Genomic DNA, 70,917 nt, shown 5'->3' with positions numbered 1-70,917 from the left:
CACACAGAAAGGGGGGAACAACAAAGGATTCCTCCCACTGTTTGCCTATGCAGTGTGCTGCTGTTATTGGCATCCCAGCAGCCCCGGCGGCGGCTCCTCTCTCTCTGGTCCATGCAGCCTTTGTATTTATCATGCGCCTCATGTATAGAAGCACCAGACGCGCCGCGATGGAGAGCAAATATAGCTCATCAAAGCTCTCGAGTGAGAACAATGCACAGATTCACGCTGGACCTTCAGTATTGGAGTTACGGCCATTCAAATGTCCCAAACTTTTATGCCGACACACAATCACACACGCTCGCACACACGCGCGCACACATTCACACACACACACACACACATCTCTCACACTCAAAGTTATCTCTCTCTCTCTCTCTCTCTCTCTCTCTCTCTCTCTCCTCTCTCTCTCTCTCTCATAGCTCTGCAGTGCAGCTTCTCCGGATCAGACAAGTGCTGCATTCGGACCCAGATGAGTGACGGGGTGTGGGTTTGTGTATGTGTGTGTGTGTGTGTGTGTGTGTATGCGTGTGTGCGTGTGTGCGTGTGTGTGGCGGCTGTGTGCTCTCTCCAGATTCCAGATGGTCTTTATTTCATCCCTCTGCACGTCCCTACAGTATCTGCCTGTAAATATGGAGGAGGGCAAAGTGCAGCGCTCGACGCCCAGGCAGCCAGAGGAGTGCTGGGAGCTCGCGGCGGCCATCTTTGGCGGTGTTATCTCGCTCCCATATGTTCACCCCGGGCGGGCTCATCTCGCCGTAATTGACTTCCTCCCATGGAGCCCGGCCATAGCTGGAGGCACAAGTGCACTCGTGTGTCTGCTCTCACCCTGATAAAACTATTATACACTCTTGCACATCACATGTGAATCTATAGTGAGCTGGAGTGTACGTGCGTGTGTGTGTGTGTGTGTGTGTGTGTGTCTGTGTGTGTGTGTGTGTGTGTGTGTCATGTGTGTGTGTGTGTGTGTGTGGGTGTGTGCCGGTGTATCTCTCTGTCCGTTTGTGAAAACGGTTGTGTCGGTGTCTCTGCATCACATTGACTACCGAGGCACGTGAGTCCTGGCTTCCGACTCAGTTCGATCACATCATGTAACATGTGACCTAAAGCAGCCTGAAACCCCCATTCAGGGGAACTACCTTTTAGAACACACTCAACGCTTCACAGCCGGACACGGAAAAAAACAGCAGCGCCGCAGTAACGCTCCCAATCTCCTCAATATCGTCTGTAGCGTTCCTCTTGGCTTAGCGGAATGTGCTCAACCATACTGGAGGCTGCTAACAAAGATCCATGAGAAACAATGGTGCAGAATGCCAATAGCAGCCCTGACGTTTCCTCCCCCAGTCTCTTCCTCCCCCTTCCGCTCCTTCCTGCGGATGAGTGATCGTCGCGGGCGTCGCGTCACCTGTGGCACCTTCCCGGGGCCGCCCGCAGCACGCCGATCACCTCCTCAAAGCGGCCTTTTGGATTCGGGGGCGTTGATTGTCACTGGCGCTCGTTAAGTTCGTTAATTTTATTGAGGCCTGTCATGTCGCGGGGAGAGGAAGGGTGGTAAATTATTCATTGTCCCTTGAAATGCAAAAGACAGCTGAGGCGAGGGAGCTGTGCTATGTAGGTCACTTCCTCTCACACGGCCGCCCGCCTGGGAGAGAGAGAGAGAGAGAGAGAGAGAGAGAGAGAGAGAGAGAGAGAGAGGGGAACTCAACTGACTGCGACAGCAGAGAGCTCTGTTGGCGGCTCCCACACTTCCAATCACACACCCGTGAAGGTACTGTACTGTAGTGTTATCAAGTGCTATACTGTCAGGTGCTACCATGTGGAGTAAGACCAAGAGGTGTGCTTTAAAACCAAATACTCCCCCCCCGTCCCACCCCCATAGTACTCAGCACTCGGGTCCATCATCCCAATCCTATGGACAAGCCCACACAAAAGCCAGTTGTGACTTGTGGCACACCCGATGAGCGAGTGGTCCGGGGCGGGTTAGGACAGGAAAGGTGTCGGGTGGAAGGTCACGGATTGCACCGAGGACAAACCACAGACCGAGACCATCCACCCTCCCTCCCTTGAACAGACGCTGAGGAAAATCGATGAGATTTCAGGATAGCGCAGCGCAACAGTCCTCGCCAAACCCCTTCTTCTTCTCATCTTCCACCCACGCTTCATTCAACCATCCATCATCGGTATTGGCTTATGGACAGGCAACCAACTTCACATCTGAGTGAACTGTCTACTGTAAGGAATACCAATGGTACCGCGTGACTCTCTTCATTTCTCTACCTCTTTTTCTCTCATTCGAGCAATTTCTTTCTCTCTCCCTCTCTCTCTCTCTCTGTCGGTATAATCCATCCATCTCACAAATTCCTCTTTTCTTCCTGCGTCCGTGAGACGGCGTGCCTTTATTCCCTTCCCTCGGTTGGGGGGGGGGGGGGGGGGGGCGTCGGCGGTCTCTGTAGGAGCAGGCCCGCCATGTTGGCTGCTCACAGGGAGCCTGACGGCGTAAACATGGCTGCCATCAATCAACCTCGGGAGCCCCGTGGCGACGGAGCCGCTGATCAGAGCAGCAGCTCTCACTCACAGGCGGATTTAAAGACACAGACACACAGACGCACAGAGAGACGGGGAAAAGAGACACAGACTGAGACAGAGACGGGGACAGAGACACAGACCGAGACAGAGACGGGGACAGAGACACAGACCGAGACAGATGACTGAGGAGGAAGGCCAGAGAGGTTAGAGGGCAGACACTGGGGTCGGGCGAGGGCCAGAGACTGGGATATTCCCTGAGAAAGTAAAAGTGACACTTGATTCACAGCCTATATAGGTAAAGTGCATTATAATGTGGCAAAAATTAGCTATAGCCTATATGCAACATATTGTAGCCGATGACTTGGTACCTATTTTAACTTACAAAACTGACTGTGTGACGGCGCTAGCTTCGCATTGAATTTTTAGTGGCACACGCATACATGCATACATGTAAGCATGTAAGTAAGCTCGCACACACGTATACATGCAGCTAGTCACACAGATTACGTGACCGTCATTATCGAATGGGAAATCGCATTGATTTTGTACATGTAATCACACAAGTATACACGTACGTTTGTGTGCAAGCATGTAAGTAAGTAAGTATGCAAGTGGCACAAATCAACCCCCATACATGTATACGTGTGTGCGAGCTTACTTACATGCTTACATGTATGCATGTATGCGTGTGCCACAAAAAATTCAATGCAAAGCTAGTGCCGTCACACAGTCAGTTTGGTAAGTTAAACTGGTACAGTAGTTTATCTTGTTATGCTAGCTGTGATCATTTACAGCTGATGCTAATATTCTGCTTTGTTGGTAACCTGGTTAATCTAGGTTCATATCACAAAATCAGTCTTTTTATTTTATCTTTATGACAATTAAATATACACAAACACTATACAAGTTTGTTCTATACTAGACTTGTACTCATACTAGTATAATCTTGTAAAATAAAGAACGAGACGAGCACCGTATTTCAACAACGTCCATAACTTCTCTTTATATATTTTTATCTCTTTATATTTATAACGGCTCTGTTTGCTTGTGGATAGTAGAGAGACTTTTCTGTGTTTGATGTCTCTCGCTGCAAGGTACTCTGCTAACTCTCTGGAGGTGAACTGAACTCCATTGTCACTCATCAGTTCTGTAGGCAAACACTGTAGACAGGAAGGTAGTGATCACCGTGGTTGTGATGGTTGAAGTGAAAGCAACCTCTGGCCACTTCGTGTAGTAGTCAGTCAGTGTCACTGCGAAGCGACAGTCCCAGTTTGCTGACTTGAACGGTCCCACAATGTCTATCCCCACTTTCTGCCACAGGGCATCTGGAAGTGGGACGGGCTGGAGAGGGGCGGCATGCGTCTTGGCACTTTTGTCATTCATCCGGCATGATCCACATGTTACGGATAGTCTCCTGCACACACATGTCCATGCTGGGCCACCAGTATAAGTCCCGCAGCCTCTGTTTGGTGCAGACAACCCCCTGGTGTGTCTCGTGCGCCAAGTCCACCAGCTGCTTCCTTAAAGCAACTGGCACGACTCGTCGGTGAGGGCCCCTGTAAATGATCACATCTTGAATTGACAGTTCATTTCTTGTGGCGAAGTGTGGTTTGAGCTCTTCTGGTAGGGACTTTGCTGTCTTAGGCCAGCCCCTGTTTATCTGTGCTCTAAGAGCTGTGAGCTCAGGGCACGCCACACATGCCTAAGTAAACTCCTTCACAGAGAGCTTTCAGTTCTGTGTCCAACAGAGCAGCCAGTTCAGGTTCTGTCACTGGCTCTGTCTCCTCTTCTGCTGGGAGGGGCAACCGAGAGAAGCAGTCGGCAGCCTGGTTTTGTGAGCCAGGACGGTACTCCCCGTCGTATGTGAAGCACAGTAGTATACAATACGCATCCCTGCGCAGCCCAGGCCTTTTGTCGCAAGCAGTGTGGTCAAAGACTGGTGGTCTGTGCGCAGTGTAAATCTAGTACCCCATAAGAAAGTCCTCCATTTTTCAGCTGCCCACACACAGGCCAGCCCCTCCTTTTCAACAATGGAGTACTTAACGTTCAGCTGGGTTGAGTGAGCGTGAGGCACATGCGACTGTACGCTCTGTTCCGTCCGGGTGTAGTTGTGTCAGTACCGCTCCCAGGCCATAATCTGATGCGTTTGTGTGGACACAAAGGTGTGGAGGCTGGGGTCAAAGACAGACAGTGCTGTGCTGACAAGCTTGCACGGGCTCCACGAGCGACGCGTAGTTGTATACCACGCTGTGAGCCCGAGGAAGGAGCGCAGTGTTGTAGCATCACTCGGCGCCGGAGCCTCTGTAATGGCTCTGACGTGCTCTGTGAGTGGCTGCAGGCCCTGGGCAGAGATGGTGTGCCCAAGAAACCGCAGGCTGGCCTGGTTGAACTGGCATTTTTCCTCGTTTAGCTGGAGGCCGGCTCACCTTGATCACGGCGAGCACCTCCTGCAGGTTGCGGTCGTGGTCCTTCTTGACCTTGCCGTACACTATGACATCGTCTAAGTAGTACTGGACCCCCTTGAGGACTTTCAGTACGAGCGACATCATCTTGGAGAACGCACTTGGTGCTGAGCACAGTCCGTATGGAACACCCGTTTGAACCTGAAAAGTCCGTCGTGCGTTATGAATGCAGTCAAGTCTCGGCTTATCTCTGCCAAGAGCACCTGATGATAAGCGTTCGCGAGATCAATGGTCGAAAATACCGTAGAGCGCTCATCTGGGAGAACAGGTCATCTATACGTGGAAGTGGATAACTGTCCATCACTATCGCCTTGTTAGGCTCACGCAAGTCCACGCACAGTCTCACCGCACCGTTCTTCCGTCGCGTGACCAGGATGGGTGAAACCCATGGAGATGCATCAATCCTCTCCATCACGTCCATCTCCAACAGTCTCTCCAGCTCCAGAGACAGCTCGTCTCACGGAGAGAGGAAGTCTCCGCAGCTTCTGTTGCACGGGCTGTACGGCCTCGTTGCCTTCCTTCACTTTCACGCGGTGGACAAAGCCCTTAGCTAAGCCCAGTTTCTCACTGGTCACTGGTCCAGTCTTGACCTCAGTCCCTGGAGCCGCAGGTGAGAGCACAGTATTGTCTACAATAGAAAGTCTCAGTGCCCTGAATAAGTCCATCCACAAGACAGCTGTACCTGTCTTTTTCACAACGTATAATGCAGCTGGCACTGTAGTATTGCATGCCGCACTGTAGCTGATAGGCAGCCTAGTACTGGGATATCTGACTTTGTGTATGACACTAACTTAACCTGTGGTTCAGTCAGGGGCACATCGCTGAAGTGCTCTATAGGTATTTGTATGGTTTGATAAAGTTTGACCTTTCACCTCTATGCTACAGTACAGTAGGTGTTAGTGTGGTTTGGTAAAGTTTGACCTTTCACCTCTATGCTACACTACAGTAGGTGTTTGTGTGGATTGGCAAAGTTTGCACAGCAGCAGCTCTCATTGCTGATGTATAACCCTTTTAGTACCTGGTTACCTGAAACAACGCGATCTGTCAATCTGTCACTTCTTTCATACTGTGTGGCACCCCTGAGGCTGCCTGAAGGAATATATCTGCCCATCCTCTTAAAACTGCAATTCCCATGATGCAATCCTGGCCTTGTCAGCCATATTAGCAGCTGAGAGGCATTCACACAGGTGGCTGGAGGACACTTGGAAAATAATGCTTTGTTCTTCAAGGAAGGTTTCAGAAAGTTTCACAAGGAAGTAATCAGAATTGAAAAGATCAGATACCATGTAATTTATGCTGCTTGTCGCAACAAGAACATATCAACATACCATATTTAATGGATGAACAAAAGAAATACAGTAATAACAAAAACCCAAAGATGATGCTAGATTCTTTATTTGTTACATTATACAAGTATAAGAGAGTAACATGGGTTTATATAACTAAGTATAATAGAATAAGATAATGATACAAAAGCAATACAATATAATAAAAACAAAGCAATAAAATACAATAGAAAAATATGACGTGTGTAAAGTGTACAGTGCATCAAAAGTTCAAATGTGCATTGTATACATGTTGGCGTGTTTGTGTATGCACAGTCTGAGTGTGTGTGTGTGTCACAGCCAGACAGGCAACAGGGCATTAGTGTCCATTATTCAAGAGCTTGGTTGCCTGGTGGAAAAAGCTGTCCCTAAACCTGCAGGTCCCTGAGGCTGTTACACCGTTTCCCAGACGGCAGCAGCTGAAACATGGTGTGTTAGAGATCTCTCTTTAGGACCTCCTCGGACGAGCCGTCCATCGGCGTTTCCAGAACTACCGATCCTCATTGTATCTGGCCGGCTCGCCGGTACTTTCCGCCCCTGCGTATTTCTTAAGTACCGGTACGTCCATACACAGTACGTTAGTGCGGGACGCCCTCGTGATCGATGCCGGTGTGTTGGCACCAGTTTGTTGGCTGGAAGCTCCTGGTGTCTCTGGCAGTGACCAGCCAGCCTCATTAATAATAATAATAATAATAATAATAATAATAATACAGTATTTATGAAGCACTTGTCATTGTTCAGATGTGGTTCTGGATGAGCATGTCTCCACTCATCAGCGTGTCCTCTCCAGTGCCCCTGGACTCCCAGAGTCTCCCCTCCCCCGGGGGGCCGGGGTCTCTGATGACCCTGCGCTCTCTGATGACCCTGCGCTCTCTGATGACCCTGCGCTCCGGCTGTCGTACGGCTCCTGGACGGAGGGAAGCTCACATCCAGCGATACGCGTGGGGCGGTCCACACCGCAGTCTGCAGTGCTTTGTGGTTGAGGGCGGAGCGGTTCCCTCACCACGCTGTGATGTTCCCGGTCAGGATGCTCTGGGTCGTGCCTCTGTAGAAGGCCCTTAGGATCTTGGGCCCCGTGTTAAACTTGGTGAAAGAGGCATTGCTGTCCCTTTTTCACCACATGGGCAGTGTGCACCTCCCAGGTCAGGTTCTCAGTGATATGGACACTAGGAACTTGTAGTTACTGACTCTCTTTACGGTGGATCCACTGATGGTGATGGGGTCCAGCCTTTCTCCTCTCTTCCTGTAGACCACGATCAGCTCCTTGACTTCACTCCTATAGGCCGCCTCATCGTTGTCGATAATCAGGCCTATTACCATTGTGTCATCGGCGAACTTAATCAATAGTGGAGTTGTGCCATGGATGGACAGGGGAGGGCGGAGAGGAGAGGGCTCAGGATGCAACACTGGTGGCTCCGGTGTTGAGGGTCAGAGGTGAAGTCCAGGATCCAGCTGCGCAGGTCGGGGTTGAGTCCCAGAGTTTGGTTGAGTCTGAGGGGGACTATGATGTGGAACGCTGAACTGTAGTCAACGAACAGCATCTTCACATAGTGGCTTCATGGCGGGGGGGGTGAAGAGTGTCTTTATGGTGTGTATGTGTGTGTGTGTGTGTGTGTGTGTGTGTGTGTGTGTGTGTGTGTGTGTGTGTGTGTGTGTGTGTGTGTGTGTGTGTGTGTGTAAGTGTGTGTAAGTGTGTGTGTGTTTAAGGGACAAACACAACAATCGTGCATTTTATGAGAAAGGTTTTTGTGTTTATTGGCATCATTCACTTCAGAGCTGTGATTGGTTGGGTGGTTCATCAACGCTGATCTCTCCAGCAGTAACTGACCCACGTCTGACCTCACTGACCTGCATAGGAGTTCACTGACAGCACCACTCACCTCTGGGAAAGACCAGCACGTTTCCCAGGCAGTCTTCTTTCAGTCTGGGAGAGTCACAAACTGTGTTTGGACCTAGGGCCTCATTTACCACTCAACCATGAGGTTGTTGGTTGATTGAGGTGATTTTCAGATGCTTCTTGCTGCCCCTGGTTTGGACGTTCACGTCATGATAATGCTGCCCAATGTAATGATAATGCTGCCCAATGTAATGGTACCATCTTCCTGTCTGTCTGTCTATCTGTCTATCTCAAAGTCAAAGTCAGGGATATTTGTCCCATAAAGTAGAAACTCAGAGATCTGAACCCATCTTGGGTCATTCGGATTACTGAAATGTTCATAACTCTGAAAGTGACGTCAAAATACACCAATTTTACAAAATAGAATATTTATTTCATTTACACCCAGACTAAATCAATATATGTCCTCTACAACAACCAGAGTGGCATTGAAATTGCAATTAAATAACCAGCTATACTTGTATTTTGTACTAGCCATTTTATCCCGTTAAAATGTAGTAAAATGTAAAATGTTCAATTTGACAGCTACTTCCGGTTTTGACACTCGTTCAGTTGAACGGTCTTTTTGGATCTCTGAGGTTCTACTGAGGTTTTACTGTACTACTGTACATCATATAGGCATAACAAGTAGTGAAATGTTCTTCCGTTGTCCCTGTATGATGTAGTGTGACAAATAAACCTGACTTTGACTTTGAGATAGATAGATTTCTATCTGTCTGTCTGTCTGTCTGTTGTTCTTTTGGTTGATCTATCCGTCTGTCTATCCGTCCGTCCGTTCGTCCGTCTATCTATCTATCTATCTATCTATCTATCTATCTATCTATCTATCTATCTATCTATCTATCTATCTATCTATCTATCTATCTATCTATGTATCTATCTATCTATCTATCTATCTATCTATCTATCTAGCTATCTATCTATCTGTCTGTCTGTCTGTCTGTCTGTCTGTCTGTCTGTCTGCCTGTCTGTCTGCCTGTCTGTCTGTTTATAGATACCACTTCCACTACCAAACTCACTTAAACTCACCAAACTCACTTCTGTCGGGGGTTAATTTGAGTTTTGTCTGGGGTTAATATCATTTTTGAATTCAAACTATTATTGAATCATTTACTTTATTGAATCATTTACTTTATAGGGGCATGTTTTCTCTGCTACTTCACATTACCTACTTAATTTAGTGCTAATGTAGTGACGGGATAGATGGATGGATGGATGGATAGGCAGACAGACAGGCAGACAGACAGACATAAAGACAGATAGATAGATAGATAGATAGATAGATAGATAGATAGATAGATAGATAGATAGATAGATAGATAGATAGATAGATAGATAGATAGATAGATAGATAGATAGACAGATAGACAGATAGATAGATAGATAGGGAGACAGACAGATAGGCAGACAGACAGACAGACAGACAGACAGACAGACAGACAGACAGATAGATAGATAGATAGATAGATAGATAGATAGATAGATAGACAGACAGACAGACAGACAGACAGACAGACAGACAGACAGACAGAGACAGACAGACAGACAGACAGACAGACAGACAAAAAAGTTTTCAATTGCGGACTGGGGCTTTAAGTGAGTTTGGTAGCGGATGCTTGATGGTACCATTACATTGGGCAGCATTATCATTACATTGGGCAGCATTATCATTACATTGGGCAGCATTATCATTACATTGGGCAGCATGATCAAGACTGGGTACTAGGGGGAAAGGGCATGGAGGATAATTAATTTAAGAAAGATGACTGGAATGGTTAACAGAATGCTTGACAGGTAGCCTAGTCATATTGAGGAAGGCTTTTTTCTTTATTTTTACGCCTTACAATATGAGTGAATACAGACTGACAGAAAGCTTACTGGCCTACTGGGCTATCAGAATCCAGAAGTAGCCTACTTATAACTAGGCAACATAACTAGGAATTTGCTTTTAGCCCATGGTGCATAGATGGAGACAAAATTAGACAGGGTGCAGGGACAAGACGGCACAGTGCAAAGGACAGTGCACATGAGCAGAACTAAGTGCAAATACAAAACACAATACAGTTTATAGCCTACCTATGGCAAAATGATATGTAGCAAATGGGGAAAATAACGTTACAAAACTCATCTCGTGCGGTGATGGGACAGCCTGTTCCTGAAACCTTTCCGCTAACCATGTTAGAAGAATATTGTAGAGATCTATGTTCGCTAGATTAGCTAGTAAGGTAGCAAGCCTGTTTGCAATATGAAATCCGATATACATGGATGTTAACGCTAGTCATTTGGCTAGAGACCAGCTTAACCAGGCAAAACGGTGGCAATAATATTTCAGAATTTACTTAGTCAGCGACACATTTGAGCAATAGTAGGAATAATAACCTAGATTAACCAGGTTACCAATAAAGCAGAATATTAGCATCAGCTGTAAATGATCGTAGCTAGCATAACCCTTCTTAAGAAAACTACTGTACCAGTTTAAAAGTGCTCTATTTTGCATGCGTTATCTCCAAGAAAGATATATATAAAAAAAAAGGTCATAAAGCTAACTATTGGCGGTCAATTATTATTCAATGCAAGTTTCAATACAGTGACCAAAAATTATATTCTGCATGGCTTAATGCAGGATGAATATGTAAATATGCATAGTGAATTGGAAGTTCAGCAGAGGAGCTGAATTAAGAAACCGTGAGGGGAAAAAAAACTGTGTGAAACGGCAGGAGGTTGATTAACATTTAATAAAGACCCATGAACTCCATTCAATCACTGGGGAGCGAGAGAGCGCCCAGACGGCCGGGGCTCTGACTGCGGTGCAGAGGAGACGCGTTGCGAATGCTAACGACAGAGGGAAAGGTCGTAACTCAAGGGCAAAAATTAGCATTTACCCCCCACCACCACCACCACCATAATTCAGCCCACGAACCGTGAACCTGCAGGTCCAGGTCGATAGACAGGAGTGACCATTTACCCACAAAAATATGTTTTGCCAGTGAGTGTGAACCAATAAAATCGATTGTGCGGAGTAGGAGACGGGTCTTCATTGACCTTTGGTGAAGCAGGCGCTCATCACATGCATAACAAGGGAGACTGTTTCGTTCTTCACGGTGCACTTATTGATCTGCACCTCTCCACACCTGCCTCTATCGCCTCTCCACTTTCCATGTCAAAGCCAGATCTCCAGATACTACAGGGGCGCCGCTGTCAGTCAAATTAGTATGTGTATGCTTTAATGAAACAAAAGGAAGAGTTGGGAAAGTGAAGAATTTAAAGACGGTGCGCCCTATCACAGATACGGTATCCCCAGAGTGATGATAGACAGGCACGGCCCTGGACCCAATGAGGATGCGTATCGTATCATTATCTGATTATACCGTAACAAAACAGAAAAGAGTGAGGGAGAGAGAGAGAGAAAGAGAGAGAGAGAGAGAGAGAGAGAGAGAGAGAGAGAGAGAGAGAAAGAGAGAGAGAGAGACGGGGAGAAAGGGAGGGAGAGAGTGAGAGAGGAAGGGAGAGAGAGGGAGGGAGAGGAGGGCGAGATAAAAAAAATAAGCGGGGCAGGGGGGAAGATGGAGAGAGACAGAGAAAGAGAGAAAGAGAGAGAGAGAAAGAGAGAGAAAGAGAGACAAAGAGAGAGACAGAGAAAGAGAGAGAAAGAGAGAGAGACAGAAAGAGAAAGAGAGAGAGGGGGCGGCAGAGGGACTAGAGAGAGAGACAGAAAAAGGAGAGAGGCGGCCAGGTAGCTTTCATTGTGAGTGAAATTAAATTATGCTAATAAGTGGCTTTTAAGTCCTGCCTGAGAGTACTTTGTGCTTATGTCTGTGGGTGAAAGGGAGGACTGATGTATAGTGTGCAGTGTGTGTGCATGTGTGCGTGTGTGTGTGCAATGTGACTCTTTGTGCTAGCGTGCGTGTGTGTGTATGTGTATGCGTGTGTGTGTGTGTGTGTGTGTGTGTGTGTGTGCGCGCGTACGGTCTCCCTCCCCCGTACAGGGGAAATGACTGTAGTGAGAGCCCATCCTCTCCTCCGACAGCACACCATTTGAAATGCCGCAGTGCCCTCAGTTGGCAGTGCCACTCCACAGCCCCCACCTGCGGTGCCAGGCTCCCTCCTGGAGCTGGAGGGGAGCCAGACCCACACCTCAGCCTCCTCCGGGACCTGGAGCCAGACCAAGGAGAGCCAGACAGCCAGACTCAGTCTGCACCAGCCCTGGTCTGACCCCATATTTTCATGTATCATGACCAGGAAGAAAAGCCGCTGAGTGGCTTAAATGTCACGACGGCGTGTATGAGACACGCCACACACGCACACACGCACGCACGCACAACACACACAAGGTAACACAAATCAACACATACAAACACGAGCGCACGCAGAGAATACTGAAAAGGCACAACGGGTTGGTTCGGTATACTGTACCTAGAGAGAGAGAGAGAGAGAGAGAGAGAGAGAGAGAGAATAGCCGGAGAACGGCAGAGAGAGGGAATGCGAGAGCACCGGCTGGAAATCAATAGTGGGGTTCCAGCCGGGGCACGGTAGCTGTGGGCTAGGGGCTGTTGTCAAGGTGACAGAGGAGCTGAGAGCTCTGTGGGTTGTGTGATGAATCGGTGGAGGGTGAATGACCTCTGACCCCCCCCCCTCCATCCTTCCAGCCTACTCTGCTGTGGGCAGTCTACGCTCCCACCCCCCCCTACCTCCTTCCCTCTCTCCCTCCACGCTGCCACAGGGACAACCATGCACCACTGAAGGGGCAGCGGGCATAGAGTACTTACCGCAGGCAGAGAAATGGAGTTAGATCCTAACTGAGGTTCGGGAGGAGAAAAGACAACACCACCGCCGTTCCAATCCTGTGAGAAGCACCAGGCCACGCTTCGCCAATCAACTCAACTAGACACACCTGTTACCACCATGCCTGAGAGGTAGTTTCCTGCCAATTATCCATAAACCTGCCTAACCTACTGTTCTCTCTCTCGTTCGTATGCTTGCATCCCACCCCCTCCCCATCTCCTCCTCTGCTCTCAAGCTCCTCTATCTGCCATCCAGGTACCACGCAGGCGTCTGCCGAGCACCTGGAAGCCCAGCCGATAACCCGAAGGATTTATCTGCCACGCCCAGAGTCTCATGCCTGGATAAACTCATCTCATTCATTCATTAATACATCATTTCATCATTACTTTCATTCTGTTCATTATTGTCATTTGTTCATTCTGTCCATCTCAGTTAACTTCCTTAAACGTTTCCAGTCGTTGGTGTTGTCTTTTGAACTCGTGAAAATCTCATTTGGGCCTGGCGCCGAGAGCCAGACCTCGAATGAGATTCATTGAGGGAGTCAATCTGAGCAGAGCTGCGTCTCAGATAATAAAATGCACGAGATGTAATTTTTTAATGAGGACGTTTTTATTTTGACCATCTTGAAGGTCAGACGCTGAACCCGCGCGGCACCCCTCACCGCCGCTCCGTCCTCCGAACAGACGTCAACCGCCGCGTTCGTGCCTTACATGTGTCGAGATAAAGATAGCAGGGAGGAGAGATCGCTCGCTGATGTGACACACGCTTCCGCAGCGAGCTCGTGCCATCTGCTCAGCTTGGCACCGGCCCTGGCACCCATAGGTGGTTCGAGGCGCTTCTCTCTGAAGATGAAACACCGGAGCCGTGCTGAGCGGGCGTTATGTGAGTGGGAGCTGCAAGTTTTCCAAAGGTGGAGGGGGGGGGGGGGTTGCTTACCGTTGGGGGAGAGGAGGGGGGGGGCAGCATGCTGGTTTGGTATGGCTGTGTGCGTTTGAGTGGGTGTGCAATTGTGTGTGTGTGTGTGTGTGTGTGTGTGTGTGTGTGCATTTGTTTACAGGTAGATGGGGGGTGGATACTATATGACTCATGCAGCAACATAATGCAGTGTCGCCAGCCTACTACTAAGACAGCCTCCTCCAGTATGTCAAAGCAATGTATAATGCTTATTCTGGAGACACACATGCATACACATGCACACACACACGTGTGCACACACCCATACGCACACTCACAAACGCGCACACACACTCACCTACCAACGGCACCACACACACACACACACACACACACATACACGTGCACATACCCATACGCGCACACACACGCACATAAACTCACATTCCACCTCTCCCTCACACACACACGCACACACATAAACTCGGAGGGCTTGATGAGGCGCCTAAACAGATGTCACACTCAACTCCCTTCCCTTCAACATGGCTGAAATTAACAGTCTTTCATACCCCCTGGCCTTCTCCTCACTGCTATTTCCAACCTGTCTTCATACAGAAGTTTCCACTAGCTTTTGTTCTGAATGGTGAACGCTATTGAATGTTTGTGTCTGCAGCCTTTCAGAGTGGTGTTTCCTGCGGAGGCCATCCGTATTTCAGTATGAAAGAGATTTAGGCCAATCAACAGACCCCCACTTTGCTCTGACTCATCTCAGAATGAAAGATGTCAGACACGCAGACAGAATCAAATCATCCCAGACTGAATGCCCTCCCTGCTGAGGCCGGGCCGGACATGGGCTGTCTGTGTGTGTGTGTGTGTGTGTGTGTGCCTGTGCGTGAGCCTATATGCACCTGTGATCGTAGGTCTGTGCGAGCAAGGTTGCGTGTGGTGTGTGTGTGTGTGTGTGTGTGTGTGTGTGTATGTGTGTGTGTGTGTGTGGTGGGTTCTGAAGCACAGCCATTCCAAAGAGACAGTAGGGGCTCCTCCTTCATATCCGCCCCCCCCGCCCCCACCCCATTCCCAACACCCAGGTCTGCCGGGCTGGCGTTCAGAAGCAGGCAGGCGGGCTCGCGCTGCGTGACGCACACTGGCTCGGCCTGGTGCCGTCAGATTGCAATCTCTCTGGGACCTAATTAACTTGACAGCAGGCCCTTACTGTTGGCTGACGAGCTGCAGAGGAGAGAGCGGAGCCTGGGCTGGTTCTGCCTGCGTCCTCGGAACCAGCCCGAGCTAGCTGGAGACGTTCAGCATCTCTCGTCCAAAATGCGGCAGTACAAATGGGCCGCGTAGCATTGGAACTTTGCATTCTGAAAAGAAAAAGCCCGCCCGTTGAATACGAAGAGCATTGCGCAGCCTGGCCGCAGACCTGCTGAAGTAAGACTAGTGTTCCTTGCGGAGTTGGAGATCAAGGTGGGAGATTTTATTAATTTAATCATTCAAGCGGAATGCAGTCCAACCAGAACTCACTCGGGAAGATGAAATGGCATAAGCGATGCGAGGAGCTTTGCCTTGTGCATTCTTCTGTCCCGTCCCCGGAGGCTCCAGCAGCTCTGCAGTGTGAATCCCTTGTTTGTAATGCAGGAGAGAGGCTGTCTGTCTGTCTGGGCCCGCTGCACGCTCCCAGACCTCCTGTGTTTACCGCGTCTGACCAGCATTCTAACACCCCAGATTGAGTGTGTGTGTGTGTGTGTGTGCAAGTGTGCGTGCGTGTATGTACGTACTTAGAGGTGCGTCTGTGTATGTGTGTGTGTGTGTGTGCGTATGCGTGCGTGTATGTACGTACGTAGAGGTGCGTGTGTGTGTATGTGTGTGTTTGTGTGCGTGTGTGTATGTACTTACTTAGAGGTGCGTGCGTGTGTGTGTGGTCCACATTATAGATGGTGGTAGGGTTGGTGGGTCTGTCCTATCACTGACATGCTACTGTCCATTCACCACAGTGCTCTCTCGTCCCACCTATAGCTCCACCCTCACCCTCCTCACACGTGGCTCCCCCTCCTCTTCCCTCCCCCCATCAAGTCTCTCATCTCACCTCAACTTGTCTCCAGCAAACACCTCTCTCCACACCAGGCGTTCATTTTCTCCTTCACTCTCTCCTCCCTTCTTTCTTTGCCACTCATTTCAGCTTTATGCTCTATACTCTAATGTCTTGCATTCTATTCTCTCCATCACTCACCCTCTTTTCTCACCCCCCCCCCTCCACCCTGTCTTCTCTCCAATATGTTCTCACTCCTCTCTTTTTCCCCATGGTCTCTCCCCATGGTCTCTTTTATTCTCTTCACTCGTCTTCCTCTCACATCTTTTCCCGTCCTCCGTCGCACCCCCCTCTCCTGTCTTCCTCCTCATGCTTTCCCCTTCTTTCCAAACACGATGGTGCCCAGCGGGTTCCTGCACCCTGCCGTTTCTTCCCTCAGTTCACCCCTCATTATGATTAAACATGTGCCCTTGGTGCTGCTTAGGGACAGCCAGGGACAGCCAGGGACGTGGGGGTAACCTAGGTTCAAAAGCTGATAGAGGCAATTAAATCGGTTTCCTAAACCCGCTGGTGGAATGAAATAAGTGGAGCCATGATTGTTATGTTTAAGCCATTGTTATATTTTCACAGCAACACATTGTTCTCCCTGTCGCAGTGAAGAGAGAGTCCCGCCATGAGAGAAAAAGGCGAGAAAAGCCTTTCCTTTCTGTGGGACTGGGATTGTGATACAATCCTTTCGATGCTCTGTTGGTCAGGCTAAGCTTGTCCATATCAGCCAGGAGTATTGCAGCACAGAAAGATTGAATCAGTATGTTTGGAGAGCTGTAGCTTTTTGTTTTGCTATTTCGAGCTACATTGCCTCGCCTAATGACAATTCAGAGGCACTGAATCCACTGAGAGCAGGGTGACAGCCCTGTCCTCCTCCCTTGTCACACACACAAACACACACACACACACACGCACACGTCCCAGCATGGCCAGAGAGAGGAGCTCCCATCTGCGTAATGACATCTCACGCTTGGTTAGGAATCTGCTGCATAATTAGAGCCCTGGCGGGTGATGGATGGCACAGCAGCGGCGCGCGGCCCGTCTGACCTTGGCATCATTACGGACGGCAGGGCTGACTGGACCGGCTCGCGGCCGAGCAAGCAGCTGCTGGCTTTAATGGGACCATTTGTCCCCCCCCCACCCTTTCTTACTCTCTCTCTTGCCCCCCACCCGCCCCCTTGCCTGGTTCTCTCTCTCTCCCTGCAAGCCCAGAGGCCAAAGCTGCAGGGCTACGGTCAAGGGTACAGTATACAGGAGAGAGGTTCAGCACGCCATCAACTGATCCTCAGACGGACTGACTGAGATCTCGTAGCACACCCACTATATGTTTTTTTTGTAGTTTTGGTAGACAAAGGACAGACATTTCCCTATCCTACCACCACTAGACAGACTGATACTGCTCGTCTACTGTAGGTACTAAAACACATCGAAGAAGGAAAAAGGCAGACGCCCAGTCTGCACACAGGCTCCTTACCAGCAAGATTCTTGCAGGCCACCACTGCACCTGGGACCGTGAGCCAGCCAGAGCAGAAAAGTTCCAGGAACACGTGACCCTACCTCACGGGACACCCCAAATCATGTGGACCTGGTCTCTGTAATCCTCAATGCGAGGGATGGCATATGCGCTGGTACGTGTTACAGCACTGACCTCCTTGTCATCTATAAACAGTGGACTCCCCCTTCCGCTGCCACCAAGACAAATGGGGAGTTCCACTCGCTCACTGTGGGCTCAAAAGCCCCTTCAGCATAAAATCAAATTCATGCTGTACCAAGACTCGCTTCTGGGGAGACAAACGATAAGAGGGTTGCTTCATTGGGACAACTGTCCCAGTTTCAACATCATGTACCACGAGCTGTTAAACCTGGGGTGTCTTCAGACCGCCATGGGTAACACTCAACCAGGCCTCCGACAACAGCCTTGCGAGAAGAACAACCTGCCTCCACTTCTTCCTCACTTGAGCCAAACAGACATTCCTCTCCCTGCTCGGCTTGGCTATCTTGATGAGAGCTCCAGCCATGTCCAATGCTGCTGTCTCCACGTCTTTGGCTACAAAGCTCTAACACACTATCACTCCTGCAGCCTCAGCATCAGGTGACTGCTCTCACTGCTGGTCAGCGGCCATCACTGCAGTCTCACACAGCCTCAGTGCTACCAATTACTCTTGCTGGGACTAAAGGACTAACAAAGACTTCGCTGTCCAGTGGGGCCAGCTTCTCCTCACCCACTAGGGGGCTCTCCAGAGGTATGACATTGTCATCCTTGTGGACCTTATCAACAGGTAGGCTCTCCACCTGTGTCACCTGCTGTTTCTGAGTCAGGTAACTCTCTAGTCACTTCAGCATCACCAACCAGTTCCTCCACCAGCCGGAAAAAGGAAAAACCAGCTATCTCAGCCTCTACCACTGCCTCCTAACTACAGTGGGGGTGCTCCTGTGTCTCTTCCAGGTGGGCCATAAAGGTATCACTAAGATCCACCCCCTGTGTCTCTACTAGGTGGTCCAAAAGGGTATCACTGGGGGTTCTACTATTGGGGATTCACATTCTTCACAAGAAATGGCATCAGTGCGGGCTTTCACCTGCGCAGAGGTCACTGCAACTGCAGTGAAACCCTCAGGAACTTCTCACTATCCACCGCACTGGGGAGAGGACAGGACATTCTCTCGCCCTCTCCCCTGCCAGGTCATTACCTCACAGTAAGGGTACACCCTGTATTAAGAGTGAGTCAACCACAGTTACACCTCTAACAACAACTACTATAGTAACTCAGAGCCCGAGTAGGCCTGCCTCAGTCAATTCCACTTCAATTCCAACTGAAACTCTCGCTCTCTCCTTCATCGCAAGCTCAAATTCCTCGTCCTTGTCCAGTGCCCACCGCGCCTCAAAAGCAAACAGCTCCTTAACCAGGGCTGCCAACTCTTCCCTTGGCATAGAGGAGGGCACCAACATCATCCACCACAGCCAGCTGGGCTAGCTGTAACCCAAAAAGATTTGTGGGCCCAAAACAATTTTGCACACCCATATAACCCCAACATGGTTTACAACAGAAGCCCCATATAGACTTTGTGTTTAGAGCCCCCAAAAAGCTTGGGCTGGCCCTGCTGGCTCCAGGCACCGTCATCAGCCAACGTTCAAGCAACGGTTGTTGCTTCCAGCATTCACTCCATCGAGCTCCATTTTGTTCATATTATATTATCCCAAAAGGTCCAGTAATGCTCTCTGGCTCTCTGGATTGCTGTACTTCCAATGGTCTCAGAGGGAAAGAGCAAATTTGAGAGACATCCTGGCGTCCCTCATGTGCTCCAAGCACCCCGCCAGTTCCCTCTTCCTGGTTCATTGTCTCAGTTCCTTCCATGCGACTCACACACATCCTCAGTTTCACTGTGCGCCTCGCACACTTAATACAGTACACTCGCACATGTATGTATTAAGAGGGGGGCTGCAGTTCCTGGAGGGATGGCAGGTTGCAGCCAATAGCCATCTTAGCAGAGCGGATGACACTGCAGTCTGCACTTGTCCTTCGCAGTGGCAGCAGCGTACTAGATAGCGATGAGGAGGTGAGGGTGAAGTTGATGATGGCTGTGTAGAAGTGCATCACTGGCTTTGGCAAGTTGAACTTCTTCAGCTGCCTCAGGAAGTATATGCACTGCTGTGTCTTTTTGGTGAGGGTGCTGATGTTCAGCCTCCACTTGAGGTCCTGGGAGATGATTATTAATAATAATTACAGGACCTCGAGGGTCTTGTATTAGTCACAAGGCAAGTAACACACACAAATACACATGTGAATGAGCGCCGATACAGTACACAGTACACACAACACACACAATGCATCTTCAGCAGTTGCCGGTGGAATTTGTCCTCTGCATTGGACCCATTCAAGCTGTCCTCCAGGGGCAGCCAGGAGCAGTGCCGCCCAGGGAACAAGTCCAAGTGGTCAGTCCACGTCCTGGTCAGGAACAGGACTGAAGAGTGATCTGTTCTTCTGCATGATTTTATATTGGGATTCTTGAGAAACCCCTTGAAAACATGGGGAGAACATGCAAACTTCACACAGAAAGGCCCGGGAGATACCCCAATATTCCCAAGCAGGAATCAAACCCAGGACCTTCTTGCTGTGTGTGTACATTTGCATTTACATGTGTGGTAGATGTATACACTAGATATGGTGACACTATATACACTAGCTAGGGTCATTCAGGTGCTGGAGGCCTGGTAAAAGAAACTGCTCCTGAGTCTCTCCGTGTTCGCTATGTGTGTGCGGTACCTTTTCCCTGACTGAAGCAGAGAGAACAGTCCACTGCTGGCTGGGGTCCCTCAGGATTCTGTTGGCCTTGGTCTTGCATCTCTTGGTGTAGATGTCCCTGAGGTGAGGGAGTGGCTCCCCTAAGGTACGTTCAGCTGATTGTAATACTCTCTGTCTCTATCTATGTAATATCTCATGCCACACAATGATGGTGCCCAGGAAGCGGAAGGTTCCCAGAGTCGACTTGGGAGCCACCCAGGGTGATAGAGACACACACAGACAGACAGACAGACAGACAGAGCGAGCATCTGGCAAGTACTCACACATTCCACATTTTGTTTGTTTGTTACAGCCTTATTCCAAAATGGATTAAAATCATTTTTCCCACATCAATCTACACTCAATACCCTATAATGACAAAGTGAAAAATGTTTTATAAAGGTTTGCATATGTATAAAAAAAAAAAAAAAAAAAAACCTGAAGTATATGTACATGTCAACCTATGTATTAACACCCTTTACTCAGTACTTTGTTGAGGCACCTTTGGCAGTGATTCATGATTAGTTGATTAGAGTCCCCCAGTGGTAAATTGATTGGAGATTATTTGGAAAGGCCACACCTGTCTACTGTACTGTATGTAAAGTAGTAATAACCCACAGTTGACAGTGCATGTGAGAGCCAAAACTAAGCCATGAAGTCAAGAAAATTGTCCGTAGACCTCCGAGACATCTGGGAAAGCGTACAAAAAAAATCTGCAGCATGGATGGTCCTGAAGAACACCAGGACCCTTCCTAGAGCTGGCTGCTTGGCCAAACTGAGTAATTGGAGGAGAAGGGCCTTGGTCAGGGAGGTGACAAAGAACCTGATTGTCACTCTGATAGAGCTCCAGCATTCCTCTATGGAGATGGGTGTCTCCCAGTTCCTGCCGCTAAAAACATCCCCACAGCATGATACTGCCAACACCATGGCTGCGTTCCGAATCGCATACTGCCCTACTATATAGTATGCCAAAACAGGATGTAGTATGTCCCAATACATAGTATGCCACATGCAGTATGGCAAAAATACCAGGATGTCCTACTACATCCGGTCGTATTTTGCAGTATGCAAGCCAGCAGGCTTTTCTGGCTATTCTGACCCACAATCCTGTGCGCAGCGGAAATGTGCGTCACATGTGCGAGTCGTGACAGCTGTAGACGAATGTCGCGTTATGGACAGCAACGGATGTGGGCAAATTTCAAGCCGCAATGTTATGACAAGGTAGTATATCCCAATTGGATGCCTACTGCTTGCAAAGTACGTACTTTCTAAGGGCAGCTGTAGTAGGTACTGTTAGTAAGAAGTAGAAGTATGCGATTCGGAACGCAGCCCATGCTTCACCGTAGGGATGATATTAGCCAGGTGATGAGCGGCAGTGTTTCCCACAGGATTTTGTGAGACTATGGGGGGTGGACCTCCGACCCTCTAGGGGGGTCCGGGGGCATGCCCCCCCATAAGAACATTTTAAATTTAAATGTATCAAACTGGTGCACTTGGAGAGCAAAATCAAGAAGGTAGAATAACAATTTAATCATAAACACATTTGGTTATGAAAGGGGATGACATTGGCAAAGAAGTCACACCCACAAAGCATGGTAAACGAGACGGGAACCTGTTCGGAACCTGACCTTGAGCTATTTACATGCATTTTCACATTAACTACAACCTAAGTTTCACTCTGCATAAAAAAACTTATATATATACACACACACAAAGACATTAAAACTAAATAAAATAAATAAAAAATCTACCTTTCTAAAAGATTAAATTTCCAGTATCACAAGTAACATATGTAGTCACAGTCTAAGGGACACTCCAATACAGCAGTCATAAAGAAAGAGGACAGGGTTGACATGTGAAATGAGCAATGAGTGAAGCAGGAAGTAATTGTGTGTGTGTGTGAGTGAGAATGATGAGTAAGTATGGCTCCCTATTTGCAAACTTTGCACCCTGAATCTGATTTTCCTGGGCTTTCTTATTTTTATTTTTTCTGCCAAAGCGATGAGGCTCAGGTCTCGCCGATGTTTTTGAGTTTCTTCCTCATTTTGTCTCTCTCTCTTCTTGAAGTATTTAAAAATACTCATGGCCAGGGTGCTTGTGACTAAGTGAAAAGATCTAATGTTGACTAAGTGATCACTCCAAACTTTTGGTCAAACTTGGCAGCCCTGAGCAAACCCATCTAGCTAACATTATGTTGTTAGTTAGTTAACGTTAGCCTAGCTAGCTAATGCTAGTTGTCAGTGTCGCTGCTGATAATCTAGTCTAGCTAGCCTGGAAAATTAGCTAACATTAGCTAGCTAGATATAACATTACATAGGCTAAATTATGGCTAAATTATGTTTGGACTAGTGGACAACTACAGTGGATACTGTAACCAAAGTTACTTCAACGACGAGTCCTCAAAATACTTCTTCACTTCCAGCTTCTGAGAAACTCCAGCACGAGTAGTGAGTGCGCGCGTATGACACGCGGGGAGGGGCTGGCTGGCTGGCTGAAGAAGTGATAGATGCTTGAAGTAGCCTATTATATTGCACAGCACAAAACACAATGGCGTTCGAGATCTTGTAATTATATTATTATGAGAAGTCAAATACTTTCGGTAGCCTAAATAATTATTTATAATAATACTGATTTATGAGACTATGGCGGGACAAATTAGACTATAGTCTAGGTAATTAATGGGAAACACTGAGCGGTGCCTGGTTTCCTCCAGACATGACGCTTGGCATTCAGGCCAAAGAGTTCAATCTTGGTTTCATCAGACCAGACAATCTTGTTTCTCATGGCCGGATAGTCCTTTAGGTTCCTTTTTTGCAAACTCCAAGCAGGCTGTCTTGTGCCTTTTACTGAGGAGAGGCTTCTGTCTGGCCACTCTACCATAAAGGCCTGATTGGTGGAGTGCTGCAGCGATGGTCGTCCTTCTGCAAGGTTCTCCCATCTCGAAAAAGGAATGCTGGAGCTCTGTCAGAGTGACCATCAGGTTCTTGGCCCTTCTCCTCTGATCGCTCAGTTTGGCCGGGCGGCCACCTCTAGGAAGAGACTGGTGGTTCCAAACCTACTTCCATTTACGAATGATGGAGACTACTGTGCTCTTCGGGACCTTCAATGCTGCAGATTGTTTTGGGTACCCTTCCTCCAATTAGTGCCTCGACAGAATCTTGTCTTGGAGGTCTACAAACAATTAATTTGACTTCATGACTTCATGCTCTGACATGCACTGTCAACTGTGGGACCTTATATAGACAGGTGTGTGCCTTTCCAAATCATGTCCAATCAATTGAATTTACCACAGGTGGACTCAAATCAAGTTTTAGAAACATATCAAGGATGAGGAGTGGAAATAGGATGCTCCTGAGTTCAATTTTGAGTGTCATAGCCAAAGGTGCCTCAACACAGTAAAGTAAAGGGTGTGAACAGGGGCGCAGTAAGGGAGGGGTAAGTTAGGATGATTCCAAGGGCCCAGCACTGATAGGGGCCCTAGAGAACACTATTATTATTATGTTTTATTATTATCATAAGTAGGTTAATGTAGCCGACTTAAAATTATAATTGTATATATGTAAAGTCACAAAATAAACAAACTGGTGTTTCGTTTCTCTATGTTTGACAAAATGTTCAGGATGATTAAGCCTTATTTTACCCCTCTCTTTATTCATTGCATGGTTCAGTCCAGAGCTCGCTAGCCTAGAATCGTTAGAGGGACGCTCAAGAGAAAAGAAAAACAAAAGAAAGACGAGAGTGACAAAAAAGGGCGACAGCTAGTCACAAAGTTTTTTCAAAAGAAAGGTATTTATTCACAGACCTTATTTTGGGGCACATAACATGTACCTAGCCAACATTGTATAATCAGTGCTTGGATGATCTAGTTAGCTCGCTAGCTAATTAACATTAACTTCAAGTAAAGTTAACTTACAGCGCAGTGTAATTTCAGTTAAATATTCAGTAGGTTACCTTTGTTGCCATCGAAAATGAGATGAGTGCAATTTTGGTCCAAATATAGTTTATTAAAAAGTGAATTTGTATCCAGCAGCTATGCACTCTTGCTATAGCTAGCTTACTAACTAGCATGATGTTACATGCTAATCACGTCTGCCCTCGTAATGCACAGATGCAGCTTCAGGATCAGGACTCCTTCCCTCAACCCACCTCCCAGTTGAAGGAGAAGGAGGTGAGAACTAGGGGTTTGGGGTTAATAAACAGATTTTGATCATTTTAATTACCATGTATTACCATGCAAGCACTGAATACAACTCTAGCTAATATTCACATTTAGTCAATCTAGTTGACCACTAAAATAAGGTTGTTAGCTAGCTAGATAACATTTAAGATAGCTAATCTGGTGTAATTAATTTATACTTTTGTCCTTGTGTTGTTCAAATCTTGATTTAATTTAATAAGTTAAAGAATGTTTTTCTTTCACTGGATTGTTGATTCCTGTATTAACTGTAATTTTCAATTAAATTTACAAAAGATAGCCATCAGTGGATTTCTTGCAGTGCATCAATAGTTCATCAACTTCAACTGGGTTTTCTAGGTTGATGGGTGGTTTAGGTGGGGGGGCCCAAAATTATATTCTTTCATGGGGCCCAGAATCTCTAGTGGCGCCCGTGGGTGTGAATACTTATGTACATGTTATATTTTAGGTTTTGTTTTTTAAATGCATTTGCAAAAAATACTTTTTTCACTACTTTGTCATTATGGGGTATTATGGGATGTAGATTTTTGAGGGAAAAAAATATTTTTTTTACATTTTGGAATAAGGCTGTAACATAAAATGTGGAAAAAGTGAAGGGATATGAGTACTTTCCGGATGCACTGTATAGCCATAGCCATATGGACATAAAGACTCACGGTTGTTACTTGAGGAGAGTGAATATCCTTAAAGGAGTAGTAAAGGGAAAATGCATGTTTAGCCCTGTTTTAAGGTCACTTATGATCATATATTTTGTTCAGATCAAAACGTTGACAAAACTAGCACTTTTGAGAAAGTCTGATAAATGCTCTACCACCGTTTTGGTCATACAATGGATGTGGGTGGGCACCTTGAAAAATCTTTCAAAAACATATTAAACTCTCGATATCAAAGACAAGAAGCTCACCGAGGGGGTAATTGGTGTCCGTTGGTGTTCTGACATCAAATTCGCCGCAAAGTATGAATCCTGTAGGGTTTTATTGATCATTTTATGAAATCCATTGACTTGTATTGAAGCGACCGTTGTAGATGTGTAGATCAATCCGCAGAGGGGATTCAGGAAGCAGAACTACTTACGGTAGCTATTGTTATTGTTTATGTTGCTAGGCTACCTAGTTTGCGGAGGTTTACACACGTATGTGCTGCGACTAAATAGTTATATGCTAAATATTTAAAAAAGCCTTTCCAGATGAACTAGAATCTTACTTTATGGCAAATTATATGTCAGAACGCCAACTAACACCTTGGTGAGTTTCTTGTCTTTGAAATTGAGAGTTTAAAATGTTTTTTTAATGATTTTTCATGGTGCCCACCCACATCCATTGTATGACCAAAACGGTGGTAGAGCAATTATCAGACTTTCTCAAAAGTGCTAGTTTTGTCAACGTTTTGATCTGAACCACTGTATATGATCATAAGTAACCTTAAAACAGGGCTAAACATGCATTTTCCCTTTACTACTCCTTTAAACGACTGCTGTTGTTATGTAAACAGGTGGGCAAATTATTCACATAAGTAAGAGAATGCTTAGATGAGACCTGATCAATTGGTTTCTGCTGGAGTTGTGGAACTGGCAAAATGATCTCTCTCTCTCTCTCTGTGGAAAAAAACAACAGCTTCTTTTTCAGACAGCCCACAGCTCCAGTGGAACTCCAGGCAATGTGATGAGCGTGATCCTGAGCAGGTGTGGTTGGGGTGGGGAGGGGCGGGTGCAAAAAAGGAGAGGAGGAGCTGCAGAGTACCGCAGTGCCAGAACTCACCTTGTCATGCCCCCCTCTGCGGGCATGGCTCACACAGACATGCGAAACAGCAAGCTGCCCCCCCCCCCCTTCCCTGCCAAAGGCACATGTCTGGGAGAGAGCTGTCAGGCTTGGAGGTGCCACACGCTGGGCATGGCCACTGCCCACAGCCCAGAGGCAGGCGGGCCTCCAGGGGCATCATGCCAGGGCTGCCTGGCTGCTCGCTCTCAGGACCCAAGCCAGGCAGAGGGAGAGAGAGGAGGTGGAGGGGAAGAGGAGGGGAGAGGAGAAGAATATGGAGATGGGGGGGGGGGTGGAGGTGGAGAAAGAGAGTGTGTGTGAGTTTGAGAGAGAGAGAAAGAGAGAGGGGAGTGGAGGGACGGAAAAGGGGAGGGGGCAGAACAGAGGCAGTGCGAGGGAACAAAGATGGAATGTATGAAAAAGGGAGAGTAAGGGCGGTCCGGTAGGAAACATGACTCACTAATGAGACTGATGGGGTAACCTCCGGCACAGCAGGGAGATTCTCAGCTGCCTGCACCCTTCAATGGCTTTTGTTCAAGCCCTGCGTTTTTTTCGTGGTCATTCTTGTATTCCTCCTTACCTTTCTTCTCCTGCGTATGAATCTCATGAATCTGTAGTTTGAGTTCTGTTCACGATGACCCCTTTCTACCCCCACCTCCAATTAATCTCCAATAATGACAGCAGGTTGAAAGACGGACGCTTGGCCTGCTGAGAGGAGAAAAACAAACGTGTTGTTTCACTTCCCTTGATTTGACGAAACCAAACAATACCGAGAGTAGCCTATTCCTCACAGAATGTTTCTTTTCCGTTTTTCCTCCCGAATCAAACGGACACATTAGTTCTGAGGCGGGGGAGTTAGTTAGGCTTATCCAGACAGCTGTCATGGAAACAGATGTCAGTTCTGTTAGAAGGTGCCACTTTGCTCTACAGAAGTGACTGCCAATGTTCTTTGATTGTGACTCCCTATGCCTGCACGAGGCGCGCTTTCCCTTGATGTTGCACCACAAAGGGGTCCACGGTAGCACACAAGATCCCTGGATTGGTTAGGAAAATAATTTCCCATGAAGCTTCTGATGCGCCAGACTAGAGTCTGCTGCTGACAATCTCAGAAAAGTGTCTGCACCAGATGTTCAGTAATGACTGGGTGGGATGCCACTCTTCACATGTATCAATCACTCGCATGAGCGGCATAGATCACTCCACGGGCCATTCACAAAGCTCAACCTCTTTCCTTTTGATCGTCCACAGAAAAATGGAGGGAAGTTGATTATGAGGATATCATTGAGAACTGTTCTGTTCCGACTGTTACAGACGATGCTCAAACCGATTTTGTTGGGAAAGGGAGACGGAGAATGTTAAAACACAAACTCAAAATACAGAGTAAGTAGAATTTCTGAAATGTTCCTTCACTCTCAAACATGACCAACGAGGGACCGGAGCTATTTAGAGGGAAGGAGGCATCAACGCCCGAGTGGATCTGCTGAGGAGAAAGATTTGCCGAGACCAAGTCGCTAACGAGCACCCAGCCACAGTGGGGTGAAGCATCTCGACGCTTCTTCCCCACTTCTCATCGTGACCCCTGACTGCAGCAGCGGGGCCTTCTCCCGCCCCCCACAGGCAAGGTTACTCATCTCCAGACTGGCCTTGGAGAGCCAACAGTGAAGGTCAGGGGTGGGTACACTTATTTGGCTTCCACCAGCACAAGACCGGCATGGCCTCTCCCCTCTGCATGCCCCCGCAGAGGGGAAAGGCCATGCGGGTCTTGTTCTCCCTCCACAAGTGGAGCTGACATTATATTCTCAAACACGTAGTTCTGCCGTCTAGACAGCAGCTTACTGAATGGTGGGACACAAACAGAAGACTAAAAGGCATCTGCCCATAGCTATCAAAGTGAAGAAGATGGAATCTTGGAGCCTACCTTTAAATGCTATGAGGAATTTAATACAGATAAGATCCCATTCATGCCAGGGCATTCATTAATAGATCACTGGCACATAGAGAGAAAGGTTATGACTCCACATTCAGTCTATGTAACCACCCTTGCAATTGGTCACATGCTTTTGAGCAAGACCATTAATCTAGTTATCACCTTTAAGGGAATATTCCTGTCATTGTAGGCCTATATGTGAGAGAGTGAGGAATCCTTGTCTTCTGACTGTCTGAGAATGTGATTCAGAGATGCTGCTCGACTTGTCACTTTTTTGCTGAATAAGCTAGAGCTCCACCTGTTGTCCATGGAGGATATTACAACTATTACTGCACAACAAAGAACACTAATACAATGATCAAATAAAACATACAATTTCAACTTTATTTACAGAAAGAAATTAGGAAAAAAAACAACATACAATGAAATGAAATGCAGACCAACCACCCAGAGTATGTTGCCATACATATTGCTGGCAAAATACATAAACATGAGCATTTGAATGTCAAATGTATAACCTTTTCCACTGGCTCATCTGACATGAACAACAAACACAAAGTAGATGCTAAGTGTTTGGGCAGTTATCTAATCTTCTGTTGGCGACTGTTATGGCTTTGATGCTCCCACTCTGGACAGCCGATCCGCCTCCTCATTTCCTGTGTATCCAGCATGGCCAGGGATGTGCAACTGGAGAAAGAGGACAAAAGAGGAAAGGTGTGTGTGGAGAGGGAGGGAGAGAGAGAGAGAGTTATTTGATAAGTGCCTCATCCATGACATGGCTTTAAATCTTAGAGCAAATGAGAAGTGCAGTTTCTCTGGCGTTGAGAGCCTATGTTAATCAGGGACTCATCATTTATATTCACCCATACAACCTCCACCTCTCCATTTAACTTGTCAAGCTTTTGAAAGTCCTCTTTGTTGGTAACATGACTGCCAGAGGCCACCCTCCATCCATTCAGTTTCCAGTTCTTCACCCAGCTGGTGACACCTGAGCGGGAAAATAGCCAATGACATACAGGTCTGGTGGCATGGCGCCCATCATGTGTGCGGCATCTCATTGATGAAGCTAAGAATCCTACTAGAATCACATACCGTTAATGGTAAACTTGCTGTCTGTGTAGAGAACCAACTTATTGATGTTCATCTCTTTGGCCTGCTCCAAGGCTTTACATGCTGCCTGTGTCACACAATCCCCAAATGAGATTTGGGGGTAAAAAAAAGTTGAATACTTTGTGAAGCTGGTACCATGGGATATGACGTGTTCATCTGCACTGGGGATGGGGAAGTCAATGAAAATGTCCCCATGCATGCTAACACCTGCCTGTAATTCTGCTCTCTGGTTGGTCTGTCTTCCCTCCAGCCGCTCAGCTACGTTTCTACAGCGACGGATATCAACGTGAGAGCTTGAACACAGTGTATGAGAAGCACCTTTAAGGCATCACATCAGCTCACACACTCACAGAGGATGGTCGCGTCCCCAGTACACTCCGATGCCAGCTCGGGCCCCCGCTCTCCCATTGTTTGAACAGCAACCATCTGTGTAGACCACCACGGCATCTCCTATAGGACCAAGGGACTGCTAACTACAGCCATTTGACAGTAAGGCCTACACATAAGTGTATATTTTTCAACATGCTTTTTTTAGTCATGTTATGCTAAAGCTGAAGCAGTATCAAAGCAGGACATTGTTACCCATGTATGTGAAGCCATCTGTACTCCCGGAGGATGCACAGCTGTCTTGGGATGTCTCCTCTGACTGTTTGACTCGTTTGGCAGAGGCCTTGTCATCCACATCATCCACATAATGCCTCTTCTTACCAAGTGGAATGTACTCCAGGGCCTCAGGACCCCTTTTGGGGAGTGCTATTGTCTCATGGTTTGCCCCTCCTGAAAGATTAAAACATCATCAATGAGGCTTAGGGATGCAAACAATCAATAAGCGATTTGGATTTGTTCGAGCATGTGAAATTTACTTGATCTACTATCAAACAACGTGGTCTACTATCAAACAAAATGTTTGCTATACTATCAAACAATGTGTTTGATAGTAGATCCGAGTAAATTTCACGTGCTCGAGCAAATCCTTAACGGCCAATGAATTGCTTATCGATTAATTTTTTGCATCCCTAATGAGGCTCTTGGTCTGCAAACAGTCTCCTCAACCCTGCCAGGTAGAAGGAATGATTGATGAAACAGGCTGGCCTTAACATAAATACACCGTCAACATCTCTTACATACATATGTCAGTCCTGTTGGTGCCCATAATTACCTCTTCCTAATCGAATTAACCAGTGGATTAAACAAAACCCATGAATATATAATTTTTCTAACGCATGTTCTCCTGCTACAAAAATATCCTACCGTCTGTGACACTGGGGGCACTTGATGCAATTTGGCCTCGAACAAAGGCCCAGGCATCCTTTTCTGCAGCAAACTTCTTGTAACTGGCACATGGGAACTTATCAACCTGGTTCTTACATTCATCCCTGAAAAGTGAACAAATCAAACCACTTCAATGTGCATGTCAAACTTGCAATGTCTTTGAAAACAAAAAATGGCAGTAGCTAGCTAACTCACCAAGTCTTGTAAACTCCAGGTTTGACCCCTTTTCTGACAGCGTAGAATAATTTTCCTTTCGCCATGTCCTCTGTGACAATGCGGACTGCCCTGCGTACTACACTATAAAGACCAGACAATCTGAACATTACTCAGTTTAGAAATTACAGTAATGGGAAGTGGAGATACCTATCATTGTGCAGTCTTGATTCAAACACAATGATTTGCTTTTTATTTTTAGGACAGTGATTAACTAGCCACCTCATTTCAACATTATCAGAAAAGTGTCTGTCTGAAGAGCAAGCCCTGCAATCCAACCCTAGCTAGCTACCTCCACTCACGGCAAGTCAGTCAGCTGACGTTCTCGCTAGCCACTAGTTCGCTTGAGTTACTTTCAAAAGAACATTTGCCAAGACAGAAAGACGGAGCAGTTCGCGTAAACATTAAGGGCGACTTAATTCCTCTCGAAGTTGTTGTCTGGCTAAATTACCAGTTTGAAATAGCAAGATATACAGGCTAGCTATCTGCTACTGGGGAAAGTGTTGTCAAAAACGTAGCTACTTCCGTGTTCCCATGATTCTCTTCCACTCACGAAACGTTCTTTAGTGCTGTTCTCGCGATGCTCCGGTCTCTTCCCTGGCCGTCGTTGACTGAGGTTGGTCATGTCAGATTTTACAGTGATCTGAATTTCGTCCATTTACATCGAAATAATCAACCAAACTATCCAGTCTTTGTATCATAGGGCATGTACGATTTGTGATGGCTTAGATTACGCTGTTTTTGATTTCGGATGCCCATTTAACAATGCGTTATGTAGCCTGTCGAGACAGCCTAGCTGTGAAAGATCTGAAATGGATGGCTATGCTATGGCAGTCTCTGAGGCCCATGTGTTCTTGTAAGGGTTGCTAATAACGTTAGAGTAACTTGCGAGTCGGGTTTGACCCGTTTACTCCTCGAATATTGGCTATTGCCCCGTCAGTTGAGTTGTCTATAAATAATATGCTTTTAAGTGCTGCAGGTCTGACTTTTGCCATTAGCGACTAGCTAGCTAGTAAAACGTTAGCTAGCTAACGTGAGCAGCACGGACAGAGGAACATGAGCTAGCTAGCTTGTAAACTACAAGCACTAGTCAATGCCAACATGGCTCCATTGCTCTTGTATAAGTTTTACTTGCACGTTTATGGATTAATTTCATGTTAAGTCACTCGTGTGACTCATTTTGAAGTCCCGAGTCCTTTATGGTCGCTAGTTATCTACCCTCTAGCATCTAGATTGCTTGCTAGGTAGATCTAGATGGCTAACGTTAGCTAGCCAATGTTTCACAGAAAACGAATGTCAGCTAGCTGCGAATTATCTATTAAAATGGCAAAGGATATACAATAGAGCAGTTTGTGAAGTAAACCTATTTTTTCCTTTCAGAGACAAAGGCCATGTTCAGTACCAGCGCCAAAATCGTGAAGCCCAATGGCGAAAAGCCTGACGAGTTTGAGTCTGGGATCTCCCAGGTAAGATGGTCCGTTTCAACCAAGTAAATTTGAGCATGACAGATTTTTCCAATTGTTGCTCTCTAGTTGCCGAATGCATTACCTACATGTGTTTTGTTTTTAGGCTCTGCTTGAACTGGAGATGAACTCTGACCTGAAGGCTCAGCTGAGGGAGTTGAACATCACTGCAGCAAAGGTGAGCGACCTGCAGATGGAAGATAGAATGTGTATATTAGAATTCTAGTTAACCAAGTAATTAAAAAATGTTCAACGTGGATACCCTGTGAGGTTGCTCTCATATGGCTCTGTCCTTGTGGCGTATGGGAGCGTAGCATTTCTGTGCTGTGACGTATAGTCCCGTTCCACGACGTTGGAGAACAAGCATTGTCCCCAGCCCTTGGGCTGGTGAGGACAGTCGTCCTGTATATTCCTACATCTTCCCAGAGTCCTTTGGGCCATGACTGGGGGGCTAAACCATGCAGAGCACATTACTTTTAAACAGACTTGGCCCAAACCTTAAACTGGACTTATTTATCTTTGCTCATGTGCCTGTATAAATGGTACTTGATGTGTTAAGGGGAGACACCCCAGGTGAATAGGAAAAAAAAAATCCTTAATAGGTATCACCATCAAACTCCCCCAGTTTGTTAGGTACATTAAGGAGCATCTTTTTTGTATTACAAGTTTTCTGAAATCTAATGGCTAAATATGCAAATTAGGCATTATATGCGCTAAATATGCGCTAATTTGCATAATTTCAGGAAATCAATTTTTTTAACTGGTTCAAGCCAGATTCAAAATTCTTGTTTCATTTTGTTCACATATCCCTATTCAAACTTTGTCCAAGGGGGATTTTTGATATCTCTTTTCTTCACTTCAGAAATCAGAAAATACTGTCAACAGTCATAAAAAGACCAATTTTCGCCATGTTTTAGGGATAAACTGTTATATAAATCAGGCTATGAATGAAATTTAAAAAATCACCCTTGGACAAACTCTCAGAATATGGATTGGAACAAAACTGGAAAGTTAGGTGTATGTAGGTGCTACTCAAGTGGTGGTTTTGATGTCCCTAAGATGAGAAATAACTCATTTTGAGAAAACGGGCTTTGAAAATTTGTATTGTAAAAAACCATACATTTGCATTGTAAACCAATATTTACAAACACAATATCCAATCACATCATTAGTAACAACATTACACAGCATCTGAAAACACATAGAAACTGAAAACTGAATAACACAGCATGTTGTGGATTCAAAATAGTCCAGGAGTAGACATTTTGTATAGAGAAGTAAGACCTGTTTAGTTGGAAGCCCACTCACCACGTCAAGGTACAGCCCACGAGTGGGATGTTAGTAAGACGAGACTAGAGACGAGACAATGTTAGTAGGGAAGAGAACATTCCCTTTTAGAAAGCTTGTATTATTTTGTTAAACAGATCATGGACAAAGATAGACACATTTGACGAGGACATGCATGAGAAAACAGATTATCTAGCTTTTTGTGTTTTTTTAAGCGTTTTACATGGAGAAAACATGAATGAATGAATGAATGAATGAACATGAAGAGTAAGCTGATTCATAAATACACAGGACAAGATGTGGTAAACAATGCAGGGTAAACACCAATAGAAGCTAAATATAGATTGCCAAACAAACAAGTGATATAACCATCGTCAAAAGCAACACCATAGGAGACATCAAGCTACGCCGTCATAGGTCTACAGAGTCACTCCTCAGATGGCACCACACTAGCTATCCACAAAACTGTTCTAGGCAGCTGGTTTGTAGAACCCACTCAGCTGCAGTTCACAAAACTGTTCTAAGCAGCTGGTCTGTAGAACCCACTCAGCTGCAGTCCCCAAAACTGTCCTAAAACCACAATATGTTCCTGGTGCGCATGGGGTTGTCATCAGTGAAGCGGACTACCCCATATTGCCGCCTTCATGTTGTCCACTGAACGCTGGTTATTGAGAATTATTGTAATAATTCTCAATAACTGTAATAATTTTGTAACATTTTGCATTTATTGGCAGTCAGCTTACCTACCTCTGGGTCCACATCTGCATATGCCTGCCTAATCTGCTCTCTGCTTCTGTGAAAGGACTCCAGACCTCTCTCTATTTCAGCAACTGAAATTAAAACAGTTTATTTGGTCAGTTTATGGATGCATGTAGATATGCCACAGGTAGAGAGACTACTGTGCATATGTATAGGCTTCTGATATTGGCTAGAGAGAGAGAGAGAGAGAGGGAACACGTTTCAATAGCCTACCTGTCACCCTCTTGTCATGTTTCTGATACGTTTTCAGATGAAGCCCTGGGATCCAACACTTTACTAATCTTTTGGAGAGCTGCATACCCCAACCCTAACTCGTGCGCTAAGAGGACCATCCTCTCATTGACATCAAATGCAACATCATTCCTAGTTGTATCATGAAGCCGAGTCGATGTGTAGACACTTTTGCGATAGCCATTTCTCACAAAGACTGCACTCTAAGAGCAAAGTACTACAGAACCCACTATTCTGAGGATCTATGTTAATTTTAAGACCAGTTCCTGCACAATTAGGACAAATCAACCCAGTTATCAGCTCATTCAAACGCGCCGCATCTCTCTGCTGCTCACTGGACATGCTAACGCTAGCCTCATCTCCCTGCTGCTCACTGGACATGCTAGCACCGGCTAATGACAACTTGCGCGAATAGGCACTTTATATCTCATAAATGTAAACCTTTCCATTTAGTTTCTCTTGTTTTCTGTTCAACCTTGCGGGCAAACACTGTTGTCATTGTTGCTTATTACGTTTAGAACGCTTTACAGACGGCATTATTTGGATTAGATATCAGGAAATGGAAACGTGTCACATGACGCGCTGAACCAATCACGTTCTCAGAAATCAACAACAGCCAATGAGATTTCACGTTTAGCATCAAACCCGCCTTTGTATTTCCACGATTGGTTGCTGATACAAATGAAACTATCAGGTTTGGTTGCGATAACATCAGGCTAGAGAGAGAGATCTATCCATCGATATATCACATTAACGGATCCAAAAGACGGCGGCGCTGTGGTTCGTTGCGAAAAAATGCTAACTTTTGGTGATTTTAGGAAGAATCTACAGACGCAAACAGACTAAATGAAGTAAAATAAACATCTAAATGCGTATTTTTGATGTTTTATTTCCACTAGTATGAAAGAAGACATGTTATGGAAGCAAACTAGCACAAAATCTCAAATTTGACCAGGGCGTTGAAAAACGATGTTTTCACCTACCGTGTCTCCCCTTAAGTGATAACTTTATTCTTGTATTCAGGAAATCGAGGTTGGTGGCAGCAGGAAAGCCATCATCATCTTTGTGCCCGTGCCCCAGCTGAAGTCCTTCCAGAAGATTCAGGTGCGGCTTGTGAGGGAGCTGGAGAAAAAATTCAGCGGCAAGCACGTCGTCTTCATTGCACAGGTGAGGAACCTTGTTGGCACGCTGTCCAGTTCTCAGTGGCAGGGACTGGTGTACACCTTTTGGTGTGGATAACTGCCACACTCATTATCTTTGTGCTTGGATTCTGACAGTGTGGACCTAGAATGTCTCTTATTTGATTTGATGGAGCAGCATTTTCAGGGCTTGTGAAACTTTGCTGTGGCATTTGGCAAAATATCAACGTGGATACCCTGTGAGGTTGCTCTCATATGGCTCTGTCCTTGTGGCATATGGGAGCGTAGCACTTCTATGCTGTGACGTATAGTCCCGTTCCACGACGTTGTAGAGCAAGCATTGTCCCCGGCCCTTGGGCTGGTGAGGACAGTCGTCCTGTATATTCCTACATCTTCCCAGAGTCCTTTGGGCCATGACTGGGGGGCTAAACCATGCAGAGCACATTAAATACCAATGCTTGTTTCTCTGAATTACATTAGTCATTTAGCTGACGCTTTTATCCAAAGTGACTTACAATAATTGCATTTAACGTAGGAAAAGCCAATGTAGTTCTACTTGCCAGAACTTAAAAGTGGAACTCCTATCTAAAACAAGTGACTAAAAGCATAATCTAGTGCTGAAGGAAAAGTGCAAGAATATCAGTCTAAAAATCGAAGCAATCTGTCTGCTTGAGTGTGGTCCAAGTTATGTTTTTTTTTCTTGCAGAGGAGAATCCTGCCCAAACCAACCAGGAAAAGCCGCATAAAGAATAAGCAGAAGCGTCCCAGGAGGTAAGTCTCCCTGGCATTGAGGCTGAGCACTACTTGCCTCTTGTGCTGCTGCAATTGCAAACTGTATGTGAAACCCAACGTGGATACCCTGTGAGGTTGCTCTCATAAGGCTCTGTCCTTGTGGCATATGGGAGCGTAGCACTTCTGTGCTGTGACGTATAGTCCCGTTCCACGACGTTGGAGAGCAAGCTTTGTCCCTGGCCCTTGGGCTGGTGAGGACGAGCGTCCTGTATATTCCTACATCTTCCCAGAGTCCTTTGGGCCATGACTGGGGGGCTAAACCATGCAGAGCACAGCTTCGCTTGGATGTTCTGTGAAAATGATATGAGATCAAACGGGAGTCTATACTGATTTATCCAAATTGGTTTTTCTCTAGTGATTTTTATACACCTGTGATGTGTGTGGGGGGGGGGGGTAGGAGTTTTGTCTTTTGATAAATATATAATGCGAGAGTTGTTTGTTCTCCTCAGCCGTACTCTGACAGCTGTGCATGATGCCATCCTTGAAGACCTGGTCTTCCCTAGTGAGATTGTTGGCAAGAGGATTCGCGTGAAACTGGACAGCAGTCGGCTCATCAAGGTCCACCTTGACAAGGCACAGCAAAACAACGTTGAACACAAAGTGAGTAACCAGTAGTGCTTGTTTCACAAACCCTAACCTTCCCAACGTGGATACCCTGTGAGGTTGCTCTCATATGGCTCTGTCCTTGTGGCGTATGGGAGCGTAGCACTTCTGTGCTGTGACGTAAAGTCCCGTTCCACGACGTTGGAGAGCAAGCTTCGTCCCCGGCCCTCAGGCTGGTGAGGACGGACGTCCTGTATATTCCTACATCTTCCCAGAGTCCTTTGGGCCATGACTGGGGGGCTAAACCATGCAGAGCACAGCTTTTGTCAGATCGTATGTTTTAAATAGTAATGTTGTAAGTATCTACAAATGGGTGATGTAATTGCATTTATGATCCCCAGATTATCTGTGCCATTAGATTAATTTCAATATTGTTATCTTGTCAAATGCAAGTCCTAAATGACATGCAGAGTTATCTTTAGTTGTACGTTTGAGATGTCCATGACTGTCTAGTAATATTCTTGTTCTCATTTCAGGTTGAGACCTTCTCCGGTGTCTACAAGAAGCTCACAGGCAAAGATGTTGTTTTTGAATTCCCAGAATTCCAACTTTAAAGTGCAGATGACAAAATAAATTTTGTTTACCATCTTTAGTGTCTCATGTCTTGGAATGGGCAGTTAAGTCATCCTACGACTTACGCCAAGATAAGGTATTATATTGCTAGGCTACATAAAATGTAGCTACTGTAGGTAGTCACATTTGCCATCTTTACTCCAGCAACTGACTGATTTGATTGCTTCACTTACAATAAGTATATTTGTCTAGAGTAGCTTTGCCGCTTTGAATAAATGCACCAACTGGATGACGATGTAAAAAAAAAAAATATATATATATATATATAAAAGCATATTTCAATGGGGGTGTTAGTGAGTTTTGGTCCAGATTACTCGTGAGGCACATGGGGAATTAGTTTAACATGCAGACTATGCAACTGTCCAAAATATTGATGACACCTGTACCCTACAGTACAAGTAAAATTGATTTTATATACAGTGGTGGATTTGTTCACAATACTAGATCCTACTGAGAAGCCCCCCCACAAGATAGGCTAGAAGTTAGCTGAAGTAGAGCTTATTCATTTGGAGTAGATGACAGGTAGCCTAACCCTAATCTTGATATTCCAACTCATGGTGGGACAGACATCACACTAGTATTGTCCTACTCACATTTCTGGACCTTAAGGTTCTCAAGCCATATTATTGGCCTACTTGGCTTATCACAAGGTTATATTTACTGCTGATTAATGGTTTGCTCCAGCTAGTAATCTGAAGGTGCAGTGGATCATACATTTTTTCACTTCATGTATTCTTTGTAATTACGCAGTGATGACAATGCATCATACATCACTGACATTTTACTTTCATTCACAAGCTGTTAGCCTGTTAACTGTGCTTTGTGGTTGGGAAGAGAGAGCCGCCGGAGTTCATAGCATCTGCTTTCACCGAGTATGAGAAAATGGATGGATGGCTGGGAGACGAGAAGAAAAAGCACACCTGGTGACACTCCCATCTTTACAGTAGAACAGCTTTAAAGCGACAAGTTAGGCTACAATTTATACAGAGATTCCTGTGGAGTTCTATGAATATGCTTAGGATCAATATACACTACATGGACAAAAGTATTGGGCCACCTACCCATTACACCTACAGGAGCTTTTATGACATCCCATCCTAAATTCATAGGCATTAATATGGAGTTGACCACCGCCCCCCCCCCCCCCCCCCCCCTTTACAGCTATAACAGCTTCCACTCTTCTAGGAAGGCTTTCTACAAGATTTTGGAGTGTGGGAATTTTTACCCATTCATCCAGAAGAGCATTTGTGACGTCAGACACTGATGTTGGATTAGAGAGCCTAGCTCGCAATCTCCGTTTTAGTTCATTCCAAAGGTGTTCGATGGGGTTGAGGTCAGGGCTTTGTACTGGCCTGTCAAGTTCTTCCAAACCAACCTCACCCAACCGTGCCTTTATGGACCTTGCTTTGTGCATTGGGGCACAGTCATGCTGGAACAGAAAAGGGCCTTCCCCAAATTGTTCCTGCAAAGTTGGAAACATATAATTGTCCAAAATGTCTTGGTAAGCTGAAACATTAACATTTTCCTTCACTGGAACTAAGGGGCCAACCCCAGAAAAACAACCCCAGACAATTATCCCTCCTCCACCAAACTTTACTGTTGGCACCATGCAGTTAGGCAGGTAACGTTCTCCTAGCATTTGCCAAACCCAGACTCGTCCATCAGACTGCCAGATAGAGGAGCGTGATTCGTCACTCTACAGAACACGTTTCCACTGCTCCAGAGTCCAGTGGCGGCGTGCTTTACACCACTCCATCCGACGCTTGGCATTGCGCTTGGTAATGTCAGGCTTGCATGTCACTGCTCGGCCATGGAAACCCACATCATTAAGATCCGGGCGCACAACCTTTGTGCTGATATTAATGCCAGAGAGGGGTTGGGAATCTACAGTAAGCAGAGCTTTGATGATTTATACTCACTATGCGCCTCAGCACTCGGCGACCACGCTCTTTAACTTTACGTGGACTGACACTTTGTGGCTGAGGTGATGTGGTTCCTAAACGCTTCCTCTTTGCAATAATATCACTTACAGTTGATGGAATATCGAGGAGGGAAGAAATTTAACGAACTGACTTGTTGCAACGGGGGCATCCTATTACAGTACCGCACTGGAATTCAGTGAGCTCTTCAGAGCAACCCATTCTTTAACAAAGGCTTATAGAGGCAGATTGCATGGCTAAGTGCTTGATTTTATACACCTGTGGCAATGGGACTGAATGAAACACCTGAATAAGAGGTGTGTCCCAATACTTTTGTTCATATAGTGTATCTGATGTCATGTCTAAGGTCACGACTGGTACACAAAGACCTATTAGCGAACGGGCCTACTGGGCCCAGGCCCAGGGGCACAAGAGCTCAGGGGGCCCTTTGCATTTCTTGTCTTCAATGACAGAGCCCCCAAAATCCTGCTGAAAAACTGAAGCAATAGCCTAAATATTAACTTTGAAGATGTCACAAGAAAGAAATCATCCTAATACTTTTTAAGTGAGTGTTTATTTATAGTACTTTAGAGGGGCTGAGTACTTCATATGGGCCCTTCAACTCTTTTGGGGAGAAATTCAAAAAGCAAGTCCTTTCCACAGAGTTAACGTCCCTCGAGTCAAAACCCAGCTGGGTAAAGCTGCTTTTATTGTGAGTTTTCTCAAATTATCTTCAAATTGGATGCCGTCTCTTTGGGCAAATTAAAAAACGTGATAAATGAAATGGAAATGATGTGCCCAGGGGCCCATCATTTCATAATCCGTCTATGCTGGTACAGTACGTCATCCATCTGGGTGTACCTGGGATCATCCATGGCTCGGATGTAGACACGTCCTTCTTCACTGGGAACTACGCCCCCTCTTGCTCTGTTCATGCTGCATGTCTGGGTATGAATAACAGAACGATATGCACTAAAGATTCTATAACATTTCACTGTATATTGTACACTACTTTTACACGTGACTAATAAACCTGAATCTTGAATATAACGCGATGACAGATCATTCCACATAACATGTCTGCTCTACCTAATCAGACGAGCTCCCAGCTTTGACCCTTGAGGGCGACCGCACTGGGAAGGCTGCTTCTCAGAGTCAGCTTGAAGCGGTGGCCAAGGTATTGATTTAATGTTCGCTATTACATGGTTTGCTTATCGCTGCTCTACTCAAACATGCTACAAACATGCACCCACAGAACACCATTGGTGTATGCTTTGTGATTGGTAGATACATTCTGACTTGTGGGAGGAGCTTGTTCCTGTGACAGAGCTGAAGCCTGGGTACTCAGACACCTGTCATAACTACTTCCCCATCACCTGCCCTGGCAGAGTCACACACCTACGACTCAACATGTACCCAGGTTACACGTCTAGCCTTACTGCCACAGAGCTGTACACTATGTTACTACATCGCAAGGTACATTTGACCGTATATCATCACCATGTACTGTAGGTACTAGATCTGGGTGAAAGGCCTTTGCTTATATGTTTTCAGATGCGGGGATTGCAAGGCTGAAGGTCTTCGGTGTTGGTCAGAAAAACTGGTCTGCTGTGCCCTCACAGGACCAGGTAGACCTGGTAGCTCTGGTCAATGGTGGGGTCTGTCTGGGGTACAGCAGTGTCCACTGTGGTCTCTGTGACGGCCCTGCTCTGCCTGCCTCTCCTTTTGTGCTTCCCTTGCAGGGTGGTGCTGGTGGGCGGAGCTGGGAGTCATCAGAGCTGATGAGGCACACCTGGGTAGCTGATGGTGAACACCTGGGTAATGGAGCACACCTGGGCTTCGGGTGTGTCCCAGGGAGAACAAAAGCCGTCTGTCTCCAGTGTTCTGGGAGATCTGCATTTTGATTGCTCTTTATTATGTAGCCAGCCAGGCGGAAAGTTAAATATGTTCACTTAAAATTGATTGTAACAACCATGGAAAGTATATTTGTAGTTTGTCATGTTGGGAGCGGTTCATTTGTGGAGATTGTTGTGGTGCGGACGGGTAGGGTAGGGAAGGACACAACGCATAAAAAGGGTAGCTCATAGTTGTTACAATCTGGTGCCACTAGGGGACGAGATCGGAGAGTTGTTCTTTCGCGCAGTGGGCTCTGGTCTTTCTGCGCTGAGTAAGTTGGAAGGATGCAGGTAAAATATGCGCCAAGTACGTCGAGTGAAAAGCATCGGTACATATGACGTATTGGCGAACATATTGTTCAAATATAGTCTTGTAATTGTTAATAGTTGTATCCAATAGCCTGTTGTAGTTTGACTGGGTGGGATGTTGTAAGGTAAGCGTTATGGTGGTGATGAAAGTCTTGGAAGGTGTGAGCTGCACGTGGAAGTCGAAGCGTGGCAGTATAAATGAGCATACCTAGCTAATGCATTTGTTTAGAAGTTGGACACATGCCAATTTTATTTTTTGTTTATACAGATGTTGGACTGGGTTTTGTGAACCAGAAGCTCAACTTGAAGTCTGTCAAAGGAACAGGAAACAAAATGTAAGTGCTAATTTAGTGTTAAGCTAGCTAGCGTTTTCTTTTACTGGTGGTTTGGAGGCATCGTGGGCACGTATGTTTAGTTGGAAATCAAACCGTGCCATATTTGTTATTGTGTATTGTGTATTTTATTTGGAAGTGTTTGTCTAAAACCAAAAGGGGAACCAACTTACCATTTTAGAGTATACTTATCAGCGAGGGGAACCAAATTACTATTTGAGACAACAAAAATGAACCCTACAAGCTTTTGTCCCCTGTGGTACCTAATGGACCCCTTTCCCAGCAGCCATGTTGAGGTGTCCTAGCAGGGTAAACACAGGTGTAATTAATAACCTAAGTATGGTCATGTTCCATTTATAATTTAGGTGAGCTAGTGCCTGTTATTGGGCATGCTGGCTCACTGGAATGGCTGTGACCCGCTAAATAGAATGGCACATTAATTAAATTGCACCTGTTTACCCTACTGTGACACTTCAACTTGGCTGCTGGGAAAAAGGTCTATTCCACAACTATTACATTGTCTTCCACGTGTGGTTTCCCTCGTCACAGCCAGTATGGTTGTGCTACATGTGTTCTGTTTTTCTGGCTGAGCTGAGGGTGCTGAAGATTACTGCAGCAAAGGTAAGGAACCTGCACTGTGTAAAGAGAATTTATACATGAGTTCTGGTTAACCAAATAATTATAATGTTCAACGTGGATACCCTGTGAGGTCGCTCTCATATGGCTCTGTCCTTGTGGCGTATGGGAGCGTAGCACTTCTGTGCTGTGACGTATAGTCCTGTTCCACGACGTTGGAGAGCAAGCTTTGTCCCCGGCCCTCGGGCTGGTGAGGACAAGCGTCCTGTATTCCCACATCTTCCCAGAGTCCTATGGGCCATGACTGGGGGGCTAATGCATGCAGTGCACATTCGGTATCCATTCTTGAGTTTCTCTAAATGTATGCTTGAGTAAATCTGATGTTTATATTGTTTTCCTCTTGCAGAGGAGACTCCTGCCCAAACCAGCCAGGAAAAGACATTCATACACAAGTGCCCCAGGAGGTATCTATGAACACTGTCTGTTGCTGCTGCAATTGCAAACTGTATGTGAAACCCAACGTGGATACCCTGTGAGGTCGCTCTCATATGGCTCTGTCCTTGTGGCGTATATGGGAGCGTAGCATTTCTGTGACGTATAGTCCCCATTCCACGACGTTGGAGAGCAAGCTTTGTCCCCGGCCCTCCGGCTGGTGAGGACAAGCGTCCTGTATTCCCACATCTTCCCAGAGTCCTATGGGCCATGACGGGGGGGCTAATGCATGCAGAGCACATTAGATATCAATGCTTGTTTTGAGTTTCTCTGCACAGTTGGTTTTGAAAGTGCTGATGAGGGCTACAGCTCCTCATATTGTCAGGAAACTAAAATGTAAATGAACGTCATTAGGGGGTGTTGGTTGAGTTTGCTACAGTAGTGAGTTTTGGTCCAACTTACTGACCAAGGCACACAATGGGTGAATTAGTTAAACATGCCAACAGGTCATGTCCAAAATATTGGTGGCACCTACCTGTAGCCTACAGTACACTATTGATTTTATATACAAGGTCAGTGGTAGATTTGTCCACAACACTAGAACACACCTAACCCCAGATTGACATGGGGGTGATGCTGTACATGAGTACATTCAATAATTTATTGTTAATTTCAGTTAAGAGGGATGTGATCACTCTCGGGCACACAGTGGACATTAATAACCATGTTTGCAGCCTCCTAGGGCACATGTGAGCATGTCTCTGACTGTACACAGGCATTGTACTTTCACCTGTTAAATTTAGAAGTTGGCTAGAGGCTATACATTGAGGGGATGACAGATGGCCGTCATGTAAAATCCTCCCTGCCTGCCCCCCCCCCTTTCTGTGTCCCTTGCAGGATGGTGCTGGTGGGCGGAGCTGGGAGGGTTGTTGGAGCTGATGAGGCACACCTGGGTAGTTGAGAACAAAAGGTGCCCGTCTCCAGTCTTCTGGGAGATCCTTCTCCCTGAGCATGTATTTTTGGTTGTTTAGATTTGGTAGACTATCGTATTATTTCTATGGTTCCACGGGTGGTCTCCTTGTCATAGCCAGTACTGTACGAGTGATCTGTTGGCTCTTGAACTGGAGATGATCTCTTGACTTGAAGGCTCAGCTGAAGGAGTTGAACTTCACTGCAGCAAAGGTGAGCAACCTGCACTACAAGAAGATGGAATTTGTACATTTCTGGGTAAAGGAGTAGTAAAGGGAAAATGCATGTTTAGCCCTGTTTTAAGGTTACTTTAGATCATATACAATGGTTCAGATCAAAACGTTGACAAAACTCAGGCTTTTGAGAGTCTGATAATTGCTCTACCACTGTTTTGGTCATACAATGGATGTGGGTGGGCACTGAAATCATAAAAAAAAATATTTTAAACTCAATTTCAAAGACAAGAAACTCACCGAGGTGTTAGTTGGCATTCTGACATAATTCGCCATAAAGTAAGATTCTAGTTCATCTGGAAAGGCTTTTTTAAATCTTTAGCATAGAACTATTTAGTCGCAGCACATGCGTGTGTAAACTTCTGTGAACTAGGTAGCCTAGTAACATGAACAATAACATGGCTACCGTAAGTAGTTCCGCTTCCTGAATCCCCTCTGCGGATTGATCTACATATCTACAACGGTCGCGTCAATACAAGTCAATGGATTTCATAAAATGATCAATAAAACCCTACAGGATTCATACTTTGATGCCAATTTGATGTCGGAACACCAACGGACACCAATTACCCCCCCTCGGCGAGCTTCTTGTCTTTGAAATCGAGAGTTTAACATGTTTTTGAAAGATTTAAGGTGCCCACCCACATCCATTGTATGACCAAAACGGTGGTAGAGCAATTATCAGACTCTCAAAAGTGCTAGTTTTGATCTGAACCATTCTGTATGATCATAAGTAACCTTAAATCAGGGCTAAACATGCATTTTCCCTTTACTACTACTTTAACTAAATGATTATGTTCAACGTGGATACCCTGTGAGGTTGCTCTCATATGGCTCTGTCCTTGTGGCATATGGGAGCGTAGCATTTCTGTGCTGTGACGTATAGTCCCGTTCCACAACGTTGGAGAGCAAGCTTTGTCCCTTGGGCTGGTGAGGACAGTCGTCCTGTATATTCCTACATCTTCCCAGAGTCCTTTGGGCCATGACTGGGGGGCTAAACCATGCAGAGCACATTGGATACCAATGCTCGTTTCTCAATTACATTACTGTCATTTTAGCTGACACTTTTATCCAAAGTGACTTACAATAATTGCATTTGACGTAGGAAAAGCCAATGTAGTTCTACTTGCCAGAACTCAAAAGTGGAACTCCTTTCTAAAACAAGTGACAAGTGACTAAGAGCATCATCTAGTGCTGAAGGCAAAGTGCAAGAATAGCAGTCTAAAAATCGAAGCAATCTAATGTCTGCTTGAGTGGTCCAAGTTATGTTTGTTTTTTTCTTGCAGAGGAGAATCCTGCCCAAACCAACCAGGAAAAGCCACACAAAGAATAAGCAGAAGCGTCCCAGGAGGTAAGTCTCACTGGCATTGAGGCTGAACACTACTTGCCTCTTGTGCTGCTGCAATTGCAAACTGTATGTGAAACCCAACGTGGATACCCTGTGAGGTTGCTCTCATATGGCTCTGTCCTTGTGGCGTATGGGAGCGTAGCACTTCTGTGCTGTGACGTATAGTCCTGTTCCACGACGTTGGAGAGCAAGCGTTGTCCCCGGCACTCGGGCTGGTGAGGACAGGCGTCCTGTATTCCCACATCTTCCCAGAGTCCTTTGGGCCATGACTGGGGGGCTAATGCATGCAGAGCACATTAGATGTCATGCTTGTTTTGACTTTCTCTGAATGCATGTTTGAATAAATCTGATGTATGCCTTGTTTTCTCTTGCAGAGGAGAATCCTGCCCAAACTAACTGGAAAAGACGTGCTTTTTAAGCAGAAGCACCCCAGGTCTGTGACATGAACATTTGTCTGGTGCTGCTGCAGTTGCAGGCTGTAAATGCTGTATGTGAAATCCAACGTGGATACCCTGTGAGGTCACTCTCATAAGGCTCTGTCCTTGTGGCGTATGGGAGCGTAGCACTTCTGTGCTGTGACGTATAGTCCCGTTCCACGACGTTGGAGAGCAAGCATTGTCCCCGGCTCTCGGGCTGGTGAGGACAAGCGTCCTGTATATTCCCACATCTTCCCAGAGTCCTTTGGGCCATGACTGGGGGGCTAAACCATGCAGAGCACAGCTTTTTATCAGATTGTGCTTTTTATCAGATTGTATCTTTTAAATAGTAATGTTTGCAAATGGTGGATATAATTGCATTCATGACCTCTAGATTTTTATCCATTCGGTGCCATAGATTAGTATTTCAATTTTGTCATGCAAGTTCTAAATGATGAGCAGAGTTCTTGGTACATATTTGACTTCCATATATTTAGTAGGTTAATTTCTTGTTTCTCTTTTCAGGTTGATGCCTTCTCTGGCATCTACAAGCTCAGACATGGCAAGATGTCGTTTTTGAATTACATTTGAAGTGCAGATGAAATAAAATTGTTACCGTCATGAGTCTCATGTCTTGGTATACTGTAGGCAGGTCAGTCATGCTAATGAGTAGTCTACACTAGGTATTATAGTGCTACATAAGATGTTGCTAGGCAGTCCATGAAGTCTTAACTTGGGCAACTGACTCACATTTGTTCATGGTCCTGATCATTGTTCACTTTCACTCCTAAATGAGGGGCAGTACGGAAGAAGCTGAAATCCAGTTAACAATGTAATCTTGTAAATTATGCCCGGTGTCCAAAATTCCAGACTATCCCTTTCTAGAGTAGCTTGGTCGCTTTAGAGAAATGCAAACGCCAATTGACTTAAACATTAAAGCATATTTCAGTAGGTGGTGTTGAGTTTTGCTCCCACTTAACTTGAGGCACACATGGGTGGATTGGCTAAATGTGTCATCAGGCCATGTAGTAAAATATGAGTGACACATGTAACCTGCAGTATGTTGCTTTTATATGTATGGTAATACTAGAACCCACTGGTAATACTAGAACCAATACTAGAACCAACTGAAGAGCTTTCCCTCCAAAAAAAAAAAAAGCATAGGGGTGATGTGTTAGCATAGGGGTGATGTGTTATGTTAGAATAATTGGTAACATGAGTTAGAGGGGTGTGATCACAGGCATACAATATTTGGACATGAAAACATGTTCTCTGCCCCTGGGTCACAAGTGAACACCACTGCTGTCACTGACTGTGCAGTCATTGTACTTTGACCCGTTTCATTTCAGAAGTTGGCTAGCTGAAGAGTAGAGGCTATTCATTTGGAGGGGACGACAGGTAGCCTTAGTCTTGTGTAAAATACTTATTTTTAAAGGGTATTGGTTACATTTGTATACTGAGTGAACATTCTAGTTTGAAATAGTTGCATGGCAGTCCACAAAGCAGTGATGGTCACTGAGCAACCAGACTTTCTGCAGTTTAATAACTTGGCCTGCGAGACAGCTGGTGGGAAGGTGAGTCGGTTCTTATCTTGACATTCCAGATCATGGTGGGACAGACATCACACTTGTCCCACTCAAATTTCTGGACCTTAATGTTCTCAAGCCATATGTCGTCTTCATCACAAGGTTATATTTGCCACTGATGAATGGTTTGCTCCAGCTAGTAATCTTCTGAAGGTACAGTGGATCATATTTTTCACTTTATGTATTCATAATTTAGCAGTGATGACAATGTATCATACATCACTGGCATTTTACTTTCATTCACAAGCTGTTAGCCTGTTAACTGTGCTTTGTGGTTGGGAAGAGAGAGCCGCCGGAGTTCATAGCTTCTGCTTTCACCGAGTATGGGAAATGGATGGATGGCTGGGAGACGAGAAGAAAAAGAACACCTGGTGACACCATCTTTTACAGTAGAACAGCTTTGAAGAGACAAGTTAGTCAACAATTTACACATATTGCTGTGGAGTTTCATGAATATGCTTGGGAATCTTATCTGATGTCATGTCTAAGGTCACGACTGGTGCATCATCCAGCTGGGTGTACCTGGGATCATCCATGGCTTGGATGTAGACACGTCCTTCTTCACTGGGAACTATGCCCCCTCTTGCTCTGTTCAGGCTGCATGTCTGGGTATGAATAACACAACGATATGCACTGAAGATATTATACAAGAATATATGATGACGGATCGTTCCACATAACATGTCTGCTCTACCTAATCAGACGAGCTCCCAGCTTTGACCCTTGAGGGCGACCGCACTGGCATGGCTGCTTCTCAGAGTCAGCTTGAAGCGGTGGCCAAGGTATTGATTTAATGTTCGCTATTACATGGTTTGCTTATCGCTGCTCTACTCAAACATGCTACAAACATGCACCCACAGAACACCATTGGTGTATGCTTTGTGATTGGTAGATACATTCTGAGTTGTGGGAGGAGCTTGTTCCTGTGACAGAGCTGAAGCCTGGGTACTCAGACACCTGTCATAACTACTTCCCCATCACCTGCCCTGGCAGAGTCACACACCTACGACTCAACATGTACCCAGGTTACACGTCTAGCCTTACTGCCACAGAGCTGTACACTATGTTACTACATCGCAAGGTACATTTGACCGTATATCATCATGTACTGTAGGTACTAGATCTGGGTGATGGGCCTTTGCTTATATGTTTTCAGATGGGGGGATTGCAAGGCTGAAGGTCTTCGGTGTTGGTCAGAAAAACTGGTCTGCTGTGCCCTCACAGGACCAGGTAGACCTGGTAGCTCTGGTCAATGGTGGGGTCTGTCTGGGGTACAGCAATGCCCACTTTGGTCACCCACGCAACATGATAGGTATGCCACCATGCCAGCCTTTGAGCATTACAGATAAGTTTCCATTGAGCTCTTAAAGGCGAGAACTTAACAGCTCTTTTAATAATGTACTTTACTGGTTTATAAATAACTGTAGGTGTCTGATGATACCAACGTTTTGTTCACCTGTATTATGATCAAAATACATGAGACTAGATCAGATTTAGCCAGCTGTGTTCCTGTCATTATATGACTTCACTTTGATTAATTAAGTCCACATATCACTGACAGGTGCATGTGCCCACAGTTTCAATCAAGTCTGGAGAAAACTGGCAATGGTCCAGAATCTCATTATGAATTCACAGCTACAACAAAAAAAAGTGTAGGACTAAGCTTATTTTTTTGAGCATCATATTTGGTACGGGGTGAGTGTGGGGGTGGGGGGGGGGGTGTAATCAAAACATGTACAGGTCATCCTTTTTTTCTGTGCACCCACACAGTGCAGTAATGTAAGATGTACGTCCACAGGTTTGGGCAGAGCTGCTAACATGGGAGATGGGTGGGAGACAGCTCGCAGGCTGGACAGACCCAGGGAGCTGAAGGTAGTACTCACCTCACTGGTTGGCTCATGCATTAGAGATGCCGTGTTGCTGAGACTATTGCCCTGTACCAGGTGGACGACAGGGGCATCCTGCAGGTGCCAGGGTTCGAGTGGGCGGTGTTCAGGCTGGGCCACCCTGGTGTCATCAGCAGCATTGAGATCGATACCAACCACTTCAAAGGTAGAGCAACAGCGGTTTCATAGCCAGGCTGGCTTCTCATCCACTTCCGTTACACCTCAGTGAGCCCATGTACTACCCAATTCTGAAGCTTGGCCAAGTTGCGATGTTACCGACTGAATTTTAAAGTTATAACAATGTGACAGGTTATCTCATTGGGATGGTCGATGCTGTGTCTCTGTCTCTAGCACATCAGATGCCAGGCATACCCCACCAGACAGGTCTTGTGTTACTGTCACTGTATCAACAGGAAACTTTCCAGACTCCTGTAAGATTGAAGCCTGCTATCTGACTGCTGAGGAGGAAGGGCAGTGCATAAGCAGCAAGTGGAGCACTGGCAAGTGGCAGGTGGTTTTGGCCCCAGAGAAAGTAAGTTATTTTCTTAGTTTAGCAGTTATTTTCACCCATTATCAATGCCTCCGTACATATCTCCATCTGGAAATAGTTCTGTGAAATGCCCGTTCTCATTCAACAGTTTAATTAATTCAGTATTTAAATGTCCATATTTCAGACAGATGGGAGGCAATGCAAATGTTGTCTGTGGAAGCCATTTAGTTAACAGTAGTTAACACTGAATGTGTGTATAATGAATAAATCAAATTGGATCTTGGCAAGCGCGCATATCTGTCTTATCGGAGGTTTTGTGCTCAACACCTCTCTCGAATGCATTTGAATCACACCCAAGTTTCTGTAAAGGGAAACGTCTGCCAGTCTGGACATCAGCCAGGCAGTCAGATACCCAAAAGCCTCCCCCCCCAGTATGGCTATTTGTCAGTACAGTACAGCTCCAACACCATTATTACAATGAGTGGTAAGTGATGGGACTTGTGTGAGTATGAACTGTCTCTCTCTTTCTCTCTCTTCTTTCTGCTCCAGCTCCGGCCCCACCACAGGCACTTCTACTCGGGTGATTCTTTGGCTCTGACCGGACCTGTCACTCATGTGCGTCTGGTCATCGCCCCCGACGGGGGGGTCAGCAGACTGAGACTCTGGGGTCATCCGGCCTCCACGTCCTCCTCTGCCGAGCATTCAATACTGACCTCTAAACTGTGATACTGAGCTAGTAATATGCCATACCACACAACAGTGAGTGCTAAGGCTAAGGTGCTGAATGCATGTGGATAAAGATTGATCTCGACTTTTGACAGCATATTGATAATGATTAGCAGATCAAAATCATCACATTGTAGGCCTATATTCCAATTTGCAACCTATCCAGATCAAATGACCAATATGAACTTTAGATTTCAGACTAATTAATTGATTATTTTTACAAATTGAGGAGTGATGTTAGTTGGAATGTTACTGCATTTAGAGGAGGATTCTTGTATTAAAAATTAACAGTTTACATCTCCTGGCTGTAAGTATACAAATTAAATGTGTTAAATGTGAACTGAGCTTTTACATAAAGGTTATGACATCATAAACATACATTCATTGTTTGGTTTCCATGTCAATACACCGTACCCATCATTCTGTCAACAACCGAACCTACAAACCAATCATTTCAAGGGATACCTGATAACATGCAGCACAGTCGAGTGCACGTGGCCATAGATACCTCAGGGTATCGCCTAACTACTGGCTAACGTGCGACACTTGACCTTCGTGTCATTCTGTGCGGAGTTTCAAGCTGATATTTTAAGGGTTACTTTGTAACCACGTACAGCAAACAATGCCTGGAATTCCAGTCAGGGTATCTCGCCCTTCACTTATCAAGACAGTCGTGATATGGCGAAACGGAGATGCGTTTTTTCCTGGGAGGAGGGTTGTTGTCAACCCGCGTCAGGTGTCGTCCTTCGACAGTTTTCTGAACACTGTAACTGGAGGAGTCGAAGCCCCATTCGGAGCGGTGAGGAACGTCTACACACCTCGAGAGGGACACAGAGTCCAGAGTTTGGAGACTTTGGAGCACGGGGGGAAATACGTCGCTGCAGGAACAGAGCGCTTCAAAAAACTTGAGTAGGCATTTTATCTATGATATCCCCCTGGATCATCAAGCGTGAAAGAAATAGGCTGGTCTTGGCCTGGCTGAATATTATAACGATGTGTTTTTTTTCATAAGTAATGCATTTAGGTGCCCATTGTCATGACTAGTGTTTTAACATTTCATTTTCTAATGTCTAATTTTCGACCTGTAGCTACTTTCACATTACCACGAAAAAGGCCCAACGGAAGAAGAGCGAAGTGGTGAGTTCATTGTCCAATTTCTTAGCACCACCATGAGGACTACTGGAAAACACCAGCGTCTGTGAAAGATGAAATAGGCCTGCAGCAACTGCTTTCTCACTAAAGATCCTATAATAGCTAAGGGAATTCCTTGTTTTATGAATCTTTGCCTATTTTATTCATCTTATTCAAGTAAGTATGTTATAAGAGGACATTTCATTCCTCATCTTAACATTTCACAAACCTCTAGAAAGTAGGAACTTAGCCCCTGCTTTGATATGGGGTTGATCAAAGTGATCATTTCAGATTAAGGGGGATTTTTTGTGATAGAATTGAAGCAAAATGAGAGATGGACAGAAAAAGTACCAGAGTCATGGTTATACCTTTGTCATTCTTACAGATAAAACCAGTGGTCCACAGCAGAATAATCGTTTCTGCTAGATGGAGGAAGATTCTCCATGAGTCATGCACTATCAAGTCAGTACCGATTTCCCAGTTGTCCTGTACTAATGGCATGCTGAAAAACATTCCATTAGCAAGAGATTCCATCATGAGCCGAGCTAATAGAACAGTGCACCCATGCCTCATTTAACTGATTCAATTGAGGTTGAATCCGAATTGCAAAGCCATTTGTATTTAAGACACAGCTCATCCAGTCAAACAAAATCAGCAACGCTTGCACAGATAACATAGAAAAGAGAACTGGACAGCCTTTTTGAATGATACTGTACATGTATTACTGGTTACTGGTAACCTCTTCAATCCTATAAAAAATAGAAACTGAATTTTGAATCTATAAAGATTTGTTCAGTAGCTATAGTGAAAAGGCACACTATTTGACGACAAGGCACTGAATGTTGTTCTTGTATTATTTTATAGTGTTTTTACCAATGGCGATATTTTGGTTCCCCCTGCTCGGATACTGATACCAAAGTACACTCTGAGAAACTGGGATAGAGTGCTTGCTATGGTAACAGAGAAAGTACGTCTTCGCACAGGAGCCGTACATAGGTACTTAAAATAGCCTTATTTCCAAGGACATTTTGCTCTAAATTTTATACACCCCAATAGGGAAAATACAAATATCACAGGAAGTTCGCATGTAGCCTAACAGCACACTGACTTGCCAGCCAACCCTCATGTCCGTGTTTCTTTTCCCCTCAGATTGTGCACATTAGATGGGACCCCATTATCCAGCTCAGTGGAGCTAGAGAACAACCATTACTATGTAGCGACAGGAGTAGAGAGGTTCAGAGTCCGGCCATACTTCAGCTGGGTTCCCAGGAAAGGCGTCCTCCAGGAGGGCAGTCTTGGGTGAGTAGCTCTGATACTGTGGCTAGCTATCTGTATTCAGGACAGGAGCCAGGGTAGGAGATATAATGTACTTTAGTGATACCATATGCTGAGTGCATTTTTCCAAGGGGACACAGATACGAATTCAACAGAGGCCATATGCCTTCTGATCTGCGGTGTGTCACTGGAACACATCGTTTATTCATTTAAAAATATGTAATGTATTTTTTTTCCCCAGAGTCCATGGTGACTTTCTTCCACCAGTGATAAGGCAAGGAAAGAATCCAAGAGATTTGGTAAGTACTTCTTGACGAACACTATGAAGGTTTTGATACTAAACAGCACGGGAGCAATTTCAAATAACTTTGTTTTGATCAATTGATTAAAAAAATAAAATAATAATAATTTAAAAAAAGTAGTGAGCTTTGATAAAAGTATTGTTATTCCATTGCATCAAACAACTCTTAAAAGGCAATGTTAGCAAAACCATAAGAGAGGCTGTACTAACTGTATGTGTTTAATGACCAATTAACTAAGAATGTTCCCCTACTTGAGGCGTCCAATCAGAGAATGTTAAGTGGCTTTAATGTCAAACCACAACAAATATTGATGAGGTTCTCAGAATCCTGCGGCCTTGGATGCCCTTGAACAGATTGACCATGGGGAAACACAGCACACCAGACATCCTTCATTTCTCCTGAGTGAAACAATCTCTATTGTGATTAATTGCAATGTATGATGCTCACTCATGCGATAGCGCGCACACACAACACATACACACAACATACAACACACATGTGCACACACACACACACACACACACACACACACACACACACACACACACACACACACACACACACACACGTGTTGTCACTATTCCAGGACACCGTTGTGGGGATGAAGATAAGTGTCTCACATATAGAGCTCAAATGACTGAGGGGGAGTGAAGTGCAGACTCAGCTCTTTGGTTTTAGAAAAGGTCAATGTGAAATATCTGATGTCTCTTTATTACCATGAAAAATGACAGCCCGGTTCCCAACAATAAGTCATGTGCTGGAGAGAGCTGCTCCACTGCCCGACAACCACACTCTCCCAATCACCTGACTATGCTTCGTTAACTCATCCGCATTGTGAAGTCATTTAAGATGCAAATGAAAGATCAGATTAGAAAGGCTGTGCAAGTTGTATAAGGCATAGTGCTTATCCAATTCAATCTCAATTACACACACACATTTAATAGTGCTGATCTCTCTGCTGCCCTCTTACTGTTTTAATGATCTTAAGTGCGTTTCACCTCATAAAGGTTTTTGCCCATTTGAGTTGATATGCTCCAATTCCCTAGAAGAAGTGCAGCACTGTGTTTTTATCTAATGTGCATTTGAACACGATGCATTCGGCAAACCAACAGTCGCATAAGCGTTTGACTTTGGTCTTTATGTCATATTTTGGTCGCTGTTGGAAAATGCTGCATTGCTTTCTCAGTACAACCCAGAAGGGGGCGACAACGACCCTGCTATTTTCTCAGCTGTCCTCAAGGCAGTGTCGCTGCTACTGTATGCATGGCCTCTCTCTCTCTCTGTCTCTGTCTATCACTATCTCTCTCTCTCTTTCTCTCTCTCTGCATGACTCTCTGTCACACTTTGTCTTCTTATCTGTGGCTCGCCACATCAATAGTGCTCTGCCCCGTCTGCAGGCTCAGCCCCTGCTCTGTGCCGTAGGTCATGATCGAGGTGCTGCCTGGGTCCCGCTGGCCCCCGTAGCTTCTATCTAACGTCCACTTCAGTGCCGCGTGGGAGCCTGCTATGAAGACGTCTGAGCCGGGGGCCCTGTGGCGGGGTCACCAGCCCGGTCCATCACTCTAACGCTCCGCTTTTGATGGCGGAGTACCGGGCCAACTTAAGTGCAAGAATGTCTCGGCTTATCTGTCATTATTTGACATTTCTTTTGACATTTTTTATCCCTGGCCGTTTCCCAGGGTTTTGTGATGTATGGGGCTGTACTGCAGCCGGGCAGTTTGGTCTCTTTGAGCTTTAAATGTCCTCAATTCCCCGTCTTCTTTTTAGGAGTTTGCACACATACTGTACACACACTATGCGGGCAACAATTGCAGGCTCTAGTGTGATTTCTATTTTCTCTGTGTTGATAGCATGTTTGCAGTTTTGCATGTCGCTGCCTATGTTCTTCTCTGTTGTTAGATTGTGTAACATTGTGGGAGTCTGGTGGAATTCAGAACTTCTTAAAGTTCAACTAGGGCTTCATCAAGGCCAGATATGTCACGGTTATTGCCACAGGGTGGCTTGGAACAAAGACCACTGAATATTGAACAATATTCCGGCCTTCAACAGGAAAGTAGAGCAGGTGTAATGAAAAGAGCTCAACAAAATGCTTCTTATGAGGGTCAGTGGCATTGAGCAAAGCTGTTTGAACTTGGCTCTGACTGGAGTCCAATTCTCTGTCAATATCAGCCTGCGGTGTGAATTTCTGATATCTCCCGTTCACAGGAGGGCACTTGGAATTCAAAGGCTGATCAGTGAACTTAGCCCCAGCCTGGGTTTGTGAGGAGGCTGGCTAATAAACATCCTTCAGGTCCCCAGACAGCGCGTTAGCGTGCTAACAAACGCCAACGCCCGCAGTCTAGGCTTCAGAGAGAGACACAAAGAGATCAGTTCACTTCCCCCCAAGCCCCCAAGCCCTGGTGGAGTCAACTAAAAGCACCATGATGGAAAAAATAAATAAAACATTTGAATTACTTTCCCCTGTTCTCCAGAGAGAGAGAGGGATATTTCACCCAGATGCTGGGTGTTGATATGTAATGCATGTGAAATTCTGATTTGTTACCCACATACCCAAAGCCCCCCTCCCCCCCCCCCCCCCCCCCACACCTCTCTGTCTGTCTGTCCGTCCGTCCGTCCGTCTGTCTCTCTCTCTCTCTCTTTCTCTTTCTCTGTGTTTCTCTCCCTTCTTCCGATCGCTCTCATTTCTCGGGCCTTCCCATCAATAACTGCCTGTTCGCTGCCAAAAAGAAAGATATTCCCAAGAACTATTTTTTTTTCTCCCTCCAAGCGTGTTTGGATTTTCACTGTTTGATCTGGACTGTTAAATAAGACGAATGCTATTAGAAATTCATGGCTGCTCCGTTCTATCAATAAATGATTAGTTTGCAGTGCTAGCCAGTGATTGATTGGCTGTGCATGAGATGTATTGGAACCAGACTCATTCAATGCCAGCACAGTCACCGGGGACCTGCTAAGCTTATCAGCGGCTGAACAACTTAGAGCAGTGTAGGGGGGGGGGGGGAAGCTGACTGGAAAGACGAGGCATGAAAAACAACACACATGAACTGACACCCTCTTTCATAACACTGTTGTATGTACAATTCATTCATGTTTATTTAACGCAGTGCCCTTACAGCTTAGTTTAATATTAATGTTGTTTTCCATAATCCGTTACTGTATTTGTCACTTTCTTCGTGTGAAATATAGGCCGTGTACATGTAACAGTATCGCTTTCAACATGTGTGACACAAGTAAAGAAACACGTATGTATGTGGAACTTTCGAATCAAGGTTGAATACATTTCTGTCGAAAATAACATATGGGTTTAACACACTGTTCGTTTGATCCCTTGCTGAGTAAACATAACGCTTATTCAAAAGAACCCGAATACGAGCTGTTTTATTATTTAGCGTAGCCGGCCCGCCCAGGTAACAGCAGGAACTTGGTCAGAATGTGAATGAGGTGAGCAGGCGAGTGAATCACTGAGGCGACGCCGCCGTTCGACGGGAACAACGGCTTCATGCATATAAAGATGCACCCCCGCCTGACTATGGTCTGCGTTCACCAACGCGCAGCTGCATCGTATCATGTGCTGTAGTTTGCAGATCACAGACTCGAGGCAGATTCTCTGTTCTACGCCAAGACTCAGAGAGCCGAGCAACAGAAGCAGGTCTCCCAGACCCGGTTCCGCCTCTCATCAGGGGGTACGTATGTAGGTACGCACACACACACACACACACACACACGCGCTATCGCTCTCCAGATGAGTGTCTCTCACCCGCCAGTGTGTGTGTGTTCATGCGTGCAAACGTGTGTATACGCGTGTGGGTGCGGGGGTCCCGGTGTGAATACACTCGAGAGCCTCCCCCTCCCCGTTAAATCACGGTAAGGCACCCCCGCAGCCGGGAGGGAGCATCGGCTACGAGGTGAATATTTTACTGAGCTCTGCCTCAAATAGGATCATAAATTAATTCAGCGCCAGCAGGGAGTATTCTCAACCTTGCCAGGGATGGGCTCTCTCTCTCTCTCTCTCTCTCTCTCTCTCTCTCTCCCTCCCTCTCTCCCGTGCTCCTGAGGGAGTCAGGAGGACCGCTATCAATCATTCATTTCATCACTATTCCATCAGACGGGAGATGGGTTCGGATGGCGTTTTGCATTTTGATAATGGCCGTTTTGTTTGTTACATTCTGTGCCCGTCCACCTTGTGCTGCAGGGCAATTCCTGCTAATAACGCCCTTTTTACCTGTTCCCATGTATTGCCACCGTGGAAACTTCCAGATGTTCTCAGTCTGGAGTCGTTACCATCCCGGTGTTCCCTTCAACCATGTCCCGTCCTGGAGGGGGGGTTAAGGGGGTTTGGCGCCGCGGGGGAGAAGGACTATATAATCTCTTAGGGCTGGAGAACACGGCCTGCCTGTGTAAACAGACGGGACGCTAACCCTGACTGACAGCCTCATTGATTAGGCCACGGTTAAAGGAGAAATGTGGGAGTGGCTGAGGTGACCACAGAGAGGCCAGGTGACTGAATGACCGCCCGACTGACTGACCAGCTGACTGACGGACTGACTGGCCGGCTGACTGACTGTCAGCGTGAGCAGTAATAGTGATTAATGGCTCTCCTCAGAGGGCAGCGTGTTCAGAGCCAAAGCCAGAAGGAGGGAGACCGCAGGGGCTGCGGAGATACAAGAGGACTCGCAAATAAAAGTGGACCTGCCAATCGACCAGGTAACACGACTCCCCCGGGGAAAGCCCACAAATGAACAGAACACCGTAAAACGAGACGGCCTGGATTACAGGGGCTTATGAGGTAGTCATTCCTCCAAATTCCCTAAAGACGTGGACATATCAGAGACATGTTCTTATAGCAGGGGGGGCCATATGTGGTGCCATTCCCATGGGCTTTGTTTTCCACGGGAGTGACATAAGAGTGTGTGTTTATCTTTATGTCTGTGTGTGTGTGTGTGTGCGTGTGTTGAGGTTGAGGCGAAGGTCGTGGAGGAGGAACAGTGTGACGTGGCCGCCGCTGCCGCCTCTGGTCCAGACAGTGGAGGTCAGACGTCTCGCTCCACCGTGCCTTCGTCAGCTAGCTCCAAGAAGGTCAGCACGCCGGTCCACAGCCCTCCCCCGGGGACCTCCGTGTGGGTGGGCCAGCCGCAGACACCGGCACCTATGCCGGAGAGATTTATGAGTTGCCACAGACATAACGCCAACCATAGCTGTTCTCCGGGTGAAGAAAACAGAGAGCGAGTCGGTTGGTGTTGCTCAGCACCTCGATGGTGACTTCATTAACTTATCCGCTGTCCTCGAGTCTCTACCGCAGTCTCTTCAATGACTCTGAGGGCACATGTTGTAGTAGTAGTAGTAGCAGCTTACATACAGTAGCCTACTGCTACAGCAAAAACACATTACTGTACAATAGAGATGTAAGGGTGTGAAAATTTCATATCACGATTATAGTGACCAAAATGATCACGGTATTGTTAAAATGTGCTGACAATGTTCAAAAACTACACGCACTGAAATCATTTCACCTATTGAAAAAAAAAATTGGCAGCACAATGCACTTTGCATAAACATTAAAATAATACGTCTTGGAGACTGTTGCTAACTTTGTTTGATTAAAGTAAGTAAGTATGTAAGTAACTTTGGTTGATGCTGGACAGTATTTACAGTGAGTTTTTCAAAGTGCAGCAATGAAACACGGTTTTGAAGATAATTCTATTGTTGAATTTCATTGTATTTTGTTGTGGTTTATCACTATACCGGTTATCATTACATCCCTACTGTTCAAGTGTGAATGATACAAGTATCCTTATTAGCGCTGTACAGGTATCCTTATTGATCCTTCTCTCTCTCTCTCTCTCTCCTCTCGATCCCTCCCAGCTCTCCAGTCTGGCCCCTGAGCCGGGCCGGGTCACTCGCACCCAGACCCCCACAGGCAACAGCGCAGACACGAAGACCCTGCAGCCCCCTGCTGGGATGGAGCAGGTATGTGGATAGTTGACAGAGAGCAGCAGCCGTCATCTGTCCCTAACCCCGCCCCCCCTCCCCCGTCTCCACACCTTGCCTGACGTCAGGCTCTGTTTACCAGCCAGAAGAAGGCGAGGAGATGAGTACTATGATGTAGTATCGTATATCTATAGTTAAGGCTCTTCCAGCATTATGCTGAGGCATCAGTATCTCTCCTCGAAGGGAATTTACTCACAAACACCAAGGTGAATATAGGCAGCCATTTTCTCCTCATCATAGTTATTTATTTAGATTTAATGATACTGGCTGATTTATCCATCAGTCAACTGAGCATTTCTTCTCAATTAATAACGTGAGAAATGCCAATACCAAAAGGGGATGCCAGATCAATTGTCCCCCCCCCTCTCTTCTTCAGAAATTAGCGATAAAAAAAAATCAAATAGTCATCGATTCCCCCTCATCGATTTCCTTTAGTCTTTTCCACCGCAATTACTCCTCATCCATCTGGCGGTGTTTTCCGGTGCCCATCACCGCCAGCTCTGGTTAGCTGCTCCCTGCAGCTCACCTCCATCGCTCCAAGGTCAACTTTAATCAACCTCAGGCACTGTCACCAGCGGCCAACGCAGTCCGGAGGCTCATAGCCGTTCCTCTAGCCTGCCGGCCTTGTCGGTCCAGCCCCGCCCCCCCCCCCCCGCCCACCGGACCGTCATTACTCACTCCGGTCGTCACCTGCCGTCACTCGCCCGCGCGGCTGCGCTCTGCTCAGCGCCAGCTCCCGCATAGGAACAGCGCACTTGTGGGAAAACGTCTCGGCTAGCTCGGCGTAGCGTCCCGGCTAGCCGATCAAACGCGGCGCTTCCCTGTTCTGCGCCCGCCGAGGGACGCCGCGCTCTCCGATTGCACTTTGACGGGTGATTTTCGCTACGGAAGTGAACGTGGCTGTCCTTGTTCAGTCCTGCGTGGCAATTAATAATCATTGCGGCGAGGCCTCGCTGATCAAAGCCCTCTGTCAGGGTCTGCAGTGTTCTTGATTACTCCTTGTGGCTCCGTGTTAACGTCTTCAAACATGCCATGAAACACAGTGATTAAAGGGGTGCTTTGAGTCACGCTGCTCCTTAGAGCTCTTAAAAGAGGAGGCCGCACACACATAAACATAAATGCGCGCACGCACGCACACACACACACACACACACACACACACACACACACACACACACACACACACACACACAGTGACTGTAGGCAGCCATTCACTCTCCTGGACAGCATAACCCTGCAGCAAATGATGTCATCTTGCACTCATTGACACATTGACTCTTGTAGTTTCTGTTGGCTGACCCAGGATCCCCCCCCGCCCCACACACACACACACATACACACACTCACACACACACACACACACACACACACACACACACACACACACACACACACACACACACACACACACATCTCCTTCAAAAGCTATTGGCTGTGTGAGCAATGACCCAGCGATTTACAGTGACACCGTCAGCCTGCTGATATCAGTAATAAAGCACCATGATTGATCGAAGGCAAAATAGTGTTCAGAGCTCATGGCATATCATAACTCACACGTATCACATGCTAACACACACACACACACACACACACTCATATACATGTATATGCATCCGCACACGCGGGCATTGCTGTGGCTGTGTGTGACTGTGACATGGTTGCCTGGCTCGGCGCTAACACTCCGGTCTACAGTTTATCACACACACAGCCGTGAGTGACTGCCTGATGATGCCCTTCACACTCATTGGAATTTCACTGTGTGTGTAAATCAGGCCTGCGCGCGTGTGTGCGAGTGGTGTGTGACAGTGATGAAGAGGACGACTCTCTCCTCTTTCCTTCCTGTTGTTCTGGTTGAGTTCTGATTGTTTGATTCATGAATGGCTAGAGGTCCTAGTGAACAAAGACACGATTTAGCCGGCATAGTTTTTGTCTGCGTTGGAAGGCTGGGAGAAAATTCTAAGAACCAACAATAGCCATGTTTCCATCCACACGTTTTATGCGAATTAAGTTATATCTAATTAAAAATGCCTTATGGAAACAGTAAAATTCGATTAAAAATCATGAAAATCGTCAAAAAGTTTGTACTGTCGATATCATCGGATTTTCTCTTGTTCGATAAAAGTATTTTGTGATAAATGCTTTATCCGATTTAAAGCTCTAAATGGAAACGCACGTTCACCGGCTTTATTCACATTCATATTTTTAGCGATCCTTACACAATTCGATTGACAAGTGAATGGAAACATGGCTACTGACACCTTCCTTAATTCCTTTCCCACTAAATTTGCATCTTGATTATCATCCCAAGTCACTGGGGGAGGCTTGGTTTAATCAGTTACACCAAAGCCACGTTGAGGCATTTTGTCACATTCGTGTAATCACATTCATTTTCATTATTAAGAGAGCAAAGCGGTGTTCTTCAGAGGAAAAATTACGCTTTTAAAATGTGGGTGTTGGTAGAGTATAAAGAAGCTTGTTGTTGTGTCTGTTGTGATGAGCTAGAGAGAGAGTGTTCCTGTGTGGTGGCGCTGACTAGCTGGCCTCCGGGGGTCTGTTGAGGCCTCCGGGGGTCTGTTGAAACTCAAGACTCATGCAGAGTCTCTCCTTGTCCTGAAAAATCATTAGATCCCACTAGATTCTCCTCACACGTTAGCTCTGAGAGAGAGAGAGAGGGAGAGAGAGAGAGAGAGAGAGAGAGAGGTGGGGGGGGGTGAACCCATGTCAGGCGCGTCTGCGTGAGTCCGCATCCTGCTTATTTTCTTCCGGGCGGTCGACCGTCAAGGGCCACAAGACATGCTGAGATTAACTTAATCTATAATTTATCACAGAGTGCATCTCAGACTGCCCGGCCCCACTCTAACTTAATCTGACATTATATATCCCCCACCACGCGCCCACCCTCCCTCATCTCCAGAACCTCCATCAGCCCTGCCCTCTCACTGCATGCAAGCGGAGACAGACGCGTTTTATGCCTTTGACATTCCTGATCCGCTGTCCCCTAACACAATGCCTCCGCTCTCTGTTGCTCTCTTCTCGTCCTCCAGAACCTAAAGAAACTCCCCACCGTACCGGCGGCGGCGGCCAAAGCAGAAGGCAGACGTCACGTCCGTCTATAGCCTGACATGGCGTCCAATAAAACACATCCTCGTCCCAACAGCTACGTCCTGGGTTCTTCGGCCTGCGTGCTTGTTGCTGGTGGTGTTGGTGGTGTTGGTGGTGTTGGCACGTGGCCCGGTAAGGTTGGGAGTGCGTGTGATCACACTGGAACTTAGCTGCCTGGGGGGGCTCTCAGGGGCTCCCCCTGATGAATTCTCTCCCCACTGTTCAGATAAATGGTTCTGTTACTTCTCCTAATGCCTAAATCGTAACAGCGGGGCAACTGTAGGTAAGTATGGGTGTGGCAAGGCCCCGCTCTCCTCTCTGGGGATGAATCACCTCGCTGATTAAAAGTGAACTGAATCATCTAATAAATAACCTAACGATATTTAACCCAGGAGAATAAAGCACACGCAACACTCTGTACACATCTGTGGATATTAAAAACTACAAGGCCTAATGATGCATATAATGAAGTTTGTTCACGTTTTCGGCCCGAGGCTGTGGTTCTTCACCGAGCGTCGCCGGAATAGAGCGAGAAACGCAGACCTGCAGCGGGACGGTAGAAGGATCACCTGTCTGGGAACAGCAGACGGAGGGGGGGGACAGAGGGACAGTCTTAACATGTCCAACGTTAGGCCTGCTTTGACTGTCTCTATAGATCCCTACGAAATTCATTCAGACTTTCAAGATCCAACCTCACGATTCATAAGCTATTTCAAGTTTATCAATAATGGAAAGGACAGGGGACAATGGCATCCTTTCTGAAAATCGCCACTGTCCATTAAAACAAGTTAAAATCAATATGTACCTTTAGTCTACTTTGCTCTTGTACATGTTCTTGAAAACATATTGGATACATTTTCTTGTCTTTTCTCAAATTACACACAAACGCTATTCCCTGTTATTTTGAGAATATGACAGAAACCCAATATCAGTTGCTGGCTACCATTGTCTGAGACCATAATGTTGTCATCACATCCAGACCTTTATTGGATTGCTTAGTTGCTCAGAGCAACGACATTAAGCCATTTTCTCTTGCAGTGATAATCATTTTGCAATTAGAAATATTTTCATAGATGTGAGACGGACACGACTGGTAGAGAACACTCCATTTTTACATCAGCTCATTAAGTCTATAATTGAGGCAGTATAACATGTCTGCCAGGACACATGGTTTAAAGCTGAAGCCATAAGCTGTAATAGGCTCTCTGAGATGCCATAGATTTGCTTGTTATTTTATAATGTCATGAAAAATTGAAGACCAGTCTTTTCCTTCCAACAGAACTAAACAGAGGAACAGCTTATGTTCTGCTTATATCATCTGTGAGGGAAGGAGAGAAAGAGTGTGTGTGTGTGTGTGCGTGCGTGCGTGTGTGTGGGTGTGCGCGTGTGCGTGCGTGCATGTGTATAGTTGCTCGTGTTGTTAGATAATAACGCTCTATGCCCTAGGTTGTTTTCCTGTCAATTAGGCCAATCTGCCCAGAATACTGTAATGGTCAGCAATTAATTTTTCCACTTTTATCAAGAACGGAGAGACATAATTGGTATAGAATTGCCGTTTTATCAATAGGTGACACAATCAAGTGTACAATTTGAAGTTGTTTTCTAATAGAATTGGCGGGTTTATTGTTTCTGGTCCATAGCAGAATACAGATGAGTAGCCAGCCTGCAGTTATTAAAACCATCAACTTTAAACATACTAGGTTATGATGTGCGCACAGCACCATTGGTTAAGGCCGTAGACCGCTGCACGCTTAACGGCCTTGCATCCCCTGACAGAACCGCTCTGCGTGAATCTCCAGCGGTGGTAACCCTAACTGCTAACCGCACCAAGTAGCCCATCTTGGAGTTGACATGCTGTCAGTGTTATGGAGAGCCTACTATCTAATGCCTACTATCCCCGGCCCCCCAACACTTGCATATCGCTCATTTTCAACCTCATCTTCCCCCCTATGACAGGCCGTACAGTAGATTTAGAGCGGAGTCTACCTGTCGACAACAGTAAATCAGGTCTGGACGTGAGGACAATGCAGACCTTCCTGGAGATTAGACCGCCTTCACAGGGGCCCCGCAGGGGATGAGGGGCTCTGTGAGCAGGCTGTTAGAGAGAGAGAGAGGGAGAGAGAGAGAAGGAGAGAGAGAGAAGGAGAGAGAGAGGGAGCAGACAACATGCCACTCCCTGGTGGATCGGGCTGTTCCGCTACATCTGAACAGACTAGCTGGAAGGTGCCGCAGTTGGGTAATCTTTATATTGAACTGCTTTGTTTTTCTGTGAAAGACGTTGGAAAAGTGTTGGGCTCGTTCAGCCGCGTTTTCCCGTGCGGATTTCTGGACTGTGCAAGCCGTCTCTCAGCACCGTTGAATGAAACATTGCTCAGGCCTGGTTTGAGCGCAGATATGGAGGGCAAAGATCTGTGACAGCACTGTAAAGAACAGACAGTTCATTCCAAAGGGAACATTGGGAGGGTGCGGTGGGGGTGGGGGGGGGTTATGCTGACATCATGGAAGGCTGTGCATGAAGTGTCTATGTGTTTCTTAGATGGCGGACCCAGGGGGGCCCCTCAGTCGCAGAGTGATAAGACGTGAGCTAGAGAGTGTCTGTGATGCCCGGGGGCGGAGGGGGCCCCGAGGCCAAGGCCAAGGCCGGCGCTCTGAGGCAGCGCTCCCAAAATAAGAATGCGAACTGAGTGATATCACCTCTCGCTGCGGTTGCCACGGCGAGCCTGGGAGAGGGAGAGAGAGGCATGCTGGGAGGGGAGGCGTCTCCGGGGACGGTCCAGTGACAGCGACTTTTCCGACCCCTCATCTCAGCCACTCACAGCAGTCCCAGATAGGCTTCCCCTCCGGGAAGGGCGCGGTGTCAGCGCTGCATGTAGGGTCAACACAACAGGAGACACCCCATATATCCCCTGTCAGGACTAATTATCCCACTACTTCACTGGGGACTTACATCGATCTTTTCTCTGGCATTTCTCTCCCTTGTTTCTAACCTTAAGTTCCAAGCGTGCCGGAGCAGCGTCTTGTTACACCAGAAAGAGATGACCGCGGTTCGTGCCATCGCTCGTTTTCAGCCTCCCTTCCCCCCCTTATCAGCGCCCTTCCGACGGTCCCTGGACTCTCAGAACAGGGTCTCGGGCCGGAGATCTCACACTCTCACCGACCCGACACTCCTTGACCGGCCGCTCGGCGGGAGCAGGTGGCGGCGGTGCCCCCGCTCTCCCTGCAGCAGATGGCCTACAAAGATACGGCTTAGCGCCAGGGCCCGGCCCTGCCCCGGCCAGCGCGCTCTGTCTCCAGCCGTGTGGGTGGTCAGCCACAATAGCGCTCTCACTGCCGGGGGGGTGGGGGGTGGGGGGTGGAGGGGGGGTCCAAATGCAAACAGGTGTCCAAACACAGCAGGACCCCCCCGAGACCTCCCTATGAGGCCCTCACCACCTCGAGAGCCCAGCCACATTTGCAGGACAGTGGGGGGCAGACCGCGGCCGGCCATTGTTGCCGCGTCAATGGCTCCCCGTAAAGCCCCCCCTTAAGCCCCCCTTAGGTTAAAAGTGGACCGTGCTCCCTGCTTTGCATTCGTTATTGGCACTTGATCAGAATTTATGTTCGCTCACTCCCGTGACATCTTGGAAGGCAAACGGGGGCTCGTGCGCCCGGGGCTCAACGCTGTGAAATCCCCACACAAGCCTTTCTGACCGTAATGGCATTTCAGGAAGTCTGCTAGAGCCGTGGTCTCTGAATCTGTGCAATTTTACTCCTGCTCAGAAAGGTCTCTCCTCTTTGAGGAAGTCCAGCCTTGGGAAAACCTCATTAAATGAAAAGCAGTAAGGTAACCTTTGTCAGACGACAAGTCAGGTACTAGATGGTGGACTAGGTAGAAGAGAACAAGGGAGCCCATTGATACAATGAGGTCAGGAGGACCTGTAGAGCTGCGTCCCAAGCAAGGACCTGTCTGGTCTCTTAGACGTAGAAACCTAAAAAGCCAAATTGTCATGGTGCCAACTGTCTCTCTTTATTTGATTGAAACTGAACCAAGACAGTGTCACGAAGTGTGTGTTGTTAGCGGTGACCCATCGAGGAGAGAGCCTGTTCATGTGTCTGAGCTAGTAGTCCATGTTTGAACATCCATAAAACCCTGAACTGCGGCCCAGTCCCTGTCAGACAGCTGTGCAAGCTCCGCCCCTGCTCCTGGTCAGCCAGCCAGTCACAACGCTGCTCTTGGACCTGACCTCTGACCCCGTCTGCGAAGCATCAGCGCCGAGGCGGACATGTATGTCAGCCTGTCAGGCGTTTATTCGTGGGCAGCTAAATTACAGCAATTACCCTCCATGTGTGGCCCTGTTTGCCCTCCTCCTCAGAGAGTGTGTTTATAAAACTTTATTAGACACGGTAATGATGGAAGCTGGGCTGTGGTACTGGCTTGGCTAGTAAAGCAGGGCAAAAGACCATATTGGGAAAAAATGATGTTATCCCCATAGTTATTTATATATAATATTATCTCACAGTCTATCTATCTATCTATACAGAACACATTAACATGGTTCTAGTGAATGATACAATAAGTGTTTTATTATTTTACAACCACGGTGAAAACAACATTGTAAAAACCGCAATACAAATGAAATTGAAGTGTGTTATTTGTGAGATGTGGGATACACATGCGATGATTTCGCCATGCCACTGGAACATGTTAGAGTGGGTCTCAGTATGGTACATATGATTCTATTTAGTATGTAAAGAAATGAGAGGTAGTTGAGACTGTTGGTGGCTGCCACTTTGCATCACATTTTGCCTGACTTCACACACGGCCTGAAGTACAGTGATGCATGTTACTGCCCATGATTTGTGACCCCGTTATTAAATACGCGTGTGAAATTCATGCGCTGAATATCCGCCAGCCGCCCATACCCCACCTCCACCCCTCTCAACACCTGCACAATGAATATGAGGCCATCAATTAAACTGACAGCCTCCATAAACCATGCAGCTTTAACAGTGGAAGACTTACAGGCAGCCTACTGTACATCTCAATGAAAAACAGGTCCACTACTCCTGGAAGATCATTTCCCACATCCGTGCGTTTCGGCCGTCGCCTCTAGATCTCCTGCTTACTGTATTGTACATTCCTCAACTTACCAGTTTTGGAGCTGATGACTAACTCACTTCCAATAAGATAGGCCAGGTTGATAAAATCGCAAAGAATCACTACAACAGTGTTTAATCCCCTGGAGGAGTAAAATCAATTTAGTAGAGGCTGTGTTTTTTGCATCTAGCTATTTGGTAATGATTATGTAAATGTAAGTAACCGACAGTAGAATGCGGCAAAACCTAATTTGCTGGTGTGGAATTCTCCACGATCCCCCTTTGCCATAATGCCTGGCGTCATGTTTGTCATTGGGGCGGCGCAGCCAGTGATCGAAGCTCTAATGCAATTGACTACCTGCTGTTCCTGACATTAATAAAGATGGAACGCGTTGAGGAAATTAAACCCTCACTTTCCTATTGTAATGAGATCTTATCCATCACACTTTGGTCTTTAACCCCCGGTGCCATCGGAACATTCCAATTGGAGATAAATCAGCCCCTTGCTGTGTGTCCTCTCTCTCAGGTTCCCCTCTCTCTCAATCCTTTTCTCTCTCTTCCTTCTCTCCCTGCCCCCTCATCTCGCCCTCTATCCCACTCCTTTGCTCTCTCTCCTTACTCTCTCTCTCTCTATTTTTTCTTCCTTTCCACAGATCGTACCCCCTCTCCATCTCACCGACTCTCGCTGTCGAGTCTCTGTTGTTTTTTTCCCTCTTCGACTCAAAGCCTGTGCGTGGTCGTGGGCATGCGTTTGTGTGTGTGTGTGTGTGTAGTGTGTGTATGCAGTGTGTGCGTGTGTGTGTGTGTGTGTAGTGCAGTGAAGCACGACCTCCCTAGCCCCGGGAGTGGTGTAATACAGAATCCCATAGCACAGTGACTCAAGCCAAGCCATTCCTGGAACCTGCCAGGCTCTCTCCATTATTGATGAGAGAGAAAGTGTTTCTTAGAATTGGCACGAACTGGGTGAACTGGGCGCCCAGTGTGTTTGCTCTCTCTCTCTCTACCAGCCAGAGGTAACATGGCCTCAGGACAGAGCGCGACCCACCTGGACTCCAGAACACATCCCCACCCGGACTCTGCTGCCCTGTGCTGCGTCTGCAGGCTGCACTCCCACTTACTAGAATGTTACCCATGCTGGCTAGCGCTTTCTATAGCAGGAGAGGGAGGGTTTAGATGCTCCATGGCCGTCCACAAGGGGGCAGTAGCTTTACAGTAGAGTAGAAGGAGCGTCTGTAACCGTGTCTCGTCCACACTGGACAGGGTTAAACTTAATGTATAGGAAAAAGGCTTTGGGACACTATATAGGTTAGCATTGCACACTAAGGCAGTTCTATATGATCATCTCCTGATGGTTTTCTTGTGCATTATTCTCCAGCCCATCATCTAAAGTAGGCTAGATCCTGGAGGGAAGGAATCCATGGAGAAGGAAGTGCAGTGTAATGAAAAAGGCTTTTAAACTTAATAGGAATTCTGATCAAAGGATTACAGCCTATCTGGAGCCAGTCCAAAGCAGAGTCGTGTCCTAGGCCGCTCACTATGCGCAAGGCCATAAAATTGTGATTGCTCTTGTCTATCAGGTCTGTGTGATATGGTAGAGACTCTGGTATAGAGGTCCCCTAGCAGCCAGGGTACACAGTGTTCCCCCCCCCCCCACCTCTCCTCTCCTCTGTCTGTCTCTCTCTCTCTCTCGCTCTCTCTCGCTCTCTCTCTCTGGGGTGCTAAAGGAATGGATGTTTCTAGCCTCTCTACCAGTCTGTCTGAGCTCTGTGTTTTCTACTGTGAGGAGGGACAGCCACTCACCTAGCCAGTCCTACAGGCCTGCTTGGCTTGCCTTCACACACCCGCAGGGGCAGCGCCAGGAGGTAAAATACAAAATACAGCCCGAGAGGGAAGCGTGTGTGCAGGACCGCCCCCAGGGACGTGTGGGGTGGGGGTAGGGGTGGGGGGGACACGCCCACAGCGGCATGCACAACCTCTGTAAATCCTCGAGACCGCCCACGGGTCGTGATGTCACATGCATATCAATGAGGCGCGCCAACAAAGTCACCATTTCTTTTATCACTGGCCATCAATCTGGACCGGCGAGGGTTCCTCACCAGATGGACCATGAAATGCACTGGGAACCCGGTGTTCTCTGGAAATTTCCTGCGGATGCTTTATGTTTCAGGGTTGCCAGGTATTGCGTTTATCACCTGGGCCCCATGTCCTATACATCATACGTCCAGCTAGACCGACTTGTGAATGTCAATGGCCTCCCCAGACATTTCTGGAAAAACAGTGTTTATTATTTAGAGAACTGGAGAAGAGAGGCACATTGCTGACCCCTCAGCTGTATAAGCCTTGTAACTGTCAAGTCAGCCATGTATGGGGGGTGAGATCATCATTCTAGACTGTGGGACATTAGTGGAGATCTACAGGTCTGCGGTCTGTCTCTCCCATCCTGTTCCCTGTGCTTATGAATCATACATCTGTTTGATTATCAGTGATTGCCGGCCCCGGCTGAATGAAACTGCATTTATATCCTGCTCTTCTGGGAAGTCCCATCACTCTATCTGGCAACCCTAACCGCATCTCCAATGATGAGGGAGCGTTTACTGTCCTCGGCGCTTCTCCGGGGTTTGCCAGACGCGCGGCTCCCGACTCCTTAAACATGCCTGGAGGGGAAGCGGGAGTCCATTTGGGGGGGGGGGGGGGGGCGGCAGGGGGGCAGGGGCGGAGGACAACTGCTCTGTGTGTGACCAGTCCACGACAGCAGCCTAATAAAAGAGAGCAGACTCTTCCTCCCGCGTCTGGTCCACGAGCCGGCCCGGTCCCGATTCCCGGGGGCGGCGGCGGCGCTGTCCTATCTTCCTCGGTCCGGGGTCCTGTGGAGATTATTGCCTCGCCTTTAACGGGGCTAAGGATATTGCTTTGCCTGACGGGCAAAACTCCCCCCCCACCGGTAGCGCGGTAACCTCTGCAAGGCCCCCGGCCCCGCGCCGTTATTTCCCCGGGGACGTCTGAATCAAATTTCCAACGACCCTCGCAGGAGGAATTTGGTGAAACGCTCACAGTATCACGGAGCGGGGTGTTGGGGCGGGGGGTTGGCTGGGGGGGGGTGCTCATCAGCATAACGCCGAGCAAATCAAAAACACAAGAGGAGCTACAGTGGGCCGGGGCACTTCGTTAAAACAGCCCCGGCGCCGCACGCAGACGCCTCTGGTTTGGAACCCGGGACCTCTGCCCCCCCCCCCCAACACACACACACACGCCAATCTCACACGTCCCTGGGTGGGATTACTCTGAGCGGGAGAGAATAAGGATGAAGATGATGAGGAGGGAGGCTGTGGTGGGGAGGCAGGCCCCTTGTCAGTCTGGACATATGC

The 70,917-nt window shown here is 46.6% G+C and overlaps 4 protein-coding genes across 5 annotated transcripts; 3 read left to right on the top strand and 1 right to left on the bottom strand.

The window, feature by feature from the left end:
• Window positions 1-28,498: 28,498 nt before the first annotated feature.
• rnaseh1 (ribonuclease H1) lies at window positions 28,499-31,214 on the bottom strand. Its single transcript, XM_084440435.1, has 8 exons — window positions 30,697-31,214; window positions 30,481-30,605; window positions 29,812-30,006; window positions 29,580-29,679; window positions 29,437-29,495; window positions 29,212-29,292; window positions 28,983-29,107; window positions 28,499-28,806 (listed from the first exon to the last, which is right to left on the bottom strand). The coding sequence occupies exons 1-8, from the start codon at window positions 30,822-30,824 to the stop codon at window positions 28,726-28,728; spliced, it is 894 nt and encodes a 297-aa protein (XP_084296561.1). The 5' UTR covers window positions 30,825-31,214; the 3' UTR covers window positions 28,499-28,725.
• Window positions 31,215-31,299: 85 nt separating this feature from the next.
• Window positions 31,300-37,576, top strand: rps7 (ribosomal protein S7). Its single transcript, XM_084439377.1, has 7 exons — window positions 31,300-31,330; window positions 32,095-32,180; window positions 32,284-32,355; window positions 35,478-35,621; window positions 36,300-36,364; window positions 36,835-36,985; window positions 37,465-37,576. Exons 2-7 carry the CDS (start codon window positions 32,106-32,108, stop codon window positions 37,540-37,542), a joined length of 585 nt encoding a protein of 194 aa, XP_084295503.1. The 5' UTR covers window positions 31,300-31,330; window positions 32,095-32,105; the 3' UTR covers window positions 37,543-37,576.
• Window positions 37,577-47,347: 9,771 nt separating this feature from the next.
• On the top strand, window positions 47,348-51,056 carry allc (allantoicase). Of its 2 annotated transcripts, none has more exons than XR_014630507.1 (11): window positions 47,348-47,564; window positions 47,679-47,729; window positions 47,860-47,947; window positions 48,066-48,185; window positions 48,279-48,358; window positions 48,469-48,601; window positions 48,733-48,888; window positions 49,375-49,448; window positions 49,520-49,628; window positions 49,814-49,994; window positions 50,502-50,642. XR_014630507.1 is itself a non-coding variant. In XM_084440270.1 (11 exons), exons 1-11 carry the CDS (start codon window positions 47,478-47,480, stop codon window positions 50,676-50,678), a joined length of 1,194 nt encoding a protein of 397 aa, XP_084296396.1. In that variant the 5' UTR covers window positions 47,348-47,477; the 3' UTR covers window positions 50,679-51,056. The 2 variants fall into 2 exon arrangements, 1 of the variants encoding a protein (XP_084296396.1); XM_084440270.1 differs by having other exon boundaries at window positions 49,876-49,994; window positions 50,502-51,056.
• Window positions 51,057-51,300: 244 nt separating this feature from the next.
• LOC311310563 (doublecortin domain-containing protein 2C-like) lies at window positions 51,301-62,741 on the top strand (the record flags this gene model as incomplete). Its single annotated transcript, XM_084440073.1, has 11 exons — window positions 51,301-51,587; window positions 51,767-51,815; window positions 52,195-52,271; window positions 52,674-52,805; window positions 52,959-53,108; window positions 53,326-53,383; window positions 56,964-57,069; window positions 57,990-58,090; window positions 58,343-58,462; window positions 59,249-59,353; window positions 62,419-62,741. The coding sequence occupies 11 exons, from the start codon at window positions 51,301-51,303 to the stop codon at window positions 62,488-62,490; spliced, it is 1,257 nt and encodes a 418-aa protein (XP_084296199.1). The 3' UTR covers window positions 62,491-62,741.
• Window positions 62,742-70,917: the final 8,176 nt, after the last annotated feature.

Source organism: Borostomias antarcticus (genome assembly GCF_949987555.1).
Source record: "Borostomias antarcticus genome assembly, chromosome: 6".
In the NCBI taxonomy this organism is placed as follows: Eukaryota; Metazoa; Chordata; class Actinopteri; order Stomiiformes; family Stomiidae; genus Borostomias; species Borostomias antarcticus.
Note: the sequence above shows the minus strand (reverse complement) of the source record. Positions and strands in the feature narration are given on the sequence as shown.

What these genes read in the sequence shown, in the direction of transcription:
- allc (XM_084440270.1), top strand. Translation starts at nt 47,478, where the DNA reads ATGGCAGTCCACAAAGCAGTGATGGTCACTGAGCAACCAGACTTTCTG. An exon ending in CAGCTAGTAATCTTCTGAAG is followed by an intron (nt 47,730 to 47,859) that starts GTACAGTGGATC and finishes GTGGTTGGGAAG; the next exon opens with AGAGAGCCGCCGGAGTTCAT. An exon ending in TGTTCAGGCTGCATGTCTGG is followed by an intron (nt 48,186 to 48,278) that starts GTATGAATAACA and finishes CTACCTAATCAG; the next exon opens with ACGAGCTCCCAGCTTTGACC.
- rps7 (XM_084439377.1), top strand. Translation starts at nt 32,106, where the DNA reads ATGTTCAGTACCAGCGCCAAAATCGTGAAGCCCAATGGCGAAAAGCCT. An exon ending in TGAACATCACTGCAGCAAAG is followed by an intron (nt 32,356 to 35,477) that starts GTGAGCGACCTG and finishes TCTTGTATTCAG; the next exon opens with GAAATCGAGGTTGGTGGCAG. An exon ending in ACGTCGTCTTCATTGCACAG is followed by an intron (nt 35,622 to 36,299) that starts GTGAGGAACCTT and finishes TTTTTCTTGCAG; the next exon opens with AGGAGAATCCTGCCCAAACC.
- rnaseh1 (XM_084440435.1), bottom strand. Translation starts at nt 30,824, where the DNA reads ATGTTCAGATTGTCTGGTCTTTATAGTGTAGTACGCAGGGCAGTCCGC. An exon ending in TGCCCCCAGTGTCACAGACG is followed by an intron (nt 30,007 to 30,480) that starts GTAGGATATTTT and finishes TTAATCTTTCAG; the next exon opens with GAGGGGCAAACCATGAGACA. An exon ending in GAGAGCAGAATTACAGGCAG is followed by an intron (nt 29,293 to 29,436) that starts GTGTTAGCATGC and finishes TGACACAGGCAG; the next exon opens with CATGTAAAGCCTTGGAGCAG.